The following is a 71,611-nucleotide window of genomic DNA, read 5'->3' as shown; positions in this document are numbered from 1 at the left end:
GGGTAAAGTAACTATGCATAGATAATAAACAGCGAGTAGCAGCAGCATAAAAAAAAGGGTGGGGGTCAATGCAAATAGTCCAGGTAGCTATTTGATTAACTGTTCAGCAGTCTTATGGCTTGGGTGTAGAAGCTGTTAAGAAGGCTTTTGAACCTAGACTTGGCGCTCCGGTACCGCTTGCCGTGCGGTAGCAGAGAGAACAGTCTATGACTAGGGTGGTTGGAGTCTTTTTGAATTTTTAGGGCCTTCCTTAGCCTGGTATAGAGCTCATGGATGGCAGGAAGCTTGGCCCCAGTGATGTACTGGGCTGTACGCACCACCCTCTGTAGCGCCTTGCGGTCGGAGGCCGATCAGTTGCCATACCAGGCGGTGATGCAACCAGTCAGGATGCTCTCGATGGTGCAGCTGTATAACCTTTTGAGGATCTGAGGACCCATGCCAAATCTTTTCAGTCTCCTGAGGGGGAATAGATGTTGTCGTCCCCTCTTCACGACTGTCTTGGTGTGTATGGACTGTGATAGTTTGTTGGTGATGTGCACACCAAGGAACTTGAAGCTCGCAACCTGCTCCAATACAGCCCCGTCGATGAGAATGGGGGCGTGCTCAGACCTCCTTTTCCTGTAGTCCACGATCATCTCCTGGCAATAATCACACTTTCCTGTTGGATGCTTCCCTGTCAAATTTAAAGTCTTATTCAACTGGCTGTGTTCCAGCCTTAGTCTTGTAAAAATAGCCTCCTCTCTTCTGTCCCTTCCTGCCGTCCTCCCCTCCCGGACATTCATCTGTACTTGCAATAAATGCCTGCCCTTAGTATCTCTATTCCACTGCTCCTGCCATCTCTGCATCATCACTGTCCATATCAGGGTTTTTGTCTCTGCCTTGCTCATTGAATCTACAACATCAACATCCCCAAACAAAGTGATTCTTTAGCCAGTCCATCAACTGTCTCTTTCCCCTCCACCCCCACATTGACTGGAACCCAAGTAAATCTTATCTGTATACCCATCTATCTAATCCTGCAATGGGTTTGTAGCACATCACAAAGCAGGTATTGTCTGCTACGTGAGCTAAAGGACTGAAGACTCATCAACACTGCACATGAATCAAAGCAAATAACTACCCTGTCTGGCTTGACTTCCTCCACCCACTGCAAGGCCAACAGTATGGCCATCAGCTCTGCCGTATATAGAGCCAGAAGATCTGTAATACGTTTCCTGAATGTCACCCCACATTCCTGCACTACAAATGCTGACCCAGTACGTCTGTCCTTGGATCTTTTGAACCATCTGTGTAAATGGCCACAAAATCCTGATACACAGTATCCAGAGGTGTATTAAACAAATCAGATGGATCAACACCCTCCCTATCTTTCCGTAGTCTCTCCAACACTTCTAGGTCAACTACTGGAGGCGGGAGTAGCCATGGTGGGTTTACAGGAATAGCTACCGTTGGACTAAACTCCCTTTCATACAGTCCCATCTCCCTCGCCTGAGTATTACCCACCCACCCAAAGCTTGTGTTCTGTCCTTGCTCATGTTCCCAGCATGCCTGTAAAATCCCTTTCGCAGGATAAGACACCCCATGTCCCTTTAGGTTGACCCAATAATTCATTGCCAGCAGCTGTCTCCTAATCTGCAATGGCATATACCCCATCACCACCTGTAGTGCAGACACTGGGGAGGTCCGAAACGCCCCACTACATATTCTGAGTCCTTGCCCATGTATGACATCTAGCCTTTCCAATGAGGTCCGGGCTGCCGAACCATACACTATACTGCCATAGTCTATTACAGATCAGATCAATGCAACATACATGGTCCTCAATGAGGAACGCCCAACCCCCCATTTCTTCCCCGTCAGACAGCACATCACATTTAGCACCTTCTTACACTTTCCCACCACTCTCTCAATGTGTTCTGCCCAGGTCAGCCTAGTGTCAAAGTAACCCCAAAGAACCTGAAGGCCCCCACCCTCTCCAAGTTTATCCCATATACTGTAACCTCAAGCATACCTCATCTCCCACCTTCCTACTGGTAAAAAAACACTGAGTTGTCTCTACAGAGAACCTGAATCCCCACATTAATGCCCACCGCTCTACCTCATCAATTGCCTCCTGTACCTTCCTGACTATGTATGGCACCTTTCTTCCCCTCTTCCATAAGGCCCCATCATCTGCAAATAACGACCTCCCAATATCCGTCCGTACCTGAGAGTAAACATAATTGATCATGAATGAAAACAACAGAGGCCTAATCACACTCCATTGTGGTGTGCCGTTATCCACCAGGTAGCTGCCATGTCCATCCCATCTGGACAAGAGGAATGGGGCGGCAGGTAGCTTAGTGGTTAAGAGCGTTGTGCCAGTAACCGAAAGGTCGCTGGTTCTAATCCCCGAGCCGACTAGGTGAAAAATCTGTCGATGTGCCCTTGAGCAAGGCACTTAACCCTAATTGCTCCTGTAAGTCGCTCTGGATAAGAGCGTCTGCTAAATGAATAAAATGTAAAATGTAAATGTAAAATGAATACCTATGTAATAATGCTGTTAATTGACTATAGCTCAGCCTTCAACATCAAGCTCAGGGCCCTGGGTCTGAACCCCGCCCTGTGCAACTGGGTCCTGGACTTCCTGACGGGCCACCCCCAGGTGGTGAAGGTAGGAAACAACACCTCCACTACGCTGATCCTCAACACAGGGGCCCCACAAGGGTGCGTGCTCAGCCCCCTCCTGTACTCCCTGTTCACCCATGACTGAGTGGCCACACACGTCTCCAACTCAATCATCAAGTTTGCAGACGACACAACAGTAGTAGGTCTGATTACCAACAATGACGAGACAGCCTACAGGGAGGAGGTGAGGGCCCTGTCGGAGTGATGCAGGAATATAACCTCTCCCGCAACGTCAACAAAACGAAGCAGCTGATCGTGGACTTCAGGAGTCAGCAGAGGGAGCACGCCCCTATCCACATCGACGGGACCACAGTGGAGAACGTGAAAAGCTTAAAGTTCCTCCGAATACACATTACTGACAAACTGAAATGGTCCACCCACACAGACAGTGTGGTGAAGAAGGCGCAACAGCGGCTCTTCAACCTCAGGAGACTGAAGAAATCCGTCCTGGCCCCTAAGACCCTCACAAACTTTTACAAATGCACAATTGAAAGCATCCTGTCGGGCTGTATCACCGCCTGGTACGGCACAAATCTGGGACCGAGAGAGTGAAAAACTGCTTCTATCTCAAGGCCATCAGACTGTTAAATAGCCATCGCTAGCCGGCTACCACCCGGTTACTCAACCCTGCACCTTAGAGGCTGCTGCCCTATGTACATAGACATGGAATCACTGGTCACTTTAATAATGGAACACTAGTCACTTTAATAATATTTACATACTGCTTTACTCATTTCATATGTATATAATGTATTCTACTGTGTTCTAGTCAATGCCATTCCGACATTGCTCATCCTAATATTTATATATTTCTTAATTCCATTAGTTGTATTGTTGTATTGTTGTGAATTGTTAGTTACTACTGCACTGTTGGAACTAGGAGCACAAGAGTTTTGCTACAGACGCAATAACATAAATATGTGTGTGACCAATCAAATTTGATTTGATTTGATAGACTTCCCCACCCTTACCTGGATAGAATTTCCAAACAGGAAATCCTTTATCCAGTTGTACATTCTTCCTCCTACTCCCATAATATCAAGCTTAATTAACAACCCCTCCTTCCACATCATATCGTACGCCTTCTCCACATCAAAAAAGACAGCTACAACATTCTCCTTGTTCACCAGAGCCTTCCTGACCTCTGATTCTAAGCAGAGCACTGGGTCCATAGTTCCCTTCCCGTTCCTGAACCCACTCTGATGTGGCGATACTAGCCCCTTGCGCTCCAGGAAGTAAGTTAGCCTCTCCGTAATCATATGTTCCATAATCTTACACACATGATAAAGCTATTGGCCTCGTTGGGTCCTTCCCTGGCTTCCGGATTGGTACCACTACTGCCTCCTTCCAGATGCCTGGTGGTTTCCCCTCCTCCCACACTCTGTTGTACACACCAATACCTTATCCAGTGCCTCATCATGAAGATGGGCCGACATAACATAGCACACCTCATCTTTCCCAGGTGAAGATAACCCAGCCTTACCTATTGCCCTTTTCATCTCTGCCACGGTAAATGGCAGTGGTGTAAAGTACTTAAGTAAAAATACTTGAAAGTACTACTTAAGTAGGTTTTTGGGGTATCTGTAATTTACTTTACTATTTATATTTTTGACAACTTTTACTTCACTACGATCCTAAAGAAAATAATGTAATTTTTACTCCATACATTTTCCCTGACACCCAAAAGTACTCGTTACATTTTGAATGCTTAACAGGACAGAAAAATTGTCCAATTCACGCAATAATCCCTGGGCATCCTGGCTGCCTCCGATCTGGCGGACTCACTAAACACACATGCTTTGTTTGTAAATTATGTCTGAGTGTTGGAGTGTGCAACTGGCTATCCGTAAATTAAAAAAACAAGAAAATAGTGCCATCTGTTATGTTTAATATACAGTGAGGGAAAAAAGTATTTGATCCCCTGCTGATTTTGTATGTTTGCCCACTGACAAAGAAATGATCAGTCTATAATTTTAATGGTAGGTTTATTTGAACAGTGAGAGACAGAATAACAACAAAAACATCCAGAAAAAACGCATGTCAAAAATGTTATGAATTGATTTGCATTTTAATGAGGGAAATAAGTATTTGACCCCCTCTCAATCAGAAGGATTTCTGGCTCCCAGGTGTCTTTTATACAGGTAACGAGCTGAGATTAGGAGCACACCCTTAAAGGGAGTGCTCCTAATCTCAGCTTGTTACCTGTATAAAAGACACCTGTCCACAGTAGCAATCAATCAGATTCCAAACTCTCCACCATGGCCAAGACCAAAGAGCTCTCCAAGGATGTCAGGGACAAAATTGTAGACCTACACAAGGCTGGAATGGGCTACAAGACCATCGCCAAGCAGCTTGGTGAGAAGGTGACAACAGTTGGTGCGATTATTCGCAAATGGAAGAAACACAAAAGAACTGTCAATGTCCCTCGGCCTGGGGCTCCATGCAAGGTCTCACCTCGTGGAGTTGCAATGATCATGAGAACGGTGAGGAATCAGCCCAGAACTACACGGGAGGATCTTGTCAATGATCTCAAGGCAGCTGGGACCATAGTCACCAAGTAAACAATTGGTAACACACTACGCCGTGAAGGACTGAAATCCTGCAGCGCCCGCAAGGTCCCCCTGCTCAAGAAAGCACATATACATGCCCGTCTGAAGTTTGCCAATGAACATCTGAATGATTCAGAGGAGAACTGGGTGAAAGTGTTGTGGTCAGATGAGATCAAAATGGAGCTCTTTGGCATCAACTCAACTCGCCATGTTTGGAGGAGGAGGAATGCTGCCTATGACCCCAAGAACACCATCCCCACCGTCAAACATGGAGGTGGAAACATTATGCTTTGGGGGTGTTTTTCTGCTAAGGGGACAGGACAACTTCACCGCATCAAAGGGACGATGGACCGTCAAATCTTGGGTGAGAACCTCCTTCCCTCAGCCAGGGCATTGAAAATGGGTCGTGGATGGGTATTCCATCATGACAATGACCCAAAACACACGGCCAAGGCAACAAAGGAGTGGCTCAAGAAGAAGCACATTAAGGTCATGGAGTGGCCTAGCCAGTCTCCAGACCTTAATCCCATAGAAAATCTGTGGAGGGAGCTGAAGGTTCAAGTTTTTATTTTTATTTATTTCACCTTTATTTAACCAGGTAAGCCCGTTGAGAACAGGTTCTCATTTACAACTGCGACCTGGCCAAGATAAAGCAAAGTAGTGCAATAAAAACAACACAGAGTTACATATGGGGTAAAAAAAAAACATAAAGTCAGAAATACAACAGAAAATATATATACAGTGTGTGCAAATGTAGCAAGTTATGGAGGTAAGGCAATAAATAGGCTATAGTGCAGAATAATTACAATAGTATTAACACTGGAATGCTAGATGTGCAAGAGATGATGTGCAAATAGAGATACTGGGGTGCAAAAGAGCAAAATAAATAATAATATAGGGATGAGGTAGTTGGGTGGGCTAATTTCAGATGGGCTGTGTACAGGTGCAGTGATCGGTAAGGTGCTCTGACAACTGATGCTTAAAGTTATTGAGGGAGATAAGAGTCTCCAGCTTCAGAGATTTTTGCAATTCGTTCCAGTCATTGGCAGCAGAGAACTGGAAGGAATGGCGGCCAAAGGAGGTGTTGGCTTTGGGAATGACCAGTGAGATATACCTGCTGGAGCGCAGACTACGGGTGGGTGCTGCTATGGTGACCAATGAGCTAAGATAAGGCGGGGATTTGCCTAGCAGTGATTTATAGATGGCCTGGAGCCAGTGGGTTTGACGACGAACATGTAGTGAGGACCAGCCAACAAGAGCGTACAGGTCACAGTGGTGGGTAGTGTATGGGGCTTTGGAGACAAAACGGATGGCACTGTGATAGACTACATCCAATTTGCTGAGTAGAGTGTTGGAGGCTATTTTGTAAATGACATCGCCGAAGTCAAGGATCGGTAGGATAGTCAGTTTTACGAGGGCATGTTTGGCAGCATGAGTGAAGGAGGCTTTGTTGCGAAATAGGAAGCCGATTCTAGATTTAACTTTGGATTGGAGATTCTTTATGTGAGTCTGGAAGTTGAGTTTACAGTCTAACCAGACACCTAGATATTTGTAGTTGTCCACATACTCTAGGTCAGACCCGTCGAGAGTGGTGATTCTAGTCGGGTGGGCGGGTGCTAGCAGCGTTCGATTGAAAAGCATGCATTTAGTTTTACTAGTGTTTAAGAGCAGTTGAAGGCCACTGAAGGATTGTTGTATGGCATTGAAGCTCGTTTGGAGGTTTGTTAACACAGTGTCCAATGAAGGGCCAGATGTATACAAAATGGTGTCGTCTGCGTAGAGGTGGATCTGAGAGTCACCAGCAGCAAGAGCGACATCATTGATATACACGGAGAAAAGTGTCGGCCCAAGAATTGAACCCTGTGGCACCCCCATAGAGACTGCCATAGGTCCAGACAACAGGCCCTCCGATTTGACACACTGAACTCTATCTGAGAAGTAGTTGGTGAACCAGGCGAGGCAGTCATTTGAGAAACCAAGGCTATTTAGTCTGCCAATAAGAATGCGGTGGTTGACAGAGTCGAAAGCCTTGGCCAGGTCGATGAAGACGGCTGCACAGTACTGTCTATTATCAATCGTGGTTATAATATCGTTTAGGACCTTGAGTGTGGCTGAAGTGCACCCGTGACCAGCTCGGAAACCGGATTGCATAGCGGAGAAGGTACGGTGGTATTCGAAATGGTCGATGATCTGTTTGTTAACTTGGCTTTCGAATACTTTCGAAAGGCAGGGCAGGATGGATATAGGTCTGTAGCAGTTTGGATCTAGAGTGTCACCCCCTTTGAAGAGGGGGATGACCGCGGCAGCTTTCCAATCTCTGGGGATCTCAGACGTTATGAAAGAGAGGTTGAACAGACTAGTAATAGGGGTTGCGACAATTTCGGCGGCTAGTTTTAGAAAGAAAGGGTCCAGATTGTCTAGCCCAGCTGATTTGTAGGGGTCCAGATTTTGCAGCGCTTTCAAAACATCAGCTGTCTGAATTTGTGTGAAGGAGAAGCGGGGGGGGCATGGGCAAGTTGCAGCAGAGGGTGCAGAGTTGGTGGCCGGGTTAGTGGTAGCCAGATGGAAAGCATGGCCAGCTGTAGCAAAATGCTTGTTGAAATTCTCGATTATTGTAGATTTATCGGTGGTGATAGTGTTTCCTAGCCTCAGTGCAGTGGGCAGCTGGGAGGAAGTGCTCTTATTCTCCATGGACTTTACAGTGTCCCAAAACTTTTTGGAGTTAGTGCTACAGGATGCAAATTTCTGTTTGAAAAAGTTAGCCTTTGCTTTCCTGACTGCTTGTGTATATTGGTTCCTAACTTCCCTGAAAAGTTGCATATCGCGGGGGCTATTTGATGCTAATGCTGTACGCCACAGGATGTTTTTGTGCTGGTCAAGGGCAGTCAAGTCTGAGGAGAACCAGGGGCTATATCGGTTCTTAGTTCTGTATTTTTTGAATGGGGCATGTTTATTTAAGATTGAGAGGAAATTATTTTTAAGGAACAACCAGGCATCCTCTACTGACGGAATGAGATCTATATCCATCCAGGATACCTGGGCCAGGTCAATTAGGAAGGCCTCCTCGCTAAAGTGTTTTAGGGAGCGTTTGACAGTGATGAGGGGTGGTCGTTTGACCGCGGACCCGTTACGGACGCAGGCAATAAGGCAGTGATCGCTGAGATCCTGGTTGAAGACAGCTGAGGTGTATTTAGAGGGTATGTTAGTCAGGATGATATCTATGAGGGTACCCATGTTTAAGGATTTAGGGTTGTACCTGGTAGGTTCGTTGATAATTTGCGTGAGGTTGAGGGCATCTAGCTTGGATTGTAGGATGGCTGGGGTATTAAGCATATCCCAATTTAGGTCACCAAGCAGTACAAACTCAGAGGATAAATGGGGGGCAATCAATTCACATATGGTGTCCAGGGCACAGCTGGGGGCTGAGGGGGGTCTGTAGCAAGCGGCAACAGTGAGAGACTTATTTCTGGAAAGGTGGATTTTTAGAAGTAGAAGCTCAAACTGTTTGGGCACAGACCTGGATAGTATGATAGAGCTCTGCAGGCTATCTCTACAGTAGATTGCAACTCCACCCCCTTTGGCAGTTCTATCTAGACGGAAAATGTTATAGTTGGGGATGGAAATTTCAGAATTTTTGGTGGCCTTCCTGAGCCAGGATTCAGACACTGCTAGAACATCAGGGTTGGCAGAGTGTGCTAACGCAGTGAATAACTCAAACTTAGGAAGTAGACTTCTGATATTTATGTGCAAGAAACCAAGACTTTTGCGATTACAGTAGTCATCAAATGATAGCTCCTGGGGAGTAGGAGTGATACTGGGGGCTACAGGGCCTGGGTTAGCCTCTACATCACCAGAGGAACAGAGGAGGACTAGAATAAGGATACGGCTAAAGGCTTTAAGAACTGGTCTTCTAGTGCGTTGGGTACATAGAATAAAGGGGGCAGATTTCCGGGTGTTATAGAAAAGATTCAGGGCATTGTGTACAGACAAGGATATGGAAGGATATGAGTAAAGTGGAGGTAAACCTAAGCGTTGGGTAACAATGAAAGAGATAGTATCTCTAGAGGCATCAATTGAGTTGGTCTCTGAGTGTATGGGGGGAGGAACAAAGGAGCTAACTAAGGCAGGTTTAGCTAGGCTGGGGGGTCTACAGTGATATAGTACAATTAGAAATAACCGAAACAACAATAAACTAACCATGTTTGGGCTGAGGCTAAACATAAACAGGATGTAGTACCGTAAAAAGGAACAGTCCAGCAGATATCAGCTGTATAGCTGAGTTATCATAAGGTCCGGTGGTAAGAGGCCACGGCTAGCGTGTGCTACGTCCGTTTTGTTGTAGCCAGCTGGTAGCGATGAATCCGGAGTTAAAGGTCCTTAAGTTGCCAAACGTCAGCCTCAAAACCTTAATGACTTGGAGAAGATCTGCAAAGAGGAGTGGGACAAAATCCCTCCTGAGATATGTGCAAACCTGGTGGCCAACTACAAGAAACATCTGACCTCTGATTGCCAACAAGGGTTTTGCCACCAAGTACTAAGTCATGTTTTGCAGAGGGGTCAAATACTTATTTCCCTCATTAAAATGAAAATCAATTTATAACATTTTTGACATGTGTTTTTCTGGATTTTGTTGTTGTTATTCTGTCTCTCACTGTTCAAATAAACCTACCATTAACATTATAGACTGATCATTTCTTTGTCAGTGGGCAAACGTACAAAATCAGCAGGGGATCAAATACTTTTTTCCCTCACAGTAAGGAATTTGAAATTATTTGTACTTTAACTTTAACTTTTCATGCTTTAGTATATTTTAGCAATTACATTTACTTTTCATACTTAAGTATATTTAAAACCAAATACTTTTAGACTTTTACTCAAGTAGTATTTCACTGGGTGACTTTCACTTGAGTCATTTTCTATTAAGGTATCTATACTTTAACTCATTGGGTACTTTTTCCACCACTGGTAAATGGTGCATTCAACACATCATTTACATCCTCCCTCCTATCCAGCACTCCAAGGTGCTCCTCTCTCGTTCTCTCTCTCTCTCTCTCTCTCTCTCTCTCTCTCTCACTCCTCCTCCTCTGACAAATTTGCCGAGCTATGCTCTTGGACAAATGCTTTGGCCATCATCTCTGCCTTCTCATCTGTTACTGCCATATCCTCCCCACTCGTCAACACTGGATAATCTCACTCCTTTCTAACCCCACTTCTCCCACAGGTGTCGCCCTTCCAATGGTGTCACAGAACCGACGCCAACATGACCTCTTTGCATGACGGATAGTTCTCCTCACCAGGGCCTGGGCCTGCTTATACTGAATCAGATGTTGGAAGTTATGTGTCCTTTTCAGTACTCTAAATGCCCTGTTCCTACTCCTCACCATTGCCCCACACTCCTCCATCCACCATGGGACTGCTTTCCTCCTCCTCCCTGAACTCTTAGATATAGCCTGAATAGCTGCCCCCACTCAGTTATTCATACTATCCACATCCCCTCTCATATCCACCTGAGCCATCACCTGCTCACTCAGGTCCTGAAACGGATCCCACTTTGTCCTTCCAAACACCCACCTGCCTACTCCACCCACTGACACCTCCTCCTCCTACTGTACATACTATGGGGTAATGATCACTCCCTCCTGTCGACTCAACCCATGTACTAGATACCAGAGTGAGGTCCAAGGCAGACTCTATCCCTGTTGCTACATCAATCCTGATCCCTTGGCCATCATTCAGGCACACCAGATCTTTCATGTCTATCAGATTTTCCATCACTTGGCCATTTCCATCCATCAGTTTCCCATTAAAATCCCCACACCACATTACCTTACTTCTATCCTGGCCTCTCCAGCTGCAAGCGAGATCAACGCACGTACACTAATTTTGACGTTGAACTGTACGCGATGACGTCTCGGTTTGTTCGAGGGGATCAGTCACGGAAGACGCTGTGCAAAAGTAGTTCTGCACTCAGACCACCAGGGGGATCATATGAGTTTATTTTGTTGTTTCAAATAACTCCATGGGCGGTCTTCATTTTTTATCTTCATTGAAAAACACAGGTCCTTTACTAATTATAAATGTCTAATCAGAATATTAAAATACATGTGAATATGTGATCATATTAATCTGGTTTCTGAGCATGTCTGTCCTTTCTTCTTCCCTTGCTCTCCTCACTTCATCATTTTAAAACATGTTTTAGATGGACAACTAGGGTAAGGCCATGATGCATTTAATTGATGATTAGTTATGTTACTCTTCAAACGTAATTAGATTGATGTGCTTGTGATTTTGCAATTTCAAATCTTTCACAGTATGGGATTCATGTTGTCTTTGTGTCTCTCCTGAGCAAAAACAAAAGTTGATCAATGCAAAAATCGAACCAAAACCAAACATCAGAGGGTGGGGAAATCAACTAGACAAAGGAAAACGTTTCATCTATCTTTATTAATATAGATACCAGCAGGTTTACATAAATATATCTGCAAGAGTATACAAATGCCCAACAAAAGCAAAAATACATTTATATAGATTAATTCTTTCAAAGGTAATATTTCACGGTTGTTGACATGGTAGCTAAAAACACATAGGTGATATGCACTCCCCATACACATAACCTGTCAGTGCAATCAACTGATTCACTACTGATGCCCAGAAGAAGAAACAAAATCATGGAAATAAAGCAGACTTTCACATCAAACCAAAGCCAGACAGGTTAAGGGGACACACAGTGTGTGAACAGACATTTACAATAAAAACAAAACACCCATGATGAAAATTCTGAATGACAAGTTTGTTTAAATTAGGTGAAATTTATGTTTGTCTTGACTGACATAAGCCCAATCATAAAAATAAATCCTGGTGGCACACAGTATCAATAATATTTCAAAAAGCTACATAAATAATTAACAGAATTACAATATTTCGTTATAGTTTCCCCTCTGCAATGAAGAATCAAGAGAGGCTAGATAGATAATATATATTTAAAAAGTAACAGATATACATTTACATTGAATCAAGCTGCATAGCAGTTTGAGACAAAACTTCAATTGCACCTACGTTAAACAACAAATGCAATTAATATGTGAAAATAAATCAGATGCACAAACAAATTGCACAACACTATACATTTATCTGGTCACTCATTTCTGTACGGCATTTGAAGCACACAAGTCGTATGGCTTGCAAGTTACTAGTTATCAAGGGCTAATAACCACTGACAATAGTGTCACAGTGGTAAATAAAACAGGCAACAATGGTACAAGATAAATCTGGTCTCTACTATAAAAGTTTGTCAAGGCACAAGTATGTCATCCAATGTACTGAGCAATACTTCTAAAATATATTTGCTGTACACTGTGATCTCATAAATCATTGGTTAGTCTGGGTGCAAATTTGTTAAAAATATAGCTGAACTTTCAAGGTGACCCCTGAATTTCTGTAGTCATTGGTTGGGTAGATAAAGAAGTTCATTTTTAGGTCTTCAATAAATTAAACCTTTACAGGCACAACAACGTATAGTGCCACTCAATTACAAAGACTCATGTCGTCATCAATGTAAAACATGTAGCCTACTTGACAAATAGTCCCCCTCTTTTGTCAAAGCTCATACTACTTGTGATATTCATGGGTTACATTTGAAAACAGGTATTTTGTTCCTCAATATGCTTATGCTTGAAAATAACAATGATCTTATTGTGTATTCATAACACAAAACATGAACATGCTGCTGCCAAAATATTGTATATCTATGTATACTATATGTATAAAGAATGTACTTTATCATTGTAATTGGTCCAATGTTGAGTAAGGTGGCTTGATTAGCAACCTGCTCAGGTTGAGGTAACAAACACATTCGATTTTGGAGTTTTTTGTAAACCCTATTAACAAATATTTAACGGATGCTGTTTTAACGGTCTGTATGGCTTTATAACTGGCATAGTTGTCCAATAACTTCCTGCACTTTCCTTATTCAAGAGGTGAAATAAGTTGTAGATGTGACAGTATAGGTTCAATGTTCCACAAATTATATCACAAGGGTTTGACTTTAAACTATCAGCTTTGTACAATTGATCTCAACCTGGCATATGAACGAAAATCTATCAGAGGAAAACAATGCACAGGAATGTACATGTGACTCAGTGTACATGGTACATTTTAACTCCCTCAACCATAAAGTTGTATCCCTGTCCTCACATCTAAAAGGAGAAGAAAAGCTTCACTGACAGATATGTCACACAAGACCACAGCCAATTACAGTTTCAACAAGTGGGGAAGGGCCAAATCCACATATTAATATAATTACAGAGTTAAATCAGAATTAAACTTGTACGTCAAGTCATTTGTAGCAAAAAGATGATTGTGGGACACAATTTAGACAATATCTAAGACAAAAAATACAAAATAAATTAGATATGATTTCTGAAAAGATGTATTAGAACTACACCAGTAAAAAATATGATAAAATATTTGTAAATCTTATAAATTCACATAAATACTCATGACTATTGGAAACAAAAGTACTAGTTTTTCACAAGAGTTGAAGAAAGCCAATCACAGACAGCTCTTTCTCCAAAGCAACTTAACGGTTCATTCTTCATGAGTAGGGTCCCTTTAAATATCTAAAAGAACACAGCTCAAGCTCTGGGATGGGGAATATGGGGCGTACCATAGGCCCCACCAATCACATTACTCAAAATAGTTTAAATACTCTCCCTTTAAAAAATCTGCTTGTTTTAAAGTGAATAAAAGGTATTGATGTTAAGAACACACACTAACAGACAACAACAATAAGAGAGAAAGATGGAGGCACTCAACTAAGCTGTTCTTGTTGTCATCAGAGACCAGCCCCTTGTTCATGCGTATACTCAGATTCAGACTAAAAACAAGACACAATCTTACTGTTGGCTCCACTCCAGCCCAATACTCACATGTAAAGAATAAAAGCACAAACCAGTTTGGCAGCAGTACAGGTGTAGGATATTAATTTGACCAGTTTGCTTCAGCAGAAAAATAATCATGCAGCAAAAGGAAATGTGAATTATTCTGTGGATTATAATTCATGGACATTTTTGTAGGGGTTGATACATTAGGGCAAATCAAGTATGAAATGTCAAAGTCGAAATTTAGAAGCCTTTTAAAAACTCAAATACACATGCCTCCCGAGTGGCGCAGCGGTCTAAGGCACTGCATCGCAGTGCTTAAGGCGTCACTGCAGACCCATGAGGTGGCGCACAATTGGCCCAGCGTTGTCCGGGTTAGGGGAGGGTCCTTGTCCCATCGCGCTCTAGCGACTCCTTGTGGCGGGCCGGGCGCATGCACGCTGATTTCGGTCGCCAGCTGTACGGTGTTTCCTCCGACACATTGGTGCAGCTGACTTCCGGGTTAAGCGAGCAGTGTGTCAAGAAGCAGAGCGGCTTGGCAGGGTTGTGTTTCGGAGGACGCATGGCTCTCGACCTTCGCCTCTTTTGAGTCCGTATGGGAGTTGCAGCGATGGGACAAGACTGTAACTATCAATTGGATATCACGAAATTGGGGGTAAAAAGTACCAAAAAAATAAATATAAGAATCAAATACACTACAAGTTTGCATTTCCTGCTGAAAGTTATCTGCAACAAAAGAGTGATCAAATTAAGATCCTACATCTGTAGATCACGTCTGACACTAATAATCCAACTACAAACAACCATACATGGTCAAGGCAAAACAGAAAACTGCTCCAGTCACTTTCACCACTTTCTCCCTCTCAAAGCATGGCGAGTCTCAAACGACAAATATGAACACACCAATCAATATGAGCCATAAAACTGGCCATTCATGAAGAAAAAGGAGACTGTGACTCGAGGCCTTGACTCAGGTCCTTGGGTGGCCCACTGAGAGTTGGTATTTTACAGTAAGACAAACATACGGAACTATTTAAACTGATTTAATTATCAGGGACAAAATGAACGATGTGCTTTACTCCTGCATGTAGCACCATGGCAACATTAACCGGTTGATGAAATAATAAATGGATGATGCCTTTCTGTAACATGGCAGTATTCTTTAAGCCCACCTCAATGTTGCAGTGGGCAGAAAACTCCTCTCTGATCTATGGATAAATGTCCAGTTCATGCGTGCCAGACGTGAGCTAATACAAACATCTGCCATGGAGACATCACTACAAAGCAACACATTATCTACATTTGCCATAGAATGATACAAATAACAATATACTCTTTAATTACGTCAATCAGAGAACCGTGCGCACTGGTATATGGTTATGATTTATTCAAACTGTAGGCCTATTATTTAATTATGTTGACTGGAAATGAATGATTTAAAGGCTGGATGTTTTTTTCTGTTGATCCACATTTACCCTAATCTAGAGCATCTCTCGTAAAATGTACTCCAGAGTCTAATCAGGGAGAGAAATCCATGGTGTAATACTCAAGTACTTGGGAGTTATTCTCAGGAATGGGTAATGGGAAGATGGCTGCCAATAAGATAAACTGATATTTCATGAAAGGAACAATAAAAAACTAAAGCCACAACTCAACACACATGTATGAGTAATAAAGTAGTCGAGATGTACATCCAGTAAACATGAGAAGAGATAAATAGCTGACTAGTGAATGCATGGGCCAATTTAATGAGTAACTGGTCACAAAGGAAAGCATCATAAAGTGCTGAAAGAATAAATGTCAAAATATCTTACAAAAGGTTTCTTCACGAATTATATATTTTCTTCTGCTATTTCCTAAAATACTTTTAATATCATATAAAAAGGACAACAATGCGTTACAAACAATTGTGAGCCCACACTCTGGTCCAGGAGAATACAGAATGCTGTGCTAGCTTCCACCACCATCTTTATAAAACCACACCGCAAAGTGCTGCTCTGAGAACTGATGAGTTAGCCAAACATTACAAAGTGTCATATGTTTCATTAACAGCTGGATGGGACTAGCTGCGAGATACACTGACCACACTGATAGTTGTGGGGTGACTACAACCTATGTCCTATTTTGAGGTCCAGGTTTAGATGCAGTGGAGGACTGGTGCCCCACTCGGCGCCACTGTGGAGCATCTACACATGAAGACCGTCCTTGGAGAAGAAGGCCGCTGAGGCTTACATGTAACTTGGAGTTCGGACAGGAGCCCACCGTTGAGTTTGTTTCCATTCTTCTGCAGTCTGTAATGGGGGTCCACACTGGGGGTCTTCTGCCGTCTGTAATGGGGGTCCACACTGGGGGTCTTCTGCCGTCTGTAATGTGGGTCCACACTGGGGGTCTTCTGCCGTCTGTAATGGGGGTCCACACTGGGGGTCTTCTGCCGTCTGTAATGGGGGTCCACACTGGGGGTCTTCTGCCGTCTGTAATGGGGGTCCACACTGGGGGTCTTCTGCCGTCTGTAATGGGGGTCCACACTGGGGGTCTTCTGGGCTCCTAAAGGGAGGGGCAATTACATGTTTAAAGGACATAGGAGCATGTAAACAGTAGTCAGTTTTAACTAGAATTCCAACAGGTTAATCCTGCTTTCTGAGATACCCTCAAGATGTTTAAACTGAACAACAAAAGTGCAGCCGTTTTAAACACATTGGCAAACCAAACTTGTTTATATAGAGATGAGCATTCACCTGAAACCTATAGTAGACCTAGTAGGAGCGAGTGAGGTTGTTGCCCTGCTCCTGCAAGCTGACAAGCAGGTCATCTATCTTCTCCATGTTCTGGGAGGCGGTCATGCTGTTCTGCATGCTCCCTGACTCAGACATGGACTGGTTGAGCAGCGACTGGATCTGGGCCTCGCTCTCTCTCTGGTTCTGACCAGACTGACTGATGGCAATGATCTGATCAGAAAGAGTGGTTCCAGGAGAGTTTATCAGCTGGCCACACTCTGTATGGGGAAGAAAGGGGTATTCACTGACTACATGCCACATGAAATGTTAAATGTTAGCATCATACTGTTTTCTGGAGTATACTAAAAAAGCTGACATTTGATAAAAAGGACAGAAATCATAATCATGAATCCTTACCGTTCTGAATCCCAAAGAGGAAGAGGCCTGGCTGCTGGGCCTGGCTGGGCTGGTTGAGGGTCCCACTGACTGCTGTCTGGAACAGAGACCCTGGCTGCTGCACGGGGGAGGAGGTGGTGGTCTGCAGGCCTGCCACCCCATTCTGGGTGCTGAAGATGCCCGTCTGCGGGAGCTCCTGGGCAGCCATGCCACCCTGCAGGGCAGCCATGTTAGATTGGGGCATGAAGAGGGAGACGGGCTGCTCTGGGCCATTGTTGGAGCTGGTGATCAGCTGCATGGGCTGCTGCTCTTGGAACAGGCCCTGCTGGAGAGGCTCAGAGGGGTTCCCCACCACCTGGCTCTGGTCCTGGAAGGCCATGGGCTCAGAGGGCTCCTGCTGGCTAACCGTCACCATGCTGGCCTGAGAGAACAGCATGGAGGGGTTCTGGGGCTCCTGAGAGTTCAGGCTGCTGCTGCTCATGGGGGGCATCTGGCCCTGGCCGCTGAACAGCAGACTGGGGGGCTGCTCCGGAGTGGAGAGGGGGTTGCTGCAGAACAGTAGGCCGGCCTGCTGCTGCTGGGTCTGAGAGAGAGTGTTCGCAGGTGGATGAGGGGAGATGTTCTGAAACATGGAGTTCTGCTGAGGTGGCTGAGGCTGAGGCTGGGAAGGCTGCTGCTGCTCCATGGGGGTCCCCTGCTGGATTGGGGAAAGCTGGGTCTGAGCCTGGAACACTGACTGGGGCTCAGGGGCAGAGGTCTGCAGGGCACTGAGGAATGCCAGCTGCTGCTGCTGCTGCTGGCTGCCGTTAGCGGAGAGCTGCCCGGGCAGGGCACTCTGGGGGAGGAACAGGTTGGCGGCAGAGGGGGGCTGCTCTGGGGAGAGGCTGGTCCTACTCAACACTGTCAGGGTGTTCTGGAAGAGGGCTGCCTGGACCTGCTCCTGGGTGGGAGAGGCCTTCTGAGTGTGGAACAGCGCCCCCTGTGGGTCCTGTGCCTCAGCCAGGGGGCTGGGGTTATGGAAGAGGGGTGGAGAGGGATGAGGAGGGGTCTGCTGGAGGAAGTTGGTCTGAATGGAGAGGAGCTCATTAGCTTGCTGAAAGAGCGCTGCTTGCTGCTGCTGTTTCTGTTGTTGCTGCTGCTGTTGGGCCTGCTGAAATAGGGAACCATGGTTCTGCACCATGCCCTGCTGGGAACCCTGCTGTTCAGTGTTCTCACCTCGAGAACCGCCCTGGAATATGCCACACTGCATGGGCATCTGTGACTGAAACAGCTGCAGGTTCTCCAACACTTGCTGTTGCTGTTGCTGGTGTTGAAGTTGTTGCTGCTGCTGCTGTTGAATTTGTTGCTGTTGAATTTGCTGTTGCTGAATTTGTTGTTGTTGAATCTGTTGTTGTTGCTGTAGTTGCTGTTGCTGAATTTGTTGTTGCTGTTGTTGCTGAATTTGTTGCTGCTGTTGTTGAATTTGTTGTTGTTGAATCTGTTGCTGTTGTCGCTGTTGCTGCTGGCTGCAGTACCCTTTGGCCTGCAGTTGTCTCACTGCTTGTTCCAGTTGGGCCACCTCGTCTGGGGGGAATATGGGCAGCTGGTGTTGCTGGGGAGCAGGCTGAGGGGCCTCCAGTAGTTGACCGAGCCTCCCTACCGCCCCAGCGTTGTTGCCGGCCCTGTCCTGCCCCAGCCCCTCTCTGGGCTCCAGGAGGAACTGCTGAGGCCCAGGTTGGAGTAGAGAGTCTGCAGGCACGGGGAAGGAGTTGGTGGGAGCGATGTCCTGCTTCTGTATGGTGCTCAGGGCCTCTGCACTGTTGAAGACTGCTGTTTGGGATTCGTCAGGGTCACTGGCAGGCCGCGGCAAGGAGTTGGAGAACGGGCTGTTGTTGGGAAGGTTGGAACTCATGTCCAGCGTCTGCTGGGCCGAACACATGACATCAGGGGTCCGCTGAGAATACAAAAAACAGATGATACCTGCTAGCTTTTTATATATTTTGGGTGGAAAATATGGTTCATATGGATATGGTTCAACTATTTAATGAGGCATTATCACAGCCAAGGCTAATGAATGCATTTGTAGATATTTTACCTTGAACACGCCAGCAGAAGTGAGGTTGCTGGAAACCTCCATTGGCGTGACCTCTTCTCTCTTCACAAGAGGCAACATTGGGGGCATCAAGGCACCATCAATTACTGTAGGGGCGTGAATGACAATGTTACAATTTTGTCATACTGAAAGCCAAGATACAGGAGTACACTTGACACCCCTCACACACACCTATACATTACAAACAAGAACACACGATACAGCATGTACAGCACGGTAGAGATATACTCTACCTTTCATCCGTTCATCAAAAGAGCAGGGCTTGCCTGGAGATGGGACTTCTTTCTTCACAGATATGTCCCCTGAGACATACACAAATAAGCAGGTTGAGTTATGGACATGCAAATCAGATGACCTTATTCTTCATACCCTGTCTCATTCTCCATCCTCTGCATGTCAGGATTTCATTTACAAAAATATAATATGAAATTAAATGTTACTGTATAGAGGGAAAAACAATGAGGAATAAATCTGTATGACTTGACTGTTTTGTAAAGGGTGCTGCCTAATCCGGTATAATGTTTAGTACATACTGTCTATAAAAGGGTATTTTTTTAGATGGATCATCTACACTTCCATGTTTTGTTTAATTGTTTTAGTTCCTTTCTCTGACACTTCCTGCTTGCTCATTGACAGTTCGTGCCACAGTGCCCAAAGGACGTTTTGACGACTGGAAGTGATGAGAGAGAAAAGGAGGAGACAAATCCCCCTCTGTTCCCGAGTGGGCATGGCTTCCTGCACCAAAGACTGGAATGGTACATTTAGAGCAGGCTAGAGGATATATCCACCTAATCCAGTAGTGGTGGTAGAGTAATGGTTGTAATTTAGAGTGGCTGAAGACGTGCTCTGAGGAAATTCTGCTTTAAGGTGGCGCAGGAGGAGTAAGAGGAAGAACGTTTGTTCATTGACTTATCACAGACCTGGTTCTGGAGTGTAGGTAAAAGGCTGCACGTCATGGGATCGGCCAGCATTGGTCACCACGTAAATCCCCACACACACCGCTGACGCGATGGCTGGGTTCTGGTATGGAGGAACCTTCACAATCAAGTGATTCTGAGGGGAAACGCATGACAGACAAATCCACTTAGCTAACAAAAATGTACAGTAGCCCCAAGCTTAAAATGACATACAGTGGGGAAAAAAAGTATTTAGTCAGCCACCAATTGTGCAAGTTCTCCCACTTAAAAAGATGAGAGAGGCCTGTAATTTTCATCATAGGTACACGTCAACTATGACAGACAAAATGAGGAATTTTTTTTCCAGAAAATCACATTGTAGGATTTTTAATGAATTTATTTGCAAATTATGGTGGAAAATAAGTATTTGGTCAATAACAAAAGTTTCTCAATACTTTGTTATATACCCTTTGTTGGCAATGACACAGGTCAAACGTTTTCTGTAAGTCTTCACAAGGTTTTAACACACTGTTGCTGGTATTTTGGCCCATTCCTCCATGCAGATCTCCTCTAGAGCAGTGATGTTTTGGGGCTGTCGCTGGGAAACACGGACTTTCAACTCCCTCCAAAGATTTTCTATGGGGTTGAGATCTGGAGACTGGCTAGGCCACTCCAGGACCTTGAAATGCTTCTTACGAAGCCACTCCTTCGTTGCCCGGGCGGTGTGTTTGGGATCATTGTCATGCTGAAAGACCCAGCCACGTTTCATCTTCAATGCCCTTGCTGATGGAAGGAGGTTTTCACTCAGAATCTCACGATACATGGCCCCATTCATTCGTTCCTTTACACGGATCAGTCGTCCTGGTCCCTTTGCAGAAAAACAGCCCCAAAGCATGATGTTTCCACCCCCATGCTTCACAGTAGGTATGGTGTTCTTTGGATGCAACTCAGCATTCTTTGTCCTCCAAACACGACGAGTTGAGTTTTTACCAAAAAGTTCTATTTTGGTTTCATCTGACCATATGACATTCTCCCAATCCTCTTCTGGATCATCCAAATGCACTCTAGCAAACTTCAGACGGGCCTGGACATGTACTGGCTTAAGCAGGGGGACACGTCTGGCACTGCAGGATTTGAGTCCCTGGCGGCGTAGTGTGTTACTGATGGTAGGCTTTGTTACTTTGGTCCCAGCTCTCTGCAGGTCATTCACTAGGTCCCCCTGTGTGGTTCTGGGATTTTTGCTCACCGTTCTTGTGATCATTTTGACCCCACGGGGTGAGATCTTACGCGTAGCCCCAGATCGAGGGAGATTATCAGTGGTCTTGTATGTCTTCCATTTCCTAATAATTGCTCCCACAGTTGATTTCTTCAAACCAAGCTGCTTACCTATTGCAGATTCAGTCTTCCCAGCCTGGTGCAGGTCTACAATTTTGTTTCTGGTGTCCTTTGACAGCTCTTTGGTCTTGGCCATAGTGGAGTTTGGAGTGTGACTGTTTGAGGTTGTGGACAGGTGTCTTTTATACTGATAACAAGTTCAAACAGGTGCCATTAATACAGGTAACGAGTGGAGGACAGAGGAGCCTCTTAAAGAAGAAGTTACAGGTCTGTGAGAGCCAGAAATCTTGCTTGTTTGTAGGTGACCAAATACTTATTTTCCACCATAATTTGCAAATAATTCATTAAAAATCCAACAATGTGATTTTCTGGATTTTTTTCCCTCAATTTGTCTGTCATAGTTGACGTGTACCTATGATGAAAATTACAGGCCTCTCTCATCTTTTTAAGTGGGAGAACTTGCACAATTGGTGGCTGACTAAATACTTTTTTCCCCCACTGTACATCAAGTCATGTGACAAACGTGTGTCAACATCCCTTATAAAACATGTGCAAGTGCAAAATTACTTTGATTCAATAATCAAGCGACGTCAGCACAATGTAGAGTTGAAAGAGAGAGAGAGAAACAATGGACTCCGTACGTCAACTAGTTCAGACACACAACACCTTTCTAACTTTGCTGACTAGTAAAAGGTGTGGTGGTGAATTTACATGATTTGCCTGGTTACAAATTGTGAATAATATGTGAAAGACGTCTAACACCTCAGGGCTCAGACAACTGATTGAGGCTTAGCTAACACAGCTCTGACCCTCTGGCTCCCAAGGGCAAAGGTTTATGCAGGACTGTTGAGACACGCTTACCACTGTGGCTCACAGTAATTAGGTCACAAAACAATGAGGCCATTCACCTCACTGAGTGAGTAGCAATTTAAGATGATTACATCTAAATCTACAAATCTCAAATGGCTGCTGTTATCTAATCAACCCGTTAAATCATTGGCATTAATCATTCTAGGACCACAATAAGCAGAGAATAATCTTATTTACCTGGTGAAACAGCTCCATGTCAATTTCAGCCTCTGCCTTCCAAGACTTCTCATCTTAGGGGGAAAAATTATCGGTTTCATTAGTATGGTAGGTAAAGGAATAAATATAAAATGGCCAAGTTTACATTATTCATATAAAGTAAGGACATGGATTTCAGACAATACTTGGTTGTGTAGGCCTACCTGATACATTTTCCTGAAATATGACTTTGGTGTCCTTGAGGAAGTTCTTCCCAATAATGAAGACCTCCTCACCTCCCCTCACCGAGCAACTGTGGAGGGACTTCTTCAGAATCTCAGGCACCCCTGCAGGCTGGGCTGTAGACAAGACACAAACAGACTGTCAGGCTTCTTTAACTAGTATTCTGTCACGGGTACAGAACTGCTGGCCTTCTCAGGAGGAACCATGGGATGCCAACAGAAAAGCTTAAACCAATTGCTCAAGAGTACCTTGTGATTTCTTGGAAGGCACACATGTAATCTTGGGGAAATAGTAATTGTGCTTTAATTGCTTTGCCAGGAAAAATGTGAGCTGAGCTGGCATTAATAAAATAGTGTGTATGTGCATGTGCTTGAGATGTGTGTATGTGCATGTGCTTGAGATGTGTGTATGTGCATGTGCAATTTTTTTGTATATGATCATTATCCAGACAGTAAAATGACTGTACTATAGGTAAAGTTGACACTATCTTTGCAGTCCCCCTTTCTCACAGGCAAATAGAAATCCCCAAGTTTCTATAAACAACAAGCTCAGACTCCTCCTACTCCTCCGCCCTCCCCAGTTTTCACAGGCCTTCCTCACTCTCACCACCCCGCTGCACAGCACAACACACACAGACAGACAGACGCCATTGGAGATTTATATTTTATATTTTCTGGCCAGATTTTCCCTTGGTCGGATTGCACTCTGACATTGTAAACAATAGAAGTCCACACCTCTTTCTTCCCCCTTTCTTTCTCTCCCTCATTTTTTTGGAGAAGTTCTGCTTCTAAAACCACCGACAAATAGAATTTCTTATACCCCAGAGCAGTCTTTCCTATTTTTGCCACTCACAGCCACACCCTATGCCCACAACAGGAGGAACACATGACGCTGAAGAGAGTCTATATACATGGTCTCTGAACATTTAATAATAATAATAATAATAATAATAACATTTACTTAAATTAGAAAACGATCTGCTAAGTATACATAACGCATTAGAAATGGAACTTCTAGACTGAATCATCTCTTCAGAGTGTTCAAGTCTTCAGCTTAGAACTTAAAAACAAGATGAAAACAATAAAACTAACCTATATTACAAATGGCTCATAAGGCTATCCAGTCCAATTTTGACAGTAACGGCTCCCAATGGAGACTTCATTATTGACATCCTTGTCCTGACCCAAGCTCCTTTTCACTTTCCTCCTGTCCACCCAACCCCCTGAAGGAACTTTTTCTCCCTCCCCCTAATCCCCTGGTGACGTGCGTCAGCTCTGAGCTCCGACAGCGTTCCTGAGAGAACTCCGGTAAGCAGATGCTATGAATAACCTAAAGCCACTCACTGCACAGGATGGGGGACGACGGTGTCTGTAATGTGAGCACCGAGCCGTCCGGCCTGGGGATGTTGACCCGAAACACAAGCCTGGCACGCGTGCTCTTCTTTTTGGAGCCGGCCACCCCGATACGAGCTTCCACATCAGCGTTACGCAGCTTCAGGATCCCCACGCAGTCCACCCTTCAGAGAGACACACACAGCACAGCTGTTAGACTGGCAGGCCGGCCTGCTGACCAAGGCCCCAGCGGCTGCTGCTGCAACAGCCCCCGACAGCCCCTAACACACTGAAACAGCCACTAACACACTCCCAATGGAAGATGACTAAGAGGAGCAGTCTCCATTATGTGTGATTTTACAGAATTGCAACAGCTATGGCAATAAGCAGATACATACGCAAGGGTCATGTTGTTGCTGGGGTCCAGGGGCACTTCAATGACAGTGGTGCCCTCGGTGTCCACCTCCTTGCAGGCTGTGGTGTTGCGCCCCGTCACCCTGCAGGCCTGATAGAACCCATGTGGCTTCACACGCCCAGCATCATTACCCACAAACACCTGGAGCACCACTGCCTCATTCACACCCTCCAGCTGTGGACAAGAAGGAAACAAAGAACACTCAGATCAGAAAATAGCGCAGCTGCTCCAAAGTCAACTCTACCTATTTATGTAAGTTACTAGAGAATTTCGAGCGTTGAATGTATTGTGCAAGTGATAGTTTTCACAAGAGCCAAAAGGGTGCAGCTAAAATAATGTACAAAAGTGAATACGTGATAGATAGTGCCAGCTTTCTGCTTAGTAAGATGATAATGCCATATCTTATAGCATTCTATGATAATAGAACTGCAACTGCACAACTGCCTGTTTTGCCATTTACTTAAGTAAAACATTTGAGGTATGCAATACATTGTGAATAGCATTGTTGATACAGAGATATGACAAAGAAATGCAAACAAAGTCACGATTTGACGTTGTAATCACTTCAAGAGAATAATGATAGTTACCTCTTTTCTCGGTGGATAAGAACATCTGTTGTTTTTATGTAGGTTATATAATATTTAGCAGGCACCAAAGCGACTTACAGTCATGCATGCATACATTTTACGTACCGGTGGTCCCGGGAATTGAACCCACTATCCTGGCGTTGCAAGCGCCATGCTCTACCAACTGAGTGCTGCCTTACAAGGTGTGTTGTAACAGCTAGCTATAAAACCTTATTTCATAAAAAGAAAATACCCTGGGGTTGATACGTTGCATCACTTATACAAGTTTCTACATAGCCTGTGACAATCACTGGATCACTGACTTAAGCATGTTAACCCAATGTAGAGGTGTTATGTAACAATGAGTATGGAGCAGGTTGATGGTGGCGTTTGGTGAAGGACAGATAAAGGCATACTTACAAAGGGGTAGAGTCAAAACAGTGAACAGTGTATGGGGCACTGACTGTCCACAAAAAGCCCTAGAGGCCCCAGCCCAGCACCCCTGTTCTTGTTGTTGGTTTAAGGCATACCTTTATGGTGGGGAAGCCCTGCTGAGTGCGGTCCTTCACTGACCCCCTGCTGCCCTCAGTCAGGTAGCGGGCTCTGTGCTGGGTCTCAGGCTGGACCAGGATCTTCAGCTCTTTGCCCTCACTCTTCTGAGGGAACTGGCTCGCTAGGGTCCCCCCTTTCTGATGGGTTGTCTGGGGGCCATCTGCCGAACTGCAAGACAGACTGGTTAGCTACAGTGTCAGCCCAACAGCTCCTAAACAACCTACATTGAAACAAGCAACACTACCATTGACTACAATACGCTTGCTTATATATAATGCAGGGGATTGTTTCCTTTCACTCATTCACAGCACTGTCCCCTGCTAACCCTAACCCTGCCTGTGTCCTTGTAATCATTGGGGACTGAGGGTGCACAACTTGGCGTTGGGTGGCACTTGCAGCAACCCTCACCCCCACTCCTACTCTCCTCCTTGTGTTCATTTATGTAAGGGGAGGAAAGAGCAGCTCCACTGCTGGCACCAAACGTCCTCTCGGTGGAAGAGAACTTGACAGGACTTGGAGACCGTCCACTTACTATCAAAGTTCCAGCCAAGCTGTGACCCCACCAGCAAATATCTGTGTGTGTTTGTGTTTGTGTTTGTGTGTGTGTGAGTGTGTGTGTATGGTGGAGCATAGGGGGTATTTGGAACTAGAGAGCAGCAGGAGACTAGTGAGGGATCCCCAAATAGTTGCCATGGTTTCCCAGTGACACTAGCGAGCAATGCAGAGTTTGGAGGCCCACTACCAAGCAGAGTCCATCAGAACCTCTTAGGGGATCCAGACTTATCAGTTTATTTAATCTGCTCTGCTTTCTCAACGCTTTTCAAAAGAGGCTCAGTGTGATTCACCATGGCTGACCATTGTTTGTGCTGTGGTATCCTGCCCCTCCCTAGCCTCTGATCTGCCCGCTCTTCTTCAAGCACAGAGGAAAATGTTCAGCCAGTGGTTTGGTACGATTTCTGCTTGTTGTATAGTGGTTTTACACCTCTTAACAATGGGAATAAGTATGGAGCTAATTTAGATCAACTTCTTCAAAAATCAGGCAAGGTATAAAATGAACAGTTCTGTTGAGATGTCCATTCAATAGTAATTGTAAATGGCCACTGCCAATTTCAATGGTATAAGTCTATCAGTGTTTTTCTATGAATTAATCACTTTCTCTGACATGTAACTTGTCTTAAATGTTCAAGATTCAAACTGAGAACTGAAACTTAACCACAACTTCCATAGAGCTATCTCAGAGATGTAAAAGAAAAGGAAAGTTAACTCTGCAGACCAAAACGAAGTAAACAGTAGGCTAGATAGGTTTCCACATGGGCTAATTTCACTGTAAAAGAGATCCAGGGGCACCCACCTTCCTTTGGTACAGGCCTTGCTGTCTGAGCCCAGCTGCGAGAGCACAAAGTGCGGCCCTTTGGCACTGTCTGCATCAAACACGTCCATGCTGGCCTCCTCGGTCGAGGCAGGCTTGGGGCCGGGTCGCTGGCGGGGGGTGCGCTTGCGGGACTTCCGGGGCACCTCTGTGTTGTCGTTGTAGGAGCTGGAGCTGACGATGCTGAAGTTGGAGGCGGAGTCATCCATCCAGATGCTGTTGCTCTGCTCTGAGTCCTGGAGCTGATCCTCCTGGCAGGACATGCAGCTGTCGTCAAACAGGTCCTCGGGCGGAGGCGAGATGTTCAGCACCGTCCGCCGTTTGGAGGGGGTCATCTGGTGGTGCTGCTGGGCCTCCTGGGATGCCCCCCCTCTTCCTCCTCCTCCTCCTCCTAGGGATCCGGCCCCTCCTCCTTTCTCGCCGCCAGCCCTGCCGCCACCAGCACTCCCACTGTTGCCAGTCCCGCCCTCAGCGCCAAGCATCTCTGCCACCACTCTGCTACTTACACCTTCGTCTGGAGCGGCGATGCCGGTGTGAGCAGAGGTCTGGTCGGTGGCTGAAGTAGTGGAGTGCATGGTGGAGCTGGAAGAGGTGGGAAAAGCACTGCGAGGGCCTCCCATGGTCATAGAAGAGGAGACGGTGGTGGCATCTACAGTGCATACAATTGGACAGTAAATAAAGGCATCTCAACCAGCATTGGCTAGCAGTCCCATTCAAGCAGCGAAATTTGTGCATGATTGTTTTTAGTTTTTTTAGTTTTTGCTTTTCTTTGGTCATCCAATTATAATTTTCACTTTTCTTTTATTGCATCATGATGTGTAAGTGTGTCTATGTGTGAGTATGAGTGTGTGTAGGTGAGTATGTTTGTACATGTGTGTTCTGACCCAAAAATGGGGGAAAGGGTCATATTATAGGATATGATATAAATGGAAAGTCATGAATCTTCTGACATGAATATCTAATTATCTGAAATTGATACTCAGTTTCTAATTCAATCTGCAAAAAATAGTACCCCAGAACGTGAAGTAATCCAATTCTTTAGCCATCTTTCAGTGACACTGGGACTTGATTTTCAATAGCATTTACCATGAACAGAAATTAACTGGGAAATCTACATGAAGAGGGATGTTCAAATGAAATTAAGATTATCTGGTGTGTAAGATGATGCGTGCCAATTGGAGCTTTTTTTCATACAGGTTCAAACAATTTAGTTGGGACTGAGCAATTAACTGGGAAATCTACATGAAGAGGGATGTTCAAATGAAATTAAGATTATCTGGTGTGTAAGATGATGCGTGCCAATTGGAGCTTTTTTTCATACAGGTTCAAACAATTTAGTTGGGACTGAGCGTAGCCACAGAGACAAGATAAACAAGCTTCTGACCTATGAAGCAGAGAACTGCAGACCATTTTATATGCAGACACTCCCTGCTTCAGAGGGAACTTCCTGGAATAAAAACGAGACAGCGAATGAGCAATAAGAGCTGAACATTCAAATGTAATAAAAACCTATGTTGAACAAAAAGTATGTGAAAATGGAACCGTCATTCAAGGGTCTCATTCTATTCCTGCTCAATATGTTTTTCTGAAAGTCCTCCTAAGACACTTTAGGAAACCTTAGCCAGGGTTGAAAATAGCAGCAAATGTTGAGTACATTTCAAAAGCATTCCTAGTTATCAGGTCTTCAATGCAGGGTACAGTACAGTGCAGCTTCAAGCAGGTGAAATGGCAGATGCTACATGGTAGATTGTTTGCACAGAAGTGGAAGATGACAAACTGGATTGTTTGGCTACTGTAGGGCTTGTCCCTGGCATAAAAGGGCAACAAAAACATGGAGTTGGAGAAAGCTTATCACACCCCATGTTAAGAAATAAAGCATTACAAACAAGCAATACCTGACTGTCTACTAGAGATATGATGGAAGAAGTGGAAGCCTTGGTAGCCTAAGGGCCTAGCACTAGGCTAAGGTCTGAGCGTGGAGGTGAAAACCTGAAGACTGTTGCAGGAGAAGGGAGGGGAGTGAGAGGACAGGCAGACAAGCTATCCTAATTTGTAAAACCTATATCGATACGCTGAATTCAACATGTCAATTAAAAACAATAAAAAATAAAAAAGAGGTGCAACTAGGCTACACTTCATTCAAAACTGTAGTTACAGTCCTTATGACTGAAAAATAAGATAGCTTTTTGATGGTAATCTGAAGAATGCCAGATATCTATGACTCATTACAAGCCAATGTGGTGCATTGTCTATGAGGAAATTCCAGTCACTTTACATTCCACCCACAAGCCCTCTCACTTTTCCTGTTCCAAATGCACACATATAGGAACCATGCCAGAGTGCAACAATGTGAAGCACAATTTTGCTTTAATAGGTTTATATTTTTCTCAAATTAATTTTTATGGCTAAATTGATTGAACTTATTGAAGAGTAGTAGCCATGATAAACAGAAGAAATGGATAAAGCCATACATCTATTTATGCTCTGGTGAACAAGAATGCTTTCAAAACCTACAGCACATTGCTTCTGTTTGCGGAAATCCATACAATCTAGCAAACAGACAAAAAACTTTCACCTGATTGCAGATGGTAGGGAGCAGCTATTTTACCCAATAGATTATAGATTACATTTTTTATTCAAGAGACAGGAATAGTTTTAGTTCAATTGGGATCCAGCAAGACAGCAATTTGTTCCCCATGGCAGCTGTAAACTTCCTCCCACAGACTCCATATGCAGATCCTAGGATGCAAAAGAACTAGTTCCATTTTCACAACCATGTAATATCAACATGTAATATCAAATGAAAATCAGTTTAAAAACAAGAATAAACATAACAGTACAGTGGTTTTGAAATGCTGAAGGATTAGTTCATTAAAAAATTATGTCAAGTAGAAAATCTAACTATGATGCTTTCCTTTGAAACATTTCATGATGTGCAGTTCATGCAGATTTTTAGAAGAGCAACAAACATGAGAAACATATAGGCCCTACTAAGATTGGAACCACAGTGAATGATTTGCAGCCACTTTGAGCGCCCTCTCACCACACTTAAAAACACTGGAGAAACAAAGGCCTCAAAGAAACCCAGTCCAGTAAACCCCTCCAGCTTTGTAAAGGTTCACAGCTCTTCCTCTGCTCCCTCCTGACTTATTTATATGGCCTAAAAGCTTTCTGTAGACTACTGTACATTGGCAAATATGCCTGAGTAAATCGTCCCATCCGTGAGTTGTGTACACATTTCAAACAACTGCCCTTTTATGTCATGCTATCTCTCCAGAGGAAGGAGGTAATCAATTTTTTTCTAATCTAAAAACAAGTTGCCCTGCTTTGAGTGTAATGAAACTAAAGACGACCGTGTAATAAATGGCAGGACAGCAAACGCTGCGGGAGAGGATGAAATCCCTGTTTTTGGCCTGTGCTGTGGAGCAGTAGAGCTGTTGGATAGAATCTCCCTCTCTGTCTCTCCCACGCCACCATTAGCCTTCTAGTCTAAACACGCAAGGCTGATAGTTTGTTTAAAATGTAGCCAGGTCTTAAAGAAGAGTAAACTCAGACACCTACAGGTAGGATGGAGGAGAGCACTGCTGCCTCTCTTTATCCAGGGTATAAATAATTTAAATCAGGATGTCTGATTTATCACAGGAGAAAGGCACCTGGCCACAGGAAGAGGCATTTATTACAGACACCTTTTAACCCCTGTTGTTTAGCCTCGTTAAAGCCTAATGTGTCTTTGGTCATCATCATGTCAAGTTAAGACTATTTCTGGACTAAAAAGCACTTTCAATGGAGATTCTTTTTAATCCAGGAGTAGGCTTAATCTGGGTCCAGGAAACTGGCCCTCATAAAGCATTGCCTGGTTTTAAACCTTTTGATCTTGACAAACTATTATACCTGCAAACAGCACAGTACATCTGATAACCTTGAAATGCTGAACGCCAGGTGGTAATGAAGACATCCTGTTCAATAGGAGCCCATCCATTCTAAAAGAAAAAGACAGCTGGCCAATAAGACAGCTATAACCACCAAAATGGCTGACTTGAAGGGCAGAGATTCAGGATTCATTTCTTGTTAGAATTTTTAGTCATCACCTGCTCTGTTTGTGCATAATACCCTGGCTAAGAAATGCATTGCAATTCAAGATTCAAAGTGAGATGGAGGTAAAAAGGTTGAAGGCTTCATGTATAATTACTCTGAGGAGGTTTGGTACAGAGACATCCAGAGGGACAAAGTACAGATTGAAGCTAGAGAACTTCACACATAAAATGGTGTATATTATGAACAAATTATATACAGTGCCTTCAGAAAGTATTCACACCGGTTGATTTTTCCCACAATTTGTTGTGTTATAGCCTGAATTTAACATGGATTAAATTGAGATTTGTCACTGGCCTACACACGATACCCCATAACGTCAAAGTGGAATTATGTTTTTCTAAATGTTTACAAAAATGAAAAGCTTGAGTCAATAAATCATGCCTTGAGTCGATAAGTATTCAACCTCTTTGTTATGGCAAGCATAAATAAGTTCAGAAGTAAACATTTACTTAAGTCACATAGTAAGTTGCATGGACTCACTCTGTGTGCAATAACAGTGTTTAACATAATTTCTGAATGACTACCTCATATCTGTGCCCCACACATACAATTATCTGTAAGGTCCCTCAGTTGAGCAGTGAATTTCAAACACAGATTTAACCACAAAGACCAGGGAGGTTTTCCAATGCCTTGCAAAGAAGGACACATATTGGTAGATTGGTAAAAATTAAAAAAGCAGACATTAAATATCCCTTTGAGCATGGTGAAGTTATTAATTACACTTTCGATGGTGTATCAATACACCCAGGCACTACAAAGTTGCAGGTGTCTTCCTAACTCAGTTGCCAGAGAGTAAGGAAACTGCTAAGGAATTTCACCATGAGGCCAATGGTGACATTAAAACAGTTACAGAGTTTAATGGCTGTGATAGGAGAAAACTGAGGATGATCAACAACATTATAGGTATGCCACAATACTAATCTAATTGACAGAGAACAGAAGGAAGCCTGTACAGAATACACATATTCCAAAACATGCATCCTGTTTGCAACAAGGCACTAAAGTAATACTGCAAAGAAATGTGTCAAAGCAATTAACTTTTTGTCCTGAATACAAAGTGTTATGTTTGGGCCAAATCCAATACAACACATTACTGAGTACCACGCTCCATATTTTCAAGCATAGTGGTGGCTGCATCATGTTATGTGTATGCTTGTAATCATTAAGGACTGGGGGGGTTTTCAGGATAAAAAAGAAATGGAATGGAGCCAAGTACAGGCAAAATCCTAGAGGAAATCCTGGTTCAGTCTGCTTTCCACCAGAAACTGGGAGATTAATTCACCTTTCAGCAGGACAATAACCTAAAACACAAAGCCAAATCTACACTGGAGCTGCTTGACAAGAAGACAGTGAATGTTCCCAAGTGGCCGAGTTTTTACTTAAATATATTTGAAAATCTATGGCAAGACTTGAAAATGGTTGTCTTGCAATGATCAACAACCAATTTGACAGTACTTACATTTTAATTTTTAAATACAATTATATAAAATAATTTATAATCATAAAATATACAAAAATGGTGTGGAAAGCTCTTAGAGACTTACCCAGAAAGACCCACAGCTGTAATCGCTGCCAAATGTGCTTCTACAAAGTATTGACTCAGCGGTGTGAATACTTATGTAAATTTGATATTTCTGTAATTCATTTTCAATAAATTTGCTAAAATGTCTAAAAACATGTTTTCATTTGGTCATTATGTGGTATTGTGTGTAGATGGGTGAGAGAAATGCAGGCTTTAACACAACAAAATGTGTAATAAGTAAAGGGGTATGAATACTTTCTAAAGGCACTGTAACTATTTGTTTCGGCCATAAAATGGTAGTATCGGTAGTATATCATTCAATTTATGTAGGCTATTCTTTCCACAAACCCTACCAATTTCCACTCAACAAAAATGCTCAGTGGCTGCAAATCACCATGCTCTTAAAACCAATGTGATTATTGCACAGTCCCAGCAGATGGAGGCAATGGGATTCAAGGTGTATTACAGCGTAGACTTAATACATTTTGAAATAAACATAGAACATTTGCTCTTATTGTAAATGGCATTACCAAAGACCCATGCCTCCACCTATGGGACCATTGCATGTTCCATCCTAGCCCAAGTTCTGCTTTTCTTTACCCTTAAACCCTTGAAGGGAAACTTCACAATTTTTCAATGTCATATTCATCATCTCCAGCACCACCCCAACATCAACATATGTGAAAATTGTGCATTTCTATGTTTTGTAGTAAAAAAAGATAGTGGAAGATAAGTGTATCCAATGGCATCATCGGTGTGCATCGTGTGATTTGGACAGATTTTGAGTAGACATTGCCTACTAATTGGTTGATGTCATTGGAAACACTTATCTTTATCTTTTTTTTTTTTACTACAAAACACAGAAATGCGCCATTTTCACATATGTTAATGTTGGGGTGGTGCTGGAGATGAATATGACGGGTTTTTTTTATGTCCCTTTAACCCCACCCCCTTCTACACTGTGTTCCACTACCATTTAAATACAGAATTAAAGAAACAAAACTTTGACATCAAAAACTCAGTGGCAATACAATACAAAAAACTGTAAATGCAATAAAATGCAATAAATTTAAATAATAAGAAGTCTAAAAGTTTAGACGGACCTACTCGACACCCTGGGTGATTTTTGATGGGTTAAGAGCCCTTGGGACTAAATGTCTTCACTACTGATAGACAGACACAGTCACACAACCCATCACGACGCTTGTGGGGCCCAGCTAAAATGCAAGTTAAGTTCATTAATAGCAAAACAACTTGCATCCAATCAACAAAAAAGCAATTCACTTTGTGCATTTGCTGAATATTATTGAAACAAATAAAGGAAGAACATTTCATAAAGACTTTGTGGAGTATGTTCACTTGTCAATATATTGCTGAGGTGTGTGGATGCTGATATTGATCAGGTGCTGTTCAATGTACTGGCTGAGTGTCATTTTGGAGCTTGTAAAATAACATGTATTTCCACTTTAAACTCATGCAGAAGCGAAGTTGGCACAAGCAAACTGACCCTTTGGCATGGGTGGGAAGCAGGAGAAGGAGTGGCTGGGATAGCAAGGTGTGAACTGAACAAACATTCCTAAAGATCAACTGGATGAAATTATGGGCAAAAGTAACATAAGGTCCTTTCCCTCTCTAATGGGTGTACACCTATAAAAAGACTCCCACTGCAATTACTTACTTAAAACTGAAAAACAGACTCTCTTGTGAAGTGCACTATTTGAAATGACCTCCCTTAAAAATGGCCTGGCATTAGTACCAATTTGGATTTCACGTTTTCCCATATAGACTGACTGAAAGGCAAGGAAGAAAGTTGACCTCAGACAACAAATAATTCATGCTCATTTCAGACATCTAGATGGAAATCAATAACATGTTACATCAATTAGAAAAATAAAAAGGGGAGAGCTAATCAGCAAAGTAAAAGCAATATGAATTTTGTATGGCCAGAGTTGACTAAAAATAACAGACATTCCTACATAACAGCTGAAGCCAACCTAGAGTGATGCTACATCTCCATATATCTCAAAGTGCAGGGGTCAGGGAAGGGAATGGAGGACAAACAGGACAAAAGTAATGAAGCCTTAAGGTTACAGGCAGGGGCGCTAGGACAGGGACAAGAACAGGGATAGGAACAGGGGCAGGGAAGTGTGCAGCCGTACAGAGCTAAACAGTAAGGACACTGGCATCAGGGATGTGGTGACAGCCAGGCCAAGCTATAAAAAGCAGTGTCAGTAGCAGGGCAGGCGTAGGATTGGAGTAGGGTAATGTCACAGCCAGCATGCACCCGCCTTGCAAAGTACAGTAACAACACAGTACAGTAGTAAAAAGGCCAAAGCAGCAGCTCCAGAGCAGAGATGCTTCAGCAGAGCGCTATCTGGCTGGCAAACGGAGGAAGGCTGTGCAGGGATATGGGGAGGGAGAAACAACTTGAACAAAGAGCCAAAGCGACGGCCAAAATTGGCTGGTGTGACCAAAAAAAACCTGAACTGCTGGACAGCCTAAAATTAAAGAGTTGTCCTCATTTGACAGAGAACCAATAAAAACCTACAATTTAATGTCAAATTATTTTTTCAATACTTGATTCCAAAGATTTGGGGTACAAAATAAAGTTCACATAAAAGTGAAAAGAAGAAGAGATAGCCAGAAGAAGTAAGGCCAATTTGCAGTGAAACCTACAGTCCCAAATTCAATTTCATGTAAACTGAAAAATACTTCACCTTCCTCCAGCTACAGCCAGTATGTCCCGCCTTGTCTGAGGGCTGCATTGGCTTCATTGAAGCACTGATGTCCGAAGGCAACAGACTTCTGGTTCTACTGAAACTCACTCTAAACCGGGACACTTTGGTAAGGGGCAGAGTAAAAAGAGCTAAAGTGAATTGCATTTTGAATGTTCAGGTTGTGAAAAGTTTTGTTTGATATTTTTTCTCTTCCTTTGAATATGATATTGGGTTGATTAACATTTAGGCCTACAGTTGCAAACATACTAGTTTCAGTGATTTTCTGGATTCCTTATGTGCAAGTAGTGTACTAGATGTACTATTTAGCCTTACACAGACTGATGCATGGTGTCAGTAACTGGTTAAGCAAAATAGCTGCAAAACACATAAGTAAACAGTTAGTGATATTTCTGGTATTTTGCAAGGAGATATCACTGAATTTTTGGATCTCAAACAATGCTTTTGTGAGCAGTACCGAAATGGTTTTGTACCCTGCTTCTGACTTGTGTCTTGTCCCAAAGAGAGATGGTTAGCATTTTTATAACGTTTATCTTCACAAATGTACCATATCAGACTGGAGGCCAATTGCTATTGTCAATTAATGGGGTACATTTTGCTTTTCATTATTTAGTGGACCCCAAATAGACTGAGACTGCCGTATTGAAGATCATTAAGACAGCCCAAGAAGATGGGGACTCTGTAGGTCTTGTGTGCCCCGAAAGAATCAGGGGTGTCCTCTAATGGGAAGGAATGAAGAGGGTTTCCTTAGACTCCAACTGCAAGGCACAGTGTTCCCAGCAAGGACTGTAGGCATGACTTTGTTTTGGCATAACCCAACCACTCAAAACAGTGCTTATCCTTATAGCCAATTGTTGAGCTGGGATCATGAAGTTGGATTTCTATGGAGAGAAAGAATGCCCACTCTGTTTGTGTGTTACAGCCGCTACGCCCTGATGGGGAAACCTTTAAAAATGTATACTCTAAAGCACATAGAGTATTAAAAAGAGGCCTTTCTGATCTGCTTGCAACCTGTAGGCCTATGTCATAAAGAGATGTTTGGATCCTATAGCCCCTGTATAGAATCATTGTGTCAGCATAAAACCAGGCAATGCTTTACTACTGCTCATTTTCAGTCTAGCCCTCTGATTGGGGTTCTAAAAAGGGGCTGCAGCTGGAGCTGATTACATCTGAGCTGTGAGGTTTATAGCAACCACCAACAGATCATGATATAGGGTGCTCATAGTTCTGCATGTCTCCAATAATTATCTCTGTGTAAAACCCAGGGGATAATGCACACCAAAACAAAAAAACAGGAACAGGTCATTCCCATCCCTCACAGTCAGAACTGTTCACAGTCTTCAGAGACGTGAGCAAGCCCCCAGGGCCCAGGGATGGCTGGCTGGCACTGTGTGCAGTGTGTTTGCTGAGGGCCACAGGATGCCCGAGGGAGAGGGCAATAATGCCTCATAACTCCGGTCTTCAGCAGCTGCTCCATGCCTATTTGTCAAGGCATGTGATGGACGCATAATATGAAATATGGAGGGTTGGCTGTACTCTCTACATGCAGGTGTAAGCCTACAGGTACAGACTGTGTGCTGCCTACCCCTAATGTAGTTGGAAGTGGTCTTGCAGGTAGCCTAAAGAAGGGTTGACTCCAGGAAACAGGATGGAACCATTACCAGCACTGCTCACTGTTACCATGGAGGCAGAAGAGAAGAGGAGAGGGGGTAGAGGAGGAGGGGCTTACCTGAGTCAAGGGCAGCTGAGGGAGGAGGAGCCACCTCTCCACCGCTCTTCTGGCTCATGGCTGCTGCTGTGTTTTGCTGAGTGGAGGATGGCAGCTGCAGCTCTTTGGGGAGAAGGTCATACACTGATTCTGTAGACAGAGAGAAAGAGGAGTGGGGGGGGGGGGTTCAGAAGGTGAGTCAAGTCCCTTTGCAAGGATTTGAAAGGCTGTTCATAATCTCACAGCATGGGAGCACTTGCAAAGAAGTCAGCAGATTTACTGTAGATGAAGCTCTTTCAGAATTCAAGAAGACAATTGTAAATACAGCAAAGTTGCAGTTCCTCCTTTTCAAAATTTGAGTAAGATGGTCAACTTTCAAAAATGTAAAATACAATTCTGTGAGTTCGGATCTTTTTTCCCTTTCACTTATAGGCTCTCCTTATACACATCAAGCAAAACTTTCAACAGCGAAAAACAATAACCTTCGTAAACATGGTACAGCATGCCTTTGGCGGTTGACACTGACCCTGTACCAGGCCCAGAGCATTGTCCTGCCTGGCCATCACTCTGGAAAATGGCCTAGCAGTTTATAAATGTACTATAACAACAAGAGCATATTGATAAATACAGCCCCAGTCCAGATTCCTGCCATGTCTCCACAGCCTGGCCTATCTGCTGCTGCCCGGTGCCCACAACACCTACCAACCCCCATCACCACGTGTCTGTGCCAGGGGCCTGGGACGTCTCGCTCGGCCCCCTCCCTGCAAAATGGCAGGGAGCTATTTAGGGGAACAAGAGCACAATGCCCCCGAGCCATGTTTAGTATGCTGATGAGCACCACACTGAAAGCCAAAGGGTCGAGGAGGACTGGAGGAGGCCGGGTGTGGAGGGAGGTGACTTCAAGCGCTACACTACTTACATTTACATTTTAGTCATTTAGCAGAAGCTCTTATCCAGAGCGACTTACAGTTTTAGTGAGTGCATACATTTTCATACTGGCCCCCTGTGGGAATCGAACCCACAACCCTGGCGTTGCAAACGCCATGCTCTACCAACTGAGCTACACGGGACTGTCTCGACCGCTACCTTCGGAGGTAGCGCATGACACCTGTCCAACAGTTGCCCCCCTTGAAGCAGGGCAGTGTGAACACAATTGTCTCGTTCAGCCCAACACTCCTACAGTATAAATGGCAATAGCAGAGCAATGTTTTTGAAACAGCTGAAATGTATAGACATTTTCCTAATATTTGAGACTTGTTTTATAGATTTTTTACCTGAAATTGCAGTAAAAGCCTGTTACATTCTGAAATTGTCGCAGTAGGTGCCGACTGCACTGAGCCATGTTAAAATTATGGAAGCCCATCCCACCAAAAACATACAAATAGGATATGTTTTTTCATTTGTAACATTGTGTGGTGATTTCAGAGGTGGCACCACAGGTCCTAGAGTGGTGGTGGGGGCAATTGTTTTCCTGGGGCCTAGAGTTTTTCCTGATCTGGTAGTAGGCTAACCTAACCAACTCCGGACCCTATTTGAAGTGTATGACATAGTAATAAATCATAGTAAAAAACTGTTTTATATGAGCTATAATGGGACCAGATAATCTTTCTAATCAAGTCATGTTTAAAAAAAAAATATATATAATAATGGAAAAACTCATGGCCCTAAGGAGGATGAAAACATTACAACCGTTCACACAGACTAAGAGACAACTGCGATTGGATAAAAACAAACAAAACAACAAACAGGGCTGAGCTCGCTGTATGCAGGGTTGCATTGTGTAGGCCTTTGCATCTGTAATTAAAAAGATACTCATACAGCAAGTCATCACTATTTTGTTGATTGATTCATTCCAGTCAATAATTTTGGATTAAAAAGGCCTAGGTAGCCTAGCCTCCTAAAGTATGAATATAAACCAAATTTGATCACATTCACATTTTCTCAGAAAACAAATAAATGGGCCCATTTTAGGCTATAAATTAGGAATGTGCATCTTTCCTTTTCACAACGATTCAATACGTATTTAGATACATGGGCTCCGATACGATACATGAATGATACGTTTTAGTTTGAAACAATTTGGTGCGATTCGGTTTGATTAGAGAACGAATCAATGCGATACGATTCGATGCAGTAACATTTGTTGCATAAACACATTCATTTTTCATTCTAAATTAAAACCAGCTGCTGATAGAGCTTATGAGATGGGCCTCGCTGAGCTGGATCTGTCTGTATGTAAATGATGTATGTCTATGGTGTATATTGTGTAGGCACCTGATCTGAGCCATAAGGGAGACTAGACATCTACCACCCTACTACCACTATCAGATTAGGGGGGGCAATGTAGCTTATGTTTTTTGTCTCTTTGGTTCTGAAATCACCTTTGCCCACTAATTAACTCGTAATTTTTGCAGATTAAGTGTTTGAGCTAGTAATGTATCAATATTTATCGTTTACAAATGACATATGACATAGCAAATGAATATATAGCACAACTTTAGATTTCACCCCATCTCAAAACCGATTGGTTTTGAACGTTTTACATTTTTAGCGAGCTTCTTCTCTCCTCCCGTTTTAGCAATGCAGTGCAGCTCCCAAAAGTGATTCCTTGTTATGAAATTATCAACTTTACCCTATATATAAAAAAATTACCATATACACTGAGTATATAAAACATTAGGAACACCTTCCTAATATTGAGTTGCACCCCCTTTTGCCCTCAGAACAGCTTCTATTTAGTATGGACTCTACAAGGTGTCAAAGCGTTCCACAGGGATGCTGGCCCATGTTAACTCCAATGCTTCCCACAGTTGTGTCAAGTTGGCTGGATGTCCTTTGGGTAGTGGACCATTCTTGATACACACGGGAAATTGTTGAGTGTGAAAAACCAGCAGCGTTGCAGTTCTTGACACACTCTAACCGGTGCGCCTGGCATCTACTACCATACCCTGTTCAAAGGCCCTTTAATATTTTGTCTTGCCCATTCACCCTCTGAATGGCACAAATACACAATCCATGTCTCAATTGCCTCAAGGCTTAAGTCTTTCTTTAACCTGTCTCCTCCCATTCTCTACACTGATTGAAGTGGACTTAACAGGTGACATCAATAAGAGATCATAGCTTTCACCTGGATTCACCTGGTCAGTCTATGTCGTGGAAAGAGCAGGCGTCCCTAATGTTTTGTACACTGATCGTTTAAAGCAAAACGACCAAAACTATTGCTGGTGGTGAACCTGAACAATTGAAATAAAATCTATTGTAAGCCCCGTTCAGCAGGTATAGCCAGATTAGAGTAGTCTCTTGTAGCTTACTTTTACTCCAGTAAAACACCATTTTCAACAGTGCATTGATAACAATCTAGCAAATTACATAGGTTGTCACTCAACTAATGAAGCCTAATACTGCGCAAGCCATTTTAGCATTTGAATGCTGAAAGTGCTGCACATATGTGCAAGATCCTGCAGGGACAGGCTGCCTAACTCGCGTTGGTCAGCACGCAAAGCTGGGCACAGTGTGCAGTTTGAATAGGCTACTGATATTCCCTGGGGTTTTTCGGCATACAACATTACTTGTAGATCAATGACTGTCAACACAGTTATATGGCTAGTTCGACACTGAATGAGAGGACACATCAGTTGTCACAAAATATGAGGTAGTTGCGGAAGGTAGAAAGAAAGTAGTACGAGCAAAAAATTATGTGAACCGGTGATTCACAATGTTTGAAACGATTTTCTGACTGATGCATGCTACATTTGTTATATCCCTACTATAAATACATAGCTTAGGCTATAAAAACATGACATTACGTTTCCCCTGGACCAGATGGGATCAGATCGCATAGCCTTCTCTAGGCTACCTGCAGCTGTGGTTGTTATCAGTAGACTACAGTTGATCAGACTGAAGATCAGACTAATTGTGCACGTTGACAAATCATGAGGCATTTTATTTAAACAATTTTGTGGCAGGTATGGCTTCCAAATAAAACAGCTTTGCTAGGCTAACTTTACTTGATGAAGACATGCTGGTATAGCAACTCTGTGCTTTTGTCTTGACGTTAAAATGTAATGACTGTAGCCTATAGATGAGAAAATAAACCCTTTAATTGTCTGCACATACAGTTGAAGTCGGAAGTTTACATACACTTAGGATGGTGTCATTAAAACTAGTTTTTCAACCACTCCACAAATGTCTTGTTAACAAACTATAGTTTTGACAAGTCGGTTAGGACATCTACTTTGTGCATAGGGCGGCAGGTAGCTTAGTGGTTAAGAGCGTTGTGCCAGTAACCGAAAGGTCGCTGGTTCTAATCCCTGAGCCGACTAGGTGAAAAATCTGTCGATGTGCCCTTGAGCAAGGCACTTAGCCCTAATTGCTCCTGTAAGTCGCTCTGGATAAGAGCGTCTGCTAAATGACTAAAAATGTAAATGTGCATGACACAAGTAATTTTTCCAACAATTGTTTAAACAATTGTTCACTTATAATTCACAATTCCAGTGGATCAGAAGTTTACAGACACTAAGTTGACTGTGCCTTTAAACAGCTTCGAAAATTGCAGAAAATGATGTCATGGCTTTAGAAGCTTTTGATAGGCTAATTGACATCATTTGAGTCAATTGGAGGTGTACCTGTGGATGTATTTCAAGGCCTACCTTCAAACTCAGTGCCTCTTTGCTTGACATCATGGGAAAATCAAAAGAAATCAGCCAAAAAAATTGTAGACCTCCACAAGTCTGGTTCATCCTTGGGAGCAATTTCCAAATGCCTGAAGGTACCACGTTCATCTGTACAAACAATAGTACGCAAGTATAAACACCATGGGACCACGCAGCCGTCAAACCACACAGGAAGGAAACGCGTTCTATCTCCTACAGATGAACGTACATAGGTGCGAAAAGTGCAAATCAATCCCAGAACAACAGCAAAGGACCTTGTGAAGATGCTGGAGGAAACAGGTACAAAATAATCTATATCCACAGTAAAACGTGTCCTATATCGACATAACCTGAAAGGCCGCTCAGCAAGGAAGAAGCCACTGCTCCAAAACCGCCATAAAAAAAGCCAGACTACGGTTTGCAACTGCACATGTGGACAAAGATCGTACTTTTTGGAGAAATGTCCTCTGGTCTGATGAAACAAAAATAGAACTGTTTGGCCCTAATGACCATCGTTATGTTTGGAGGAAAAAGGGGGTAGCTTGCAAGCCGAAGAACACCATCCCAACCGTGAAGCACGGGGGTGGCAGCATCATGCTGTGGGGGTGCTTTGCTGCAGGAGGGACTGGTGCACTTCACAAAATAGATGGCATCATGAGGAAGGAAAATTATGTGGATATATTGAAGCAACATCTCAACACATCAGTCAGGAAGTTAAAGCTTGGTCGCAAATGGGTCTTCCAAATGGACAATGACCCCAAGCATACTCCCAAAGTTGTGGCAAAATGGCTTAAGGACAACAATGTCAAGGCATTGGAGTGGCCATCACAAAGTCCTGACTTCAATCCTATAGAAAATGTGTGGGCAGAACTGAAAAAGCGCGTGGGAGCAAGGAGGCCTACAAACCTGACTCAGTTACACCAGCTCTGTCAGGAGGAATGGGCCCAAATTCACCCAACTTATTGTGGGAAGCTATCTGAAACGTTTGATCCAAGTTAAACAATTTATAGGCAATGCTACCAAATACTAATTGAGTGTATGTAAACTTCTGACCCACTGGGAATGTGATGAAAGAAATAAAAGCTGAAATAAATCACTCTACTATTATTCTGATATTTCACATTCTTAAAATAAAGTGGTGATCCTAACTGACCTAAGACAGGGAAAGTTTCCTAGGATTAAATGTCAGGAATTCTGAAAAACAGAGTTTAAATGTATTTGGCTAAGGTGTATGTAAACTTCCGACTTCAACTGTACATGCTTGTGAATTGTTGCATTATTCAAGAGTGTAATATGGTTTGGTTGCATTATTCAATAATGTAATATGCTTTAGAAGAAAAGTTTGTCATTGTTGAATAGTTTGTGCTTTCTGGCTGGTGGCTACTGTGATATTTACGTTAAATTTGAGCTGCGGACAAAGAATGTCGTGTTGCCAGCTGCAACAAAATGTAAGGCAAGGATGTAATGTGAATTGAAAAGTATAATTATCTTTCACCACCCCGCTCCTCAGACCCTCCTTCATATTTCGTAGTGGGAATAGGGCCATAGTCAGCCCATACAAACAAAGTCCTCCCTTTCCCAATTATCATTTGAATATCATTTGCTTTTAGTGTCCTGGTAAAGCCCCTGCTGATACTTTATATATTTTACAACACAAAAAGCTCCATAGCTACTTTTCTCTTTATGATTGAGATTGCAACACCAGATCTGAATGAATCCATGCAGTCATGTCAAACTAGAATCAAATGAATGGCCTGCTGAGGGTTCTCTGAGAAGGAACCATCTTTTACTTTCAAACCTGAGACAGTAACACCTCAGGGATAAACAACTTCTATGGAAAAAATAATATGCCTAACAAGACTATGCAGGTCACAGCAAAAGCCCTGGCATGTCAATAAGTAGTGTTTCAGATCTGATTACAGTAGAGAGGATTTACAGAGGGCCTTTCTCCCTCGGACTCCCCCCTCAGGGTGAACGGGACACAGGGAGGGGAGCTAGAAAGCCTTAGGTCAACAACATGACAACACGTTTACTACCAGACCCTATTCATCTTCCACATATTATGGTATGAACTTACAGCGGCCATTACAGTCGCCTGACTCTCTGCCAACTGCCAGCTTTAATTACTTGCAGCTGAGTCCCGGGGTTTGGTGTGTGTGTGTATCAGATACTTAACCCTCCCATTGTTACCGCTGCCTGTCTACTACAGCCAAACCTGGGAAGCAAGCAGTGAAACCAGCCCACAGGCCTTGAGAGTCCCACAGCACTACTCATTTTGGATGAGAACACATTTTCCCACACAGAGGGGCCTGAAAATGACAAACTCCTCCGCCTCCTCCTCCCAGCTTCACGTTGCAGCAGCACAAGGGGACCTGGTGTGGTTTTAATGCCTCTATGTTACCTAACCTCCTCAGAAAAGAAAGGCATAAACAAACACACTTTCTCTCTAATTCTCTGAGTCTGCCCCTCCGTTTACCATTCCCTCTACCAGTCCTCCCTGGGCACACTGACGGCACATGTGGGAGCATGTGCACTCTACACGGGGCCCTTCCAGTAAACAGAATGCAGACCGCACAGACAGAAAATATGTACTCTGCTCTCAGAGCTCTGCTCTCGAATCAGTGGCTGGCCTGTTTCAGTGTTTCCACAGTCCCAGGACTTTATAAAGAGTGAAAATTCCTATTCTGCTGCATAGTTTCCTCCCTCGCAAACAGAGCACAGTGCTTTCTTTTCACATCGCTAAACACGGTTTTCCTTTCGCATGGGGAAAAGAAAAACAAGGGTCAATATCATTAACTGGCAAAATAAACATATTGACTCGACACCATGTGTTGCCTCCATTCTAACACGCTCTATTTTCTTAAACCCTGTTTTGCTGTTCTGTGAATTTGATCAAGTCAGACTGAAAATGAGGATAACTTCATTTCCTCTCCTACTCTGACAGATGTCACAATTCAGAAATTGGATCAGTTCACAGTTTAAAAACTGAATTTAAGATGCCATTTCTCAAAGAAGAATGCTGTTACTATACATGCAATGATGATAGGGTTTAAACTATAATGAAGATACGGGTACAATTTATTTTGCCTAACTCTGCCAAGCTTATGATCTGCCACATGTAGCCTACTGTTCAAAGATTCACCTTCTTTAGAGGCAAATCCAGGCAAAGTTGATCAAAACGTCCACACAGTTAAATACCGTGCCCATACCATGCGCCACGCTTGTGTTCAGTTTTTACTGCACAACTCTATGTTGAAGTAAAAGTGTAAAGAGAGACCACACACGATGGGAAAGGCAAGACTTACACTCCCATTCACTTCCCTCACATTCCTGCTGCTTGCTCTTACTAGCCCTGGCACCTGGGGCGTGGCACTGTGTTTTGGCTGAGTGACTGTTAACCCCCCCTTCTGTCCCCCTCCCCTCCCACTTGTATAAAAAAAATATATATATATCATGCACATTTACATTGTTACGGTGTACACAGACTCTTTTCTAACAGCTTGTTCAACAGGTTGGTGGCATTGACATTGGAAGCTTGTCAAGCAGAAATGGGGGCCATTGAGAAAAGCACAAACAGCCAAAGTAGGAGAAAGCTGCAGGGTGGCTACGCTACATTGTGGTGGGACACCATTAAATGAAGAGACACAAGGAAGGATAAAGAATAGGCTTACCTTCACAGCAGCACATCTGATATGCAACCTTGACAGGGAGAAACCCATTCAGAGGGCTGGCACCTGCAGTGAGCTATTTACAACGCTCCTGATATGTTTACAACCAAGCCTACATGAGGGCTGCCACTGACACCATAGCAACAAGGAACATGGGGGCACTTTCCATAAGAGAGTTGTCTCTTCTCATGAGCTAATGAGGAGAAAAAACAGATACACACACTACCGGTCAAAAGGTTTAGAACACCTACTCATTCAAGGGTTTTTCTTTATTTTTTTTATTACTATTTTCTACATTGTAGAATAATAGTGAAGATATTAAAACTATGAAATATCACATATGGAATCATGTAGTAACCAAAAAAGTGTTAAACAAATCAAAATATATTTTATATTTGAGATTCTTCAAATAGCCACCCTTTGCCTTGATGACAGCTTTGCACACTCTTGGTATTCTCTCAACCAGCTTCACCTGGAATGCTTTTCCAACAATCTTGAAGGAGTTCTCACATATGCTGTGCACTTGTTGGCTGCTTTTCCTTCACTCTGCAGTCCGACTCATCCCAGACCATCTAAATTTGGTTGAGGTCGGGGGATTGCGGAGGCCAGATCATCTGATGCAGCACTCCAACACTCTCCTTCTTGGTAAAATAGCCCTTACACAGCCTGGGTCATTGTCCTGTTGAAAAACAAATTATAGTCCCACTAAGCCCAAACCAGATGGGATGGCGTATCGCTGCAGAATGCTGTGGTAGCCATGCTGGTTAAGTGTGCCTAGAATTCTAAATAAATCACAGACAGTGTCACCAGCAAAGCCCCCCCACACCATAACACCTCCTCCTCCATGCTTTACGGTGGGAAATACATATGCAGAGATCATCCGTTCACCCACACCGCGTCTCACAAAAGACACAGCGGTTGGAACCAAAAATCTCAAATTTGCACTCCAGACCAAAGGACAAATTTCCACCGGTCTAATGTCCATTGCTTGTTTTTCTTAGCCCAAGCAAGTCTCTTCTTCTTATTGGTGTCCTTTAGTAGTGGTTTCTTTGCAGCAATTCGACCATGAAGGCCTGATTCACACAGTCTCCTCTGAACAGTTGATGTTGAGATGTGTCTGTTACTTGAACTTTGTGAAGCATTTATTTGGGCTGCAATTTCTGAGGCTGGTAACTCTAATGAACTTATCCTCTGCAGCAGAGGTAACTCTGGGTATTCCATTCCTGTGGCGGTCCTCATGAGAGCCAGTTTCATCATAGCGCTTGATGGTTTTTGCGACTGCACTTGAAGAAACGTTCAAAGTTCTTGAAATGTTCCGTATTGACTGACCTTCATGTCTTAAAGTAATGATGGACTGTTGTTTCTCTTTGCTTATTTGAGCTGTTCTTGCCATAATATGGACTTGGTCTTTTACCAAATAGGGCTATCTTCTGTATACCCCCCTACCTTGTCACAACACAACTGATTGGCTCAAATGCATTAAGAAGGAAAGAAATTCCACAAATGAACTTTTAAGAAGTCACACCTGTTAATTGAAATGCATTCCAGGTGACTACCTCATGAAGCTGAGAGTGTGCAAAGCTGTCATCAAGGCAAAGGGTGGCTATTTGAAGAATCTCAACTATAAAATATATTTTGATTTAACACTTTTTTGGTTACTACATGATTCCATGTGTTGTTTCATAGTTTTGATGTCTTCACTATTATTCTACATTGTAGAAAATAGTAAAAATAAAGAAAAACCCTTGAATGAGTAGGTGTTTAAAACGTTTGACCGGTAGTGTATTTCCGTAAATACAAACGCCAAAATAAAGAAGTTAACCTACCATTACAGGTGGATATTTCAACAACTGCCAGAGTTACTGTAAATACTGCAGAATCAGCTCAGTAAGCAATGAAAAAAAATATGTTATCTTTAAATGCCACCCATGACCTCCCCTGACATCTAAAGCTGTCAAAGGATCTGGGCAGCCATCAATTCTATATTCAAATCAGGTGCTACTCTGGTATGAGCCCAGAAGGAGAACTCAACATCTTCGCAAAATGCACTCCTAACGGCAAACCAATACAAACCATTGAAGCACAATTCACATATGGCCCACCTACTTTGTAAAACATTGACACAGAAAAATATGATATTGAGTGATGAATGTTGAATGATGAGGTCAAAAGCGTTGTCTCAGATTTGTTCAACAGGAAGGAAGATGTTGCCATCCATGCGGCTTGATAAAATGTATGACTGAAACATGGTGAAATTGTTGCGACAAAAAAGAGGTGCTAATAGTTTTCACCACAGAAATGTCAACCAAAATCGGTAAAGAGAAACAAAAGTTATTTGACAAGTAAGCCTAACCTGTACACTGTGATTCTCACACCCAACAGTTACCTATATCAGCTAGAGTCCACTCAAGCCACATGAAAAAGGTTTTCCCAAAGGCAACTGTGACAATCATAACTGTTGCCATGCCCTTGAGTCTCAATTTGGCCAACCTAACAGAGGCATGATTCAAATGAGCCTGACAACTAAGGGGTGGAGTGATAAAATGCTTCCACGGTATCACCCAACAGCAAATCTGTCCCCTTTCACGCTCTCCGGGAAAACTGGAGGGGTGGTGGAGAACAATTATATGAGGGGTCGCCAGCTCTGGTATCAGGAATGCAAATGTTCACGTCCTCCATGTGTTGACATCTAGGGGGCAAGCTCAATCATCAGGCTTGCACATTATCAGTGTCACCATACAGTCATCAACCCTCATCTCTTGCTGCTGTGCCCACTGCCCAAATAGCGGTGTAAGCAAGGACCACACGGCCCAGTGACATCATTATAGACGTGGTCACCAGCACACCTCCAGTTTGGATAAAAGCACAACAGATAGACACAACTATTACTTGATGTTCTCTCCAACACACAGTTCCAGTCACAGACACAGAAGAAACTCCTACAGGTTCCCAATACACTGCCCCACCACACAGCTGAACTGGGGTCTCTATCTGTGCATAACCAAAGGAACATTCATATCTCCATCTAGGGTACCTGAACACTGGAAACCAAATGCAAATGAGAGCGACCAGCCACAATCTCTCAGTACCTGAGAAAAAAACGTAATGGCTTCTTTAATCCAATAGAGCAGGTCTGGTCTTCTCACCTACTTCCTAATGCATGGCAAGTGCCAGGTCCTGTCACCTAAGCCATCTACTGATTAATGTTTTACGGCATTGCTCTCCATGGAATTGAATCCCAGAGCAGATCTATTCTTCACACAGAGACAGAGAGGAATCAACCACCTGAAAGACAAAACAAACACAATGTGTGACTAACAACACAGGGGCCTATACCCTGAGCCTCCAGTCCACTTCCTCCGACGTTGGCCGGCTGTTTCGTAGCTTAGGTGAATTTGATCACAAATAACAAGATGAGGATTCTCCATTTTCTCTGTATATTCAAACCACCGTACTACTTGGAACGATGTTGTTGGAGCATGTTAGATAATTTAATTATCAATCTTGGAAGATTCAAAACCAACTCTGAGAATGTTAAAAAAAGCTCACTATATCTCTGATAGGGTTGGTGAAATAGGCCTACCTAACTTAGACTGACACCTCCAGCTCAAATAAATTACTTAATGAGTGACAATTTGAGCCCAGTTGCAGTCCAATGTTTGGGAGGAGGCACAACAATAACTACATAACATAATTTTATTTGAAAGGTAAATCTCCTGATAAACTGGGTATATTAAGATGGCATAGCCCTACTCACAATACATGTGAATGCATATTCAATTAGAGTGTGTGCATGCATTGAGTTATTGAGCTTGTTTTGGCTGATCAGTGGAGTCTATAGTGCTACAGATGACAATCTGTTTGCCTTCTATTTGGGACTTATATTAGCCTACTGATCAACAACATTTGCATAGAAGCACCACTCCAGCATGTCACGCCTGCATGGAAGGACATCATATAGGCTAATAGCCATCATAGCTAGCTAATGTTATCTGATATCTTAGCACCATGTTTATCTAGCCAGCTAGCTAGCATAGTAGCTAATAATAGCTAGCTAGCCAACACGACATACGAAAGGGTCATTTATCGTAATCTTTGCTAACAGGTCACATAGCTATCTGCTTAGCTAGCTTGCTTATTGCATGCATGTCCGGGCACGTCGACAAAAGCCTTATTAGTGAATTCGCTAACTAAACAACAGGAATTCAATTTTGGTCACTTTGTCAATTCATCCATTTCTCAATACTGCACCTTTCTGTTGGAGAATGAGCTAGCTTGCTGTTGATGATGATTTTCCCAGCTAGACATTCCTCGGCATTGTGCAGTGCTCGTGGCTCAGGCGATGAGTGGTGGCTCGCATAGCGGAAGCTTTGCTATGTAGAGGCACTATCGGCAAGGCCGATAGAGAAGGGCCGATAGCTGATAGAATAGAAAAGGCCAATATCGGCCCGATATATCTCTAGTTCTGTTAAGATTAATTTACCATAATCTAAATGTGATTTCTGTCATTCTGAGCACTGTGGGTGGACGCCATAATCAGGTTACGCACCCAATGCATATGGACCCGGTACATTTCTCAAATGTCCGGTAAATTAACATGCTGCCATTCAAATGTCCTGCGCCACTTTTTCCTAACGGAAACCCTGGTCTGTCTGTGCTGTGTTTACCAGTGGCTTCAGAGAGGAGAAACAGACACTGGGATAAGATGAAAGGAAGACTTCAGAAAGCTGTGGAATTCAAGCTATTTACACAAGCCAGCCCTCTGCATACACCCACAAACGGGATGTGTTTACTGAACCAGGCCTTGCATACCATCAGGTGTGGGCTGTCAGTCACAATAGGGTACATCTGCTTATATCCATCTTGTTACTGCCCGTCTCATTCATAGGACACAAATCACAGGACTGCCATTCCCCCACTCCCCCATTATCACAAGGACGCTGCTTCACAGTGAGCTTAGTGTGCCAACATAGGCATTTCTCCAGCCAGTGGGAAAACCATGCTTAGGCAACAAGGAGGCCTGTGGTCACTCAGCACGCACAAACACACTCACTGCATGACATCACCAAGCCAGGGCTACACTCAGAGCTTTTAGCTTCTCAGCCTCCCAAACAGGACAACCAGAAAAACAACCAGCCATACAACACTGAAATTAGAGTTCATTTACCTCAGAGACTATCCGCACCTTAGAGATTAGATGCACTGACTAGTGATGAAAAAAATGGTTAGTTACATATCGGGATATCATTTTGGACGATATATCGTATCGTTTTGACAATATCGCAATATTTTTTTGTGCTAATTGCACCAAAGTTCCAGTATTTTTCCTTCATGGCTTGTTCTCCATCTTCTTTTTAAATAGGGAGCCAATTTGTTTTCAGCACTTTTATTTCCATGAGTGATCAAAACCCGTTTTCTCATGGCTCTCTCTTGTCCCGCTGCAGAAAACATATGGTGAGCAATACGTTTATAACATAGAACAGCAATAAAATGTAAATATCGAATTGCAATAGAATAGAGAGAACCGCAACATTTCGTATCCGCACCTAAATATCATGATAATATTGTATCGTGAGGTCCAATATTATCACCCAACACTGCTGTTCACACACACAACACTGCTGTTCTACTATATAATATTTATTCCACTGCGTGACCAAGACACTATCCACTCTATATGTATAAATACAGTATAATACAGTCCAGTATGCATACTACCTCTCTTATTAATTATATTACTTGTTATTTTTTCAGTATTATTGTTATTGACTGATGTACTGCATTGTTGAGGGAGCTAATCAAGAGGCCAGGGTTCCGGTCTGGAAGCACGCTTTTGACTTCACCTACAGTATTGCGTCGGTATTGCAGTTTAACTGAATCACAGCCAAGAAAGACAGCCCCATAGAGAAGTCAAATTAGAAAATTCCTAATAAGAAACTTTAGTCATCACCTTTATGCACAAAATTATTCAAATAATTGTCGCTGAGGCCGATTGTTTTTCCATCACTCACAGCAGAAGTTATTAACATTTTATATTCTTGGTCTGAGGTCATGACCCCAGCTAACCAGGGGAAGTACCGGTTGTCTTGTTTAGCTGCCCATGTGCTCTGACATAGTTCCCGGAGCAGGTTCGCGCGATACTGCTGTCTGTCCAGTGCACACAGAGTGCTAATGCACAGGTGGAGTAGTCCCAGTTAGAAAGATGGCAGCAACCACGGAACGGTGTATGCAAACGCAAGTAGATTAAGTTGAAAACAACAGTCGGCCATCTTGGAGGCAGTCTCTAGTTCATTTATACCTCAGTGGAGCTAGCACATAAGCATTTCGCTTCACCTTGTATACCTGCTGTAAACTCTATACGTGACAAATCCAATTTGATTAGATTTTGATTTGGTTAAAAGACAAAAGGGCAATACTATGTACTAGGGCCGGGACGATACCAGTATCGCAATACTCATTAGCATCGTGGCAAGGAAACAAAACACAAAGCAGATTTAACTGCTTTAGGAAAACAGCCCTAATGTTGGAAACAAACATCATTATGTTGTCATCCAGAGTCACATTTATTTATTTTCCAAGCTATAGCACACAATATTTTACATACAGCAGTTTTTTAAAGGACCAAATAGTTAGGTCTGCTTCATGGTTTCATTTTTGTCATGGAAAAAATATTGCAATACTGTTATTGTCCCGGCCCTACTATTTATAGCCAGGATCATATGAAGGAGAAAAATGCATCTCTTCCCAAGTGAATGATTGATGAACAATGGTTAGTAGTTGAGGTTCTATCAGTACCAGCCATGTTGACATAGGAGAACTATGAAAGACTTCAAACCATTTACCCAGCAGCCCATGAAATCCACAGTCAAACGTCAGCTCTGTAGAGCATGGGGAATCAGAGACTCCTCTCCTACCATCCATCTATAAAGCCCAGGAGAGTTATTAGTAACATGCTTAAAAATAGCCTGCGGCGTCACAAGGCTACAAATTTGGAACCTTTGTGGATTTGCTCTTGATTTTGCTACGAGCGCATGTTGACTCTGCTGATAAGAATGTAGCAATAAGCTGATAAAATATTTGGCATTAACAATTTATGTTAGGAAGGGTTGTTTTGGCCTTGAGGCTCCCCCTACATGGGGGTTGGGGAGGGAGGTCGTTGATGCATTTAGAAAAATCGATAAACCTGAATATAACATAGGTTATTACTGAGCAGAGCACTATGAAGGACTGCAGCAACAGCAGTCAGAACAACCAAAATAAAACCAACTGTGTATTTACCTATTTTTATAATTTAACCCATGATGAGATAGCCTTGCTGTACACATTGACCACATTCCTGATTGGATTCTTCAGTTGGACCATGATTGGGCTGCATGGAGGGCTGTGTGTGGTGGTAGCAGTCTTTGCCCTGGCCAGTGCTGCACAGCAGTGCTAATTTGTTCTTCAGTCTCACCTCTCCCAGCCAGACTAAGACCACACCTACAGTATATTAATCACCCAAGAGGATTTGGAACTAAATCTAATTAAGGCTTTAGAATGTCTGCTGATTAATTATAAATAACCATGGGAGAATGAAGCTATTATCACAGCAATGGTACAAGCCAACACCACAACAAATAAATACCGTATTTTCCGCACTATAAGGCGCACCGGAGTATAAGCCGCAGCAGCTAAATTGAATGATGTGTACATATATAAGCCGCACTGGACTATAAGCCGCAGGTGTTTTAATGTTGAATTACCATATGAAAGCTTTTTTTGACTTTTTGCATTGAGACAGTTCTTCCCGCTGGCGTCTCCAACGTCTCACCATTGACTCATTGATGCCAAGGCTACGTGCAGCAGCTCTATTTCCTTCTTTTACAGCCAGATTGACTGCCTTTAACTTAAAAGCTGCATCATATGCATTTCTACGTTTGTTTTCCATAATGAGGGTTTGTGCATGAAAACTTCCTTTGCACAAACTGTCTCGCTCTCGTAATGTCTGTCTGTCTTGCTCTCGTTCTGTCTCTCGTTCTGTCTCTCGTACCACTCTCGGTTTCACTTTTACTTTTGCGCGCTACCTGTCTCACTCTTTTCCGGCCTCCAGCTTTTCCTGCTGGAGCCCGCCGCTTAAAGGTGGGGGGCGCGGACCGGTCATAGAGCCCATAGAGTTAAAGTTGGTGGACTGTAACCTGTAAAATCCATAGATTTAGGAGGTCTTCTAGTGGCCGTTAGCTGTAAAAATCCATAGATTAGCCGCACCGTTATATAAGCCGCAGGGTCGAAAAATGGGAAAAAAGGCGCGGCTTATAGTCCGAAAATTACGGTAATTGATAGCAACCCAGTTTGCAATGTTTGTAGGCGAGGGTGTTATCCTGAGAATAACAAAATTAATTCGGCTATATAATTTAGTTCAGCAGAATTGTTTTGTTGCTAATGTATTGAGGGGGATTCAAAACGATGAAGGACAATGAATGCTGTTCCAGATAAGTTTTGAGAAAGGTAGTCGCCCAATTTATTGCAACACAGATTGATTAAACAGGATACAATGCCATCAAGCAGATCCTGACAGAGGGCCTGAGATAAAATGTCATCATTCCTATCTCTAACCAGAAGCTGGTTCCATCCAGTTCAGAGCTTGGCAGTGGGGCACCGTCATACCTGATGATGACATCTGGTTTTCCCATTCACCAAAACCCTTCTAACATTTCATAATTTATCAGGCTGTGACTAAGAGGCAGTTCTGCGAAGGTAAAGTGATAACTAACTGTACTTCAGTGAAAGTGAACCTTATTATGCTCCCAATTTCAAGTTATTGAGACTTAAGAGGGGTAGCTAAGCTACTTACATAAAACGTCAAATATATGTTTTTTTTTAACGACAGGATGTTAGGGGGAAAAATAGGACACTGTCACTCCAAAGGTGCCATTCTTTCTGCCCCCCATCTCCCTGGGAATTAACAGGTAACTCAGGAAAAAGGAATGAAAACACAGGAAATTGAGATTGCACAAGCGTTATGGTGCGCTGGAATGTTTGTCTCTTTATACCCCCCTGTGAAGTCACACAGCATTGCCGAAGCCCTTGACATACCTTTTGTGTATAATAATCTGCCGTTGGGCAAGCTCTCTGACACAGAGCACATGTGGGTGTGGCAATGGCAGGAGCAGAGAGGGAGAAGAGAGAGGAGAAGAGAGAGGAGAGAGAGACAGCTTTAACAAGAATCACAAATCAGGAACAGGACTTTAAATAGCACTAAAGAGCAAGGGGTTATCTGAAAACTACCACAAGAGGAAAAGGCTTATGTCCTTTGGTTAAGATTGATGAACAATACTCATTAGCGGTGGATCCAAGTAGGGCAGACATGTCACGAAGTCCACATAAGGAGCCATGCTCGTTCAGGCGGGACTACCAGAGCTGTAAGCCTACACTGAAACCTGACCTTGTCTCCTCATCTGCCAATGGAAAAGCTCCTAGCAGCTATGATTTAGCCCTCTAAATATTTAACATCTTTGTTGACATAAAAAAAGTGTGCATTTCGCTCTGGGTAGAAACATCAGAGGGATCAGAGCTCGGAGACGCTTTTGGGTTTTCACAGAAAGGTGTCACAAATCAGTCTCCTACGAGGGAGAGGCACAGCGAGAGCAGAGGGCGCCACAGCCAACCTCTCCCACCTCTCACTGGTACAGCACCTGTGGCCAGAGAGGATTTAATAGAACACTAACCTCGGACACCCAGAACTAAAACCTTGCGTAATTGCGTCAGATGATCGATTAGGTTATAGGGAGAGACGTGTTCGATAATGTAGTAATGAGACTAGCAAAGTCTCCACCCCTCTAAACATAAACTCTCAGACAGTTTGGGGCAAGTTTACAGGCCAAATATCTCTTCCCCTTCTGAAATTCGAAAGATGCGAGGACCTGCTAAATCGTGATTTGTCCAAATGACCAGTGACAAAAAATCTGTGTACCTGAAAGCTCCTCGTAAAGGCGTCCGCATACTAGGTTCAGTTTGCTCCTAGCAGAACTCGGCTAGGCGAAGTGAACGTCTGTGCCTCGCATGATCCCTTAAAAAGACCTTAGCTTGAAAAATTAGAAAAAAGCGGCAATATTATTGTTTGTCCCTCTTGAGATGCTGTAGCAACAACATACCCAGTAACACTTCCTCAAAATAATTAATCTAAGATGAATCAAGAAATCTGTCATTCATTTTGAAGTTTTTGCAAAGGAGGTCTTAGTTGTGCAATTTCACATCTAGCTAAGATGTTTGGTGGAGTATTTCTTAAGTGAACAAAATTGGCATGAAAACTAGTTGTCTCTCGTTCAATGACAACAAACACTTTATTGAAAAATCCTGTCCATAGTTCCCACTCCTACTAGGAGTAGTACTGTTGACCAATCACTGACGAAGTGGAGCAGACTTCGGCTACCGAACTTCGACTTGCCTCAAGAACATTTTTTGTGCGCGTGAACAGATGAAAAAAAAACCTGCCAAACACCAAAACTTCACCGAATTTTGTCATAATATATCCGCAGAAAGTTTCGATAGGGAAGCATGCAACAGGCTTTAGTCGGACAGCTGCTACTACCATTTATGTTACGTTCATCTGTCAACACGAGATTTATGAAATACTGAAAACGTGAGAATTAGTCTACCACCGGAGTTCAACTGTGGGCACAGAGTATCACTGTATACAGTAGGATCTGTCTCTGAGACAAAAGCCAAGGGACAGTGTTGAGACTGGGCATTCGTATCGCCCAATTTAAGGCCCTATTTGGTCAGAGACTGCTGTTAAGTGCATAGGCCTACAGGGGCGGTGTGTTCAATAGGGCGATATGGGCGACGCACTGCCAAACGGGAAAAGGAAGGGATTTTTTTTCTAATCAATTATATCACGGCAACAGTAGTTATCAGTGTTGTAATCTAGACGTCTGATCTGCCACTAAATGTCCAATCAGGCTAAAGTCGTGCTTCAAATGGCCCCCCCCCCCTTTTGGGGCGATTTCAGTCAGGTTGAAAATCGCCCAGAAGTCTCTCATAGACTCCCATGTAAAATCTATTTTTTTCAAATATCAGAGCTTTCAATACAATCTCTATGGGTTTCTGAGGGCTTGCACTTACGCGCTTTCGTCATACGTAACGTAACCATGAACGTAACTAAGAAAAGAGCGGGTAGCAGCGTCAATCAATTCACGTACTACTGGTAAGATTGCTATAGCGTTCAGTGCAACTCGATTGTCTCTTTGAAATAAGTTACTTTTTGTCGGCGAACAAATCAAGATAAATTGGCAACGAAACAATTAGGACCTCCCAGACCAAATTTAATAATTCAACAGGTTTCTACTAAAGGCGGAAAGTCCTACACCCGAGGATTTTCCAAAAATTAGTACGAACGAAAAACCTGGCTAGCAGGCTGCGATGTAGCTAATGCAGTCTTCTGCTACCCCCTACTTACTCTTTCACCCTGAAGGCGGCACGGCAGACAGCACCGCTTGGACAGCGACTGGTGTGTAACGGACATGCACCATCTTTCAGGAAAGATTAAGAAACATGAGCTGTCAAAGACCCACATGGATAGCTGTTTGAGATTGTCTGCTTTGGGGAGTGAACATTGCCACTCAACTGGATGAGGGATACAGGCTAGCTGTCCGCCGCCACAACGATGAGGTTAGTGTTGATAATCACAAGTTTACTGGAGAACTGAGACCAAGTAGAGACTTTGGACAGGGTGGATATGGTATAATAAAGGCAGTTTATTCAGAGGTAAAGATATCTGGAATCGCGTGCACGGACCCGTTCGTTATCTGAAGACAATGTTTCATTGTGTGCAGACATTTTATGCAATAAATGAAGTAGGTTGAATCTAGTAGTTCTGATCTTCTGATTGGTCCTGATGAGTTGGGCGAGGTCACCTCCAGGCTAGTGTCACTGTTGCATTGGCTCTGAGTCGGGTTCTCTGTCTTCAAATGTTCAGCCTAAGAGAGGGGATTTTTGTGTGTGTGTGTGTGTGTGTGTGTGTTTAACAGTGATGATGTGTGTGTGTGTGTGTGTGTGTGTGTGTGTGTTTAACAGTGATGATGTGTGTGTGTGTGTGTTTGTGTGTGTGTGTGTGTGTGTCCTCAGAGCAAGAACTCGTGAGTTGGAAGAACTGAGAGGCCTATGGCGTGGGTGTTGTCCTTGGCCACCTGCTGACAAGGCTGACAAGATAGGACCCTTTTGTCCATTGTTATTGGATAGGAACAGAACTTATAACCAGCTCCTGACCTAAATAGATCTTAGCACAACATTTTACTCAACATATCATATTCCATATTCACTATAACAAATATATTTACTACGACATTAGCAAGAACCGCCACATCCTCAGCCGGCTAATCCAGTGTGTGAAGTTTTGCGGAGTGTTTGAGTTAGCTTTGCGAGGCAAAGATGAAACTGAGGGCTCCACCAACCCTGGTAAGCCAACACTTTTGAGATCAGTCAATAAATGCTTCTGGTATTGACTTATATGCTGCCCCTGTCTTCATGTTGTTGCTGGACATATCTTTTTTAAAATGTGTGTAGGTCACCTAAATCATCAGAAAAATTGCCCCCCCTGAGAATTTTTTCAGGAGCCGCCACTGTAGGCCTATATAAGGCCCACATTTATTTCTTTATAGTTACTGGCAGTAGCTGAAATCAAATAGTGTCATGTTCTGATTTCCAAAAATAAGCTACAACTGGGGAACGTGCACATCATTTGGCACAAGATTAAGATAACTTTATTTGTCAATTGTACAGAAGGTCTAACAGAAATGTGACTTCTGCTTTATCCCAACCCCTCCAAAAGACACATACAGGTTGGAGAGGTTGGAGCAGGGGGGCTGTCACACTGTGCGCCCGTGGAGCAGTTGTTGTGGGGGGTTAAGTGCCTTGCTCAAGGACACAACGGTAGGCAATGGCATCTAGGATACCAACAACCCTCCAATTGCCTGGCTCACTTTCAGGCAGATTTTTTCCCTGTCAGACCCGGGATTCAAATGGGCAACCCTCCGGTTACTGGCTCGCCTCTCTAAATGCTAGGCTACCTGCCGCCCGATGTGTCATTCTTCCTGCACGATTGTGTCATTCTTGAATTGTCCCCAACAGACAACTGATCTGGGCATCCTTCCAGTAGCTCCTAAAACAGGGTTTCTGAAATAAGAGCCCTATGTAATCAATTAGAGTCACATGAGACCATAGTCTTGATGTTCACTAAATCACAAATGGCATTTAACAGTACTGATAAAAGCCACGCTTTTAAAAACTCAATGAGGCGAGGCACTCAATTCACAGCAGTGACTATGATTGTATTAATACAAACCATCCAACAACAGGGACTGGTGTGTCGATCATTATGGGATACTGATGTTTTGAGAAAGGTAGGCATTAACCAACTGGCCTTGTTGTATTGCCAACCTCTTGACATGCTTTATAAAGACTGTAGCCCTGCAACTATTGTGGCTTTTGCTCTACATATTTTCTCACGCTCATCTGACCTAGTATTCCCTTGCCAAATTATGATCAGGGTGTCTATGACACTGCCTACAGTGTTCTGCAGTCATTTTAAACATTGATTAATGAAACCCTCATAGCATAATACCGTCAGAAATCTGTCAATTTGATATGAGAACAAGAGTGATGATAACCACTACACAACCTTGCAAGGTGAAATGACAAGTGTTGATGTTATTATCAGTGACTGTTGCTAGGGGTGCTAGGAGGTTAAACTGCTCATGCATAGAATGGTTAGAGCTGAAACAAAGTCACGGTAAATACTGGAAGAGGTAATTTTTCGACCTGAGGCATATTACCTATTTTTACTGAGGTTTGGTTAGTGTTAACCATTAACCTCCTGAGTGTTTCTAAAAAGGAAGTTATGGGGGAAAGCAGTGCTGTTTCTATGCATAAGTGGCCGCTTAGGGCCCCGCGGCCGATATGGGGCCCCCAACCAAAAAGGAAGGAAGTATTCCTCGTCATGTCAGTCAGTCAATAAGCCCATGTCAGCTAATAGTTTATAGACTGCTAGGTAAGTTAGTCTAACCAGCGATCTAAACCTTGTAGTAATCATGAATTAGTGACTGGGCACTCAAGGCACATGCCCAGGGGTCTTGACCTCTAGGGGGCCCCCACTGATTTTGATATTCACTCTCTCTCAGATATCATATGAACATGGCATAAGTCATGGCAAAATGTGTAGGAACTGCAGGAAATCAGCTTTAAAACTACAATTTTTTCTTTCAACCCCCATGGCAAAATGACTAGAATTGCATGAAATTAGTTTTTAAACTGCTAAATGTTCTCTCTGCCCCATGGATTTCGTTTTAGAAATGCAGAACATCTCTATGCCCCATGGCAAAATGTGTAGAATTGCTTGACATTAACTTTAAAGCTTCAATTCTCTCTCCACCGCCAAGAGGGGGGGCACTAAAATATGTTTTGCCCGCGAGGTGGCAGGGCCTCCCCAACCAAATATCGTTTAGGGCCCCCAAAAAGCTAGAAACCTGCTGGCCCTGCTGTTGCGTCATAACATGGATTTAAGATCCATCAGTGAAGCCTTAATGTACAGCCTGGTTTGAAGTAGGCTAGTGTGTTGAGGGGGAGAGGACTGTGCGATCAAATTTCATTGCTCAAAACAAGTCCGCTCACTTTTTTGCATACACCGCTGTAATAACTCAGCTAGTGTTGACAGCTCTTGTTCATTGACAACATTGTACGCTGAGAGCATAAGAAGCATTTAAGAACCTGTTAAGCATGTTGGCCCCAGACCCAATACATAGTTCAAACAATAACATTGGGTGAAAAAAAGTAGGCTTTTGGTCAACCTATCATTTACCAGAAATCGTGTTGTTTTCACATATAGATGAAGGATTTTAATTTGATCACACTTTTGTTGCTGAGAATTTTCTTGCGCCGCAGGAAATGCAGATTATGATTTACAGAAATTCACTGAAAACCCACACTAACACAAAGTTAAATTAACAGTATTCCACGTTTCATGTAGCCTCATATTGACCAGCTAATAGCCTAACCACTGATCAAGCAACATTATGGACTAAACGTTCAAATCCTTTTGCTGCAGGACTATTTTGCTGTGGCAATACAGGTCAAATTAAGATCCCACACCTGTAACTGTCATCTGTATTTGCTCTTTGAACCAAGAGAAAGGACTACCACTCTCAGCCATGTCAACACAGCGGACGCGATGCCGACCCATTTCCTTCCATGTTGGTGGTGACATACAGCTTTCAATATGCAGACAAGCATATCAGCAATGAGCGACTCAGAAATAACAGAGCATTTTGGTAACCACTCGATGGATTCACAACAAAGAGAGATCCAGACCCATAGATAAAAAAAGACTAGGGCCTAAGATATAGTTTGACATTGAACATTCCTTTTGCCTAAAGTACACCGCAACTTTATTGACCATGATTTTTTTTAAATAGTTCTGGATTAAGCTAATCCTAGAGAAAGAAATGGACTGAAAAATACCAGCCATATTTCAAAATGTCCAGACCACACTGTAAAGTAGGCCTATCTCTGTACATGAATAATACCAATAGCCTTTGGATACAAAACCAAAACAATCCATTCATTAATAGTCTCATTCACATTTTGTTACGTTACAGCCTCAATTTCCTCAGCAATCTACACACAATACCCCATAATGACAAAGCGAAAACAGGTTTATAGAAATGTTTGCAAATGTATTACAAATAAAAAATAAATACCATATTTACATAAGTATTCAGACCCTTTGCTATGAGACTCGAAATTGAGCTCAGGTGCATCCTGTTTACCATTGACCATCCTTCAGATGTTTCTACAACTTGGAGTCCACCTGTGGTAAATTCAATTCATTGGACATAATTTGGAAAGGCACACTCCTGTCTATATAACGTCCCACAGTTGACAGTGCATGTCAGCGCAAAAACAAAGCCATGAAGTCGAAGGAATTGTCTGTAGAGCTCCGAGACAAGATTGTGTCGAGGCACAGATCTGGGGAAGGGTACCAATAACATTTCTGCAGCATTGAAGGTCCCCAAGAACACAGTGGCCTCCATCATTCTTAAATGGAAGAAGTTTGGAACCACCAAGACTATTCCTAGAGCTGGCCGCCCGGCCAAACTGAGCAATCGGGGGAGAAGGGCCTTGGTCAGGGAGGTGACCAAGAACCCGATAGTCACTCTGATAGAGCTCTAGAGTTCCTCAGTGGAGGTGGGAGAACCTTCCAGAAGGACAACCATCTCTGCAGCACTCCACCAATTAGGCCTTTATGGTAGAGTGGCCAGACGGAAGCCACTCCTCAGTATAAGGCACATGACAGCCCTCTTGGAGTTTGCCAAAAGGCACCTAAAGACTCTCAGACCATGAGAAACAAGATTATCTGGTCTGATGAAACCAAGATTGAACTCTTTGGCCTGAATGACAAGTGTCATGTCTGGAGGAAACCTGGCACCATCCCTACGGTGAAGCATGGTGGTGGCAGCATCATGCTGTGGGGATGTTTTTCAGGATCGAGGCAAAGATGAATGGAGCAAAGTACAGAGAGATCCTTGATGAAAACCTGCTCCAGACCTCAGACTGGGGCGAAGGTTCACCTTCCAACAGGACAACAACCCTAAGCACACAGCCATGACAACACAGGAATGGCTTCGGGACAAGTCCCTGAATGTCCTTGAGTGGCCCAGCCAGAGCCCGGACTTGAACCCGATCGAACATCTCTGGAGAGACCTGAAAATAGCTGTGCAGCAACGCTCCCCATCCAACCTGTGATATTTCCATAATCTTTTTTTTTATAAATTAGGAAAAATTTATAAAAACCAGTTTTCGCTTTCTCATTATGGGGTATTGTGTGTAGATTGATGAGGGGAAAAAACAGTTTGATCAATTTTAGAATAAGGCTGTAACCTAATAAAATGTGGAAAAAGTCAAGGGGTCAATACTTTCCAAAGGCACTGTACAGTATTAAACGATTTAGCCTAGTTTATGACAATATTCCTAAAGCAGTAGTCTACGCCTAAAGAGACTAAATCATATGATGGTTCTTCAAAACCAAATCCAGCGGATTTATCTACATGTAATTAGGCATTGAGACAGGCATCCACTTTGGCAGAAAGATACTGTTACCTTACACATGCCCTTAACTAACCCACTGTAGATCCTTATAGCCTAACTCACTGACACGGATGGCCCTGTAACAGCCCTCTGTGACCCTTTTACCTATAGCCCCCCAGCTGGCATTCTCCTACTATACCCTGCATGGCTTATTATAACCTGGTGTTTGAGAGGAAAACACCTTCTGTACCTCTTGAAACGCAAAACAATATATATTTTTTTAGACTTTAGAGCCTCCTAATACCATTAATAAAAACACAAGCAACCATCCAGTGAACAAGGAGATCATTTCATAAGGACAGGTCTGAGAAATTAGAACCTAGGCCTTATTCTGCACAACATCAACAGAAGGCTTTAGGGCATGTTTCAAAAGTGTGCCTGGGTAGTACTGTGAAACTGACACCGTCAACTGCTGTGATTAGGCTAAATGAAATTGTGTAGTGCAGAAAAAGAGTGGGAGAGCTGATTTTATTTTAGATTCCGGCCTCTCTCTAAATCCATGTTAATCCCAAAGGTTAAAAAGAGAGATCACTAATCTGTCCTTTCTCTGTGTATGCCATTCAGATTTGAGGTAGAAGTGCAAGCACAGGAGTGTGGAACTGAATGTTTGTGCATCGGTTTTAAAAGAGAGAGGAGATTGGTATTGTAGTCTCATTGTTCCAATCAGAAAGTCAAACATTTCAAATTATTATCAAGAATCTAATCAAAAACTGGCTGCCTTTGTTGTCCCTCTGAGGTCTTTGGTGTTTCATCATCATAAATATATTAGCATTCAAGGCAATCAAATATTTTGAAGCGCATGCCGCCAAGTTTGTTTAACATAGCAGAGTCAATATGAATTGAGCGCAGGCACAGGTTTACACACAAAGCAGCCCGCTCCCCTTGTGATGGTTAATGATTGACCCTATGGGCTCTGGTGGGCCAGTTTAGTAGAGATAAAGAGGGCCTCTCCCAAAGGGAGATCTGTGGTCCAGGGTAGGACAAAGACATCAATACTGACAGAAAGCATCACTGTGAAATGCAGTCATTAAGACAGGGACCAGGCTCTCTAGGACTGAGCTCTTAAGCTTACCAAAACCACAGGGCTTGTAAATTGGGCCAACCAGTTAGCTTAACAGTGAAGTGAGTGTTCAGGAATAAAGGTTTCATTGTGTGGCTGGCCATTTCAAATATCTTGCCTTATAATCTACCAATTCCATTTGACTTCTAATGGCAGTTACACCTTCTCATAAAATGCCTGTCACATTGCAACTTGACAAGGCAAGCTAGTGATGGGGGTAAAAATCTATAGTTACATATCGCAATATTATTTTGGACAATATTATATCAATACTTTGACTCCAAGTATCGATTATGCTAGGTAGCATTAGCCAACGCTAGTCGGCTGTACCTGCGCCAAAACTCCAGTATTTTTCATCCTATAACTTGTTCTCAATCTTCTTTAAATAAATATTGAGCCAACATGTTTCAGCACTTTTATTATCATGACTGATCAAAACTAATTATCTCATGCTCCCTCGTCTCTCTGCAGCAGACACATATTGAGCAAAATGTTTTGAACATCAATACACAACACATAGAATCTTGTTAATCTCAATACATATCGTATCGGCACTAAGTATCGTGATATCATATTGTGAGGTCCATGGCAATTGCCAGCCCTAAGACAAGCGAAGTATGCCCTTATCCTATGGTTTCAAATATTCTTACGTCTTTGGTACTGTACACGGATCACATTACAAAACCCACCTGAGCTGTATTAAATGTATTAAAAGCAACCTAATCCCTCACTGCCTTAATATCTACATATAGACTACGTGAATTATGACTAAAAACAGATGTAATAGAAGAGGTGTAACAGAAATAGAAGTGTTTCATCTCTAGGGCATTCTGCCATGGTTCAGGACAGCAGAGAAACGGCCATATGCTTGGCTCCATCTCCACAGCAGTGTTTGCAGTGATTCACTGCCTCATTAGAGAGCGTGCTCCTAGAGGCTCCAGAACTTTCTGAGCCAGAGGGGAAACACCACAATATGATCATCATCTGTCTATAAAGGACAGAAAATAAAAGTACAGTATGATGACACAACCTCACGCAGCCATGAGGTAAAAACAGCTGTCTGCTCCAACTGTGAATGTTTCATGTTTTCGACTCAACTTCAGCTGCAGGCAAACATTGCATACAAAACAATCAACAAGTTTAAGGAAAGTAATGTAGTGTCAGTGTTTCAATTCACATACATTTCTATCCTTAAACAGGATGAAAATCGTTATCCATCAAAGAAGTCCTTGTACAGTTTTTACCAGCCAAAAAACATTGGAACAGATGTAGCCTACCTACAAGGATTTAGGTGTTTGACAATTGATTTAACAAACTACCACTTATAGCCTAGAAATTTGGTTTTGAGAGAGTCAACAGAACATTTGACGTTCATTGCACTCTGTCCTGTCTGTTTAATGCTTATCACCATGCCTCAGCTGCCAGCAACATCTGCTTTATCATCCTAGTGTTTCACTTATATTACTTTAGCTGCAATAAATATGTACTGTTTGTGTATATACAGTGAATTCAGAAAGTATTCAGACCCCTTCCCTTTTTCCACATTGTTACGTTACAACCTTGTTTTAAAATGGATTAAATTATTTTCTTCCCCTCATCAACCTACACACAATACCCCATAATGACAAAGCGAAAACAGGTTTAGAAATTTTTGCAAATGTTTTAAAAATAAAAAACTGAAATACCTTATGTACATAAGTATTCAGACGCTTTGCTATGAGATTCAAAATTGATGTTTTCAGCGGCAGAGACTGGGAGGATCAAGGGAAAGATGAACGGAGCAAGTACAGAGAGATCCTTGATGAAAACCTGCTCCAGAGCACTCAGGACCTAAGACTGGGGGTGAAAGTTCACCTTCCAACAGGACAACGACCCTAAGCACACAGCAAAGACAACGCAGGAGTGGCTTCGGGACAAGTCTCTGAATGACCATGAGTGGCCCAGCCAGAGCCCGGACTTGAACCCGATCGAACGTCTCTGGAGAGACCTGAAAATAGCTGTGCAGCGACGCTCCCCATCCAACCTGACAGAGCTTGAGAGGATCTGCAGAGAAGAATGGGAGAAACTCCCCAAATACAGGTGTGCCTAGCTTGTGGTGTCATACCCAAGAAGACTCGAGGCTGTAATTGCTGTCAAAGGTGCTTCAACAAAGTACTGAGTAAAGGGACTGAATACTTATGTAAATATGATGTTTCAGGTTGTTTTTTTTGGAGATGCAGAGATTAGTTTTCATACAAGTGGTTTCAGTGTCAATATGTTCTAGTCCATCAAAATGACACATTACATTTTGTTATGTCAATGCTTGTAAAACTCAGTAAACTATGAGTAATTTGGGTAATGAGTAAAAATAGACAATGGAAACACAGTGTCTCATTTAAATTTTAGCGTTTTCAACCTCTCAAAAAGTTTACAGGGCAGCAATTGAGGAAGCTCTCTCTCCCTCCAATTCCCTACTTTCCCTTCTTATTACAAAAGTGGATAAACTTCCCCTAAGCCCGCACAAACTCTTTTGGATTACGATTATGTAAGGAGCCCGCCAGTCTAGAGAATCATAAATCTGGAGAGCAAAACGAATAGCTTTTTTCTCCAAGCTGATGCCCGGTCACTCACTCCACCCTTAAAAGTAGTGAAACAGAAAAATAGATAGCCCTGTGAGCCCACTATAATGATAGCCATCTGTAGCTCCTCAAAGAAGCAGACTTTCAGTGAAGAAACTAGGCCTAGCCTAATCATTTTCATATTCTGACATGGGGCAGTCCATTACAGCCTCAAGTCAAGCCAACTCAAGTTAACCCATTTATGAGCAACTCCCTGACATCAGTCAAGAGGATGATTGAGTAATTTTTATGAAGACATTTACATTTTAGTCATTTAGCAGACGCTCTTATCCAGAGCGACTTACAGTTAGTGAGTGCATACATTTTCATACATCACTTTAAACCTGGCTTAACAGCACCTGAGGAATGCGCCACTCTTCACTCCGCTGGCTTTTAAGTCACACTGATTAAGGGTGGCTCTTTGACCCCCTCTGGGCTTCAGTCCGCCACCTCTCCAACACTGTTGGGCCTATGACATTTAGACTACCCTCAGCAAATCTGAGCCACAGAAACAGTGTGATCGTTTGTGCAGAGATTACTCTTGGCATGCAGCCTCTGTGGTCACTGGCAGCAGCCAGCCAGGTAGAGGATTAACAGCACTACACAGCACGGTCAGACACATCCACTTCTTTACTTCAGCACCTTCTGTTATAGACCCTAACAGAACTATCCCTTTATACTTTAGGTTACCCAGATTCTTGTGAATTCAGATGAAAAACACAGTCAGTCTTATGGTTACCCTCAGCAAACCACAAACATACCAAAGACACCAGAAAAACATACCCACTGTTTTTCTCCTTTCTCAGTTGAGGGAACATGCAGCTTAAGTTATGCAGTATCTATCTTTGAAAGTAGGCAATGAAGACTGAAGAGTCCTCTAAAATGCTAAGGCACTCAGGACGCAGGTCCAACACTACACCAGCAGAGTCCCTACTTGTCCAATATTGTGATGAAGTTGAATACTTACATGCACCCTCGGGACTGACTGCATGAAAATGCTGGTAACTGTATGGTAATTAGGGGTTTGATAAAGATACCAGGATAAAAGTTTAATTTATCTTGGACTAAATTGCACAGAGATTACTGGGGTCCTGTACTAGGAACCAAAGATGCGTGTATATTTACATACAGAATATACAGTGGGGAAAAAAAGTATTTAGTCAGCCACCAATTGTGCAAGTTCTCCCACTTAAAAAGATGAGAGAGGCCTGTAATTTTCATCATAGGTACACATCAAATATGACAGACAAATTGAGGAGAAAAAAAATCCAGTAAATCACATTGTAGGATTTTTAATGAATTTATTTGCAAATGATGGTGGAAAATAAGTATTTGGTCACCTACAAACAAGCAAGATTTCTGGCTCTCACAGACCTGTAACTTCTTCTTTAAGAGGCTCCTCTGTCCTCCACTCGTTACCTGTATTAATGGCACCTGTTTGAACTTGTTATCAGTATAAAAGACACCTGTCCACAACCTCAAACAGTCACACTCCAAACTCTACTATGGCCAAGACCAAAGAGCTGTCAAAGGACACCAGAAACAAAATTGTAGACCTGCACCAGGCTGGGAAGTCTGAATCTGCAATAGGTAAGCAGCTTGGTTTGAAGAAATCAACTGTGGGAGCAATTATTAGGAAATGGAAGACATACAAGACCACTGATAATCTCCCTCGATCTGGGGCTCCACGCAAGATCTCACCCCGTGGGGTCAAAATGATCACAAGAACGGTGAGCAAAAATCCCAGAACCACACGGGGGGACCTAGTGAATGACCTGCAGAGAGCTGGGACCAAAGTAACAAAGCCTACCATCAGTAACACACTACGCCGCCAGGGACTCAAATCCTGCAGTGCCAGATGTGTCCCCCTGCTTAAGCCAGTACATGTCCAGGCCCGTCTGAAGTTTGCTAGAGTGCATTTGGATGATCCAGAAGAGGATTGGGAGAATGTCATATGGTCAGATGAAACCAAAATAGAACTTTTTGGTAAAAACTCAACTCGTCGTGTTTGGAGGACAAAGAATGCTGAGTTGCATCCAAAGAACACCATACCTACTGTGAAGCATGGGGGTGGAAACATCATGCTTTGGGGCTGTTTTTCTGCAAAGGGACCAGGACGACTGATCCGTGTAAAGGAAAGAATGAATGGGGCCATGTATCGTGAGATTTTGAGTGAAAACCTCCTTCCATCAGCAAGGGCATTGAAGATGAAACGTGGCTGGGTCTTTCAGCATGACAATGATCCCAAACACACCGCCCGGGCAACGAAGGAGTGGCTTCGTAAGAAGCATTTCAAGGTCCTGGAGTGGCCTAGCCAGTCTCCAGATCTCAACCCCATAGAAAATCTTTGGAGGGAGTTGAAAGTCCGTGTTGCCCAGCGACAGCCCCAAAACATCACTGCTCTAGAGGAGATCTGCATGGAGGAATGGGCCAAAATACCAGCAACAGTGTGTGAAAACCTTGTGAAGACTTACAGAAAACATTTGACCTGTGTCATTGCCAACAAAGGGTATATAACAAAGTATTGAGAAACTTTTGTTATTGACCAAATACTTATTGTCCACCATAATTTGCAAATAAATTCATTAAAAATCCTACAATGTGATTTTGTGGATTTTTTTCTTCTAATTTTGTCTGTCATAGTTGACGTGTACCTATGATGAAAATTACAGGCCTCCCTCATATTTTTAAGTGGGAGAACTTGCACAATTGGTGGCTGACTAAATACTTTTTTCCCCTACTGTATATCTCTGCAGTATACTCAGGAAATTAAAAACATGTTTTCAGGAATGGGTCACAAAAAAGTTCTGATTTTAATAAAGACTGCATTTTCCACTTTTTAGGGGATTTGAGGGAGTAAAAAATAGACATGGGCTAGCCTAAGTCCACTGGCTGTTTGCTTCACAATTCACTTTTACTGTGAAATTGGACATGTTTAATACTGTTGTTTGTCAAAGGGCTTATAGATATGTTGTTGAAGTGCTGTATTGAGACATATTGCCAAACCATATGAAAAAGAGATTTGGAGGATGAATCAGTGTACCTGGCCCTGGGTATTGCCAACATAACATCATACCCTTGGAAAACAAAAGTTGCTCTGAAACGGTTGTCAATTTGCCACACAAATAGCACATGACCTTTAAGCAACTACAGTGTGAGATACTTAATGACATCTCAAATTCTACACTCTCACCTTTGACTGTGCAGCAACCCACTCCTCTCGTTGACTCTGCTCTTTGCTGCAGATCTCCTGCAACCCCAGTTCAGCTCTGCTGTTGCATCAGTCAGGAGGACTGGCATGCTGCTGCAGAGACACCCCAAACTGTTCAGCCAACCAGTGCACTCTCCCTTAGCTGTTGTTCAGTGGGACTAGGCCATGGTGAATAGATTATATTTAGAGCTACAACTACACCATAAAATAGGGCCTCTACCTATATTGTACTCTAGTATCTGCCTCTTTTTTTTTTTTATCACCATCTGAGTGATGAGTGTGTTTGTTTAAACATTAAATATTTAAATGACTGCTGGCACAGTGTTGGTAAACACTTCCACTGAATACATGAATGGCTTTCAGCATAGGGTATCAGGAATTAACCATTTTTGTGTTGTGACCTCAATGAGGCAGCCTTTATCCTTTCACACTCATGATAGCACTAAAAATATGTGTAGGGTATGGGACCATAAACACAAATTGCTTTATTACCATCATTACATGTTTTAAAAAAGATAGTGTAGTCATTTACCAGCTGAATAAAATGCCTAGTTGACTTATGACGAACAACAGTAACATGTTGACATTGCATCAAGGTAAGCAGCTTTTGGTCCATTATCAGATACGTGTCTTTATATCATATAAAGCAACATTGAATGGTATCAAAATCGTATTATGTCTTACATTCATAAGACTAGCCTATTATTAAGAGGCAACTTTCTATTTTCTTATATAAATCTACACATGGCTCTAATACATAACAGATCACTTGGCCAATGCCTACTAATATTTTCTAGACCGCAGGAATGCAAACAATTAGGCTAGATCTGCCAAATAAGTCCTCACCTTTGTAAGGGGGACAAATAATAAACTGGGTCAAAAGGGTAAATGTGCCATGTGTATGAAATTGACAGGATGTTAGGCAATGTATCGCCTTTTTTAAATGACATAGTCGTCGAAAATACATAGAGGAAACAAACATGCTTCAACTAGCTTTAGTGTTACAGCAAATATTCTAATAATTAAAAAAAAAGATGTACGTGTGACGTTGCACTGATGGTGCTTTCAAGACAACTGGGAACTTGGAAAAAACGCGGTCAAATCATGACATCAGTGATCTTCAGGTCGGAAAGTCGGTGCTCTAGGAAGATGCCTGAGTTTCAAACTTAGAATTCCGGGTTGGATGACCCTTCAAACCAAATTTTCCCCAGTCGGAGCTCGTCTTTTCCGAGTTCCCAGTTGTCTTGAATGTACTGAATTCGGATATTTCCGAGTTCCCAGTTGTTCTGAACACGGCATTAGCTATAGCTCTACTGTTTAGATGCAATGCCAAAGCGACGTAGAGGGATGCGGTGCGCTGGCGTTCACGCCGACGGGGGCGGAAAAAACAGCACGACAGCGCTCTCACAACACACATGTACGAGAATAACAACAGCGTATGTCAACGAAAATAACTAAAACACAGACAAGAAAAGAGGACAGTCTCTGCTTAACATAAAATAGATGTATTACCTTTGGAATATAGGGATTTGGGGGAATTCAGGTCGAGATCCGCGCTGAGTAGAGATATAAAATCAGAGGGCATCGCAATGCCTCTGAAGAAGAGGGGAAATCGGACCCCCTCAGATATGAACGTCGCTGAGCTAGCAAGCTAGAAATACATATTTCTCTGACACTTAATTAATGGTAAATAAATACTACTGACAACAAACAAAACTCTATTTGACATATAGGCTATGTATATCTTGAACCAGTCGTTATTAGCCTGTGTAACACGCTTCTTTCTGACTCCGTTACATGCGTGTTCGTCAAATGTGTTCAGTTCGTCTATTTTCTGTACAGCCCCGCCCCCCATGACGCAAACCCGTCATTCAAGATAAGACAGTAGCCACTGGACAATAATCTGTCACATGATTGTAGGCCTACAACTAGTCTTACATTTGCATAATTGAAAGTGTAAAAACACTAGGCCTACTCAAATAATAAGGGATAATTTTCATTCTTGCATTTGGTGATCTCCCCCTAATTTCAATGTAGTTCTAGGATAATGCACAAGCAAATGGTCCTGATGAGATTGTTCACAGCTTTTCTTTCTTTCTTTCTTTCTTTCTTTCTTTCTTTCTTTCTTTCTTTCTTTCTTTCTTTCTTTCTTTCTTTCTTTCGGGCATAGTGGATATAAGTCATGTAGGTGCATCCACTTATCACTTTGGCCATTTCTGACGTGTTTTGTCATATATAT

At 42.9% G+C, this 71,611-nt stretch overlaps 1 protein-coding gene across 1 annotated transcript; it reads right to left on the bottom strand.

The window, feature by feature from the left end:
- Window positions 1-11,641: 11,641 nt before the first annotated feature.
- On the bottom strand, window positions 11,642-71,186 carry LOC311128272 (nuclear factor of activated T-cells 5-like). Its single transcript, XM_084160329.1, has 14 exons — window positions 70,885-71,186; window positions 37,091-37,219; window positions 26,992-27,658; window positions 25,619-25,808; window positions 24,506-24,696; window positions 24,120-24,292; window positions 22,758-22,892; window positions 22,576-22,628; window positions 20,218-20,350; window positions 19,531-19,599; window positions 19,280-19,383; window positions 17,227-19,138; window positions 16,831-17,087; window positions 11,642-16,639 (listed from the first exon to the last, which is right to left on the bottom strand). The coding sequence occupies exons 1-13, from the start codon at window positions 70,955-70,957 to the stop codon at window positions 16,849-16,851; spliced, it is 4,068 nt and encodes a 1,355-aa protein (XP_084016455.1). The 5' UTR covers window positions 70,958-71,186; the 3' UTR covers window positions 11,642-16,639; window positions 16,831-16,848.
- Window positions 71,187-71,611: the final 425 nt, after the last annotated feature.

The sequence above is a fragment of the Coregonus lavaretus genome (assembly GCF_964263955.1).
Source record: "Coregonus lavaretus genome assembly, chromosome: 4".
Lineage (NCBI taxonomy): Eukaryota > Metazoa > Chordata > Actinopteri > Salmoniformes > Salmonidae > Coregonus > Coregonus lavaretus.
The sequence above is the reverse complement of the archived record's forward strand: the minus strand, read 5'-3'. Positions and strand labels throughout refer to the sequence as shown.

What these genes read in the sequence shown, in the direction of transcription:
- LOC311128272 (XM_084160329.1), bottom strand. Translation starts at nt 70,957, where the DNA reads ATGCCCTCTGATTTTATATCTCTACTCAGCGCGGATCTCGACCTGAAT. An exon ending in ATTTCAGGAAAATGTATCAG is followed by an intron (nt 22,629 to 22,757) that starts GTAGGCCTACAC and finishes TTTCCCCCTAAG; the next exon opens with ATGAGAAGTCTTGGAAGGCA. An exon ending in CCTCTTTGGGATTCAGAACG is followed by an intron (nt 17,088 to 17,226) that starts GTAAGGATTCAT and finishes TTCCCCATACAG; the next exon opens with AGTGTGGCCAGCTGATAAAC.